Source organism: Alexandromys fortis, unplaced genomic scaffold, assembly GCF_014885135.2.
Source record: "Alexandromys fortis isolate MF-2015 unplaced genomic scaffold, M_Fortis_MF-2015_v1.1 scaffold_289, whole genome shotgun sequence".
Classification (NCBI taxonomy): Eukaryota; Metazoa; Chordata; class Mammalia; order Rodentia; family Cricetidae; genus Alexandromys; species Alexandromys fortis.
In genome coordinates, this window is record NW_026068168.1 from 1,162,434 (window position 1) to 1,227,902 (window position 65,469).

The window sequence follows — 65,469 nt, forward strand, 5'->3', positions numbered from 1 at the left end:
GAGCTTTGGATTCTATGCACATCAGTATTTCTTTCTAGTTGTAATTAGGCTTTTCAATCAGGAACTGTAAAAGATGCCTGTAATCCCAGTAGAGGCAGAAGGATCAAGAGTTCAAGGCCATCTCTGGCTACATAGCAAGTTCAAAGCCAACCACGGATACAGGAGACCCAGTTTGAGACAAATAATTAGGCTTCTCATGGCTATGGACCAGCACTCCAGTGCTTCTCTTGCTAAGACACTGTAACAAGTATACTATAATGTGGAAAGTAAAGGTTAGGGAGAAAGCTATAGCTGGTAAATATATAAATAAAGCTGTATTGAAATACTCACTTCACAAAATATTATTCAAATTAAAAAAACTATAAAGATCAAAGGGACCAAGATTGTTGACAGATATTTGTCATCCCGGCAGTCTCAGGCTCACAGAGTAGAAATGCTTTGCTGTATTTACTGTGGGTCAGGTACTGGATTTTCTGTATGCAACTCAGAATGCTGATTTTTCATTCCAAGCAGTCACATACCCCACTTTGAATTAAAAAAAAAAAAAAAACAACAGATATTCTAGGGCTGGGAGATTGCTCAGAGGGTAAGAACTCTTGCTGTGAAAGCATGAAGACTTGAATATGAATTACATCTGTACCCCCAGTGTTTCGGGGGGGGGGATAAAAGACAGGCAGATCGAGGGAGCTCCATGGCCAGCCAACCCAGCTAAAATGGTGGCTCACATGTGAGTGCACACGCACACACACACACAGACACACACACACACTTCAGCCTGCATGACTCTGGGACTGACCTGACTGGGGTGATGGAGGAATAAGAAAATGACAGACATGTGTATAGAAATCTGGGACTGGGTGTGGGCTGTGTGCTCTAATTGAGCTGCACTAGTAGCGGACTGGACACTCAGCCCATTTATTACATACAGTATGAAGGAGGAGGGGATGGGCTAGCAAATCTCAGTAGGAGGTCTCTATAGGAAGGCAGTCTCAGGTTAAAGTATGTCAGAGGGGAAAGCTTTGACTGACAGTTTCTGCATACACTGATTTTAGCTAAAGGTCAACCATTTATAAACATCTGTATTTAGACCAGGGGAAGGTTTTGCTATTTGTCTAATCCTGGGCTTGGGAAGGTTTTTCTATTTCTATGGGTTTGAGGTGCCGGAGTCCATGACATGGCCATGCTTACATCACTAATACACATTTACTCTGGATTTCATCTCCCGATTTCCCCCCACACAAGTTTTAAAGAAGTAGATATTCTGATTTCACGTATCAGTACCTTGGCTTATGTAGGTCCTCCAAGAGACACAGATACACCATGGGCGAAATGAAAATCAGCTTTCTGAGTTGCATATACAAAATCCAGTACCTGACCCACAGTAAACATAACAAGGCATTTCTATTCTTGAGCATGGGAGTACTGGGATTGCAAATATATGCCAACACACTTGGTTCCTTTAATCTTTATACATTTTAATTCGAATAACATTTTTGTCAAGTATTTTGATACCGCTTTATTTTTGTAGCTATTTACCAGATCCATCTTTTTTCCTTAATCTTTACTTTTGACTTTACAGTATCTTTATAGTGTCATACCAAGAGAAGCCCTGGAGGGCTGCTCCATTCACTTCGCAGACAACAGAGGCCCAGTACCTCCACTGTCCATTCACACGCTTAACATTCTGACTTTGAGTTTTATGCTTATTTCTTTCCCATCTTTATCTACTACTTCCACGGTGAATAGGATTATAGTGTAGATAAGAATGACATAAATAAGGATCTAGCCAATACATGAGGCAAACTTAGACCTGTCCTGCCTAAAAAGGATCAAGTGAAACAGTAAAGAGCAATTTGGAATCTAGTTTTGTTAAAATACACTAGAAAAAAAATGAAAGTAAACTTCCTTTCTTTATTAGTGTGAGATAGAAAACATTTCGGATTAGGAAAACCCAAACACAGACCAGGAATTTCTATTTGTGTGTGTTTTTACTTGTTTGAGTGTCCCATGCATACTCTGCTGTCATCAAACTTGCTATGTAGTTGATGATGACTTTGAACTCTTAAAACCCCAGCCTCTGCTTTCCAGTGCTGAGATTACAGGTATTTATCATAGTGATTAGCAGACAAAAGAGTTTAAGAGGACAGTTTTCTTGCTTTTGCCTGTCTTTTGGGCGTGTGTGGTGGTTCTCACTAAATAACTCAGACTGGTCTGGAACTCAGCTTCTCAAGTGCTAGAGGATTCCAGACATGTGTCACACCTGCACTGACGTTTTCCAGGCCGTTTTGTTTGCAATATGTTGATTGTCCACCACCAGTTAGGCTGAAACTATGTGCCTATTCATTACCGTATAATTTGCTAAAGTAAGAAGACATTTATCTCTAAGCGGAAAGTCAAAAAGGGGGAAACATTGCTTGAAGGCCTCGAAAATGCTGAATGTGTCCATGAGAGAGGAACTTGAGGGTGTCAGCCTACGACCCCATGATCATTTAGGTTTCTAGATGATTTCTTGTTTCTAAGTTTGGACCACTGATTTTGCAGAACCCTGTTTCCAGTGGTGATGGTTGTTATAGACAGCTGTGGTCATGAGCCTGCCAGTTCCTCAGAGTACTCTCAACACCAGTTTACTCCCAACAAGTCTGGGCTGTCAAACTTGTACCTGCTGGTGGAGAAGGGTGTAACTAATTGCACGTCTGATAAGAACAATTTGGAAAATAGTTGATAGCCATTACTTGTTAGGCATATTGACTTTGGGGACCATTAGTTATGTTTTTTGGATATTAGTTCTTCATCTATAAAATGGAGATTCACATTTCTATGTTTAATTTTGAGAGATTACATGGGATAATTGATCAATGAGTGCTCAATTAATAATACTGCCTACTACTGTTAATCCCTCATTTACTTAACATGCACTTATTATGTAGTCTCAACATGTAAGTACTGAGCTAAATACTGAATATATGGGAACCGTTGATATTTCTATTTAGTCATTTGGCCAATCCATATTTTTATGAAGTTACAGTGTATTTGGGCTCTGTGCCACATATAGAAACTATAGTAGTAAATGAGAAGAATCCTTCAGGACTTTAGATACATATTTTGATTCTACCAATAGGACACTTTTCTTTCTTATTAATTCTTTGGATATCTTTGGTGAAATCTTCTCTTTTCGCTTGGATGTAGCTCAAGGTAAGAGTACTTATTTAGTATACACAAGGTCTTGGCTTCAATCCTCAGCATCACAAAATATAATGTTGGGCACCATAGCACACACCTGTAGGGAATTGAAATCAGGAAAAAATTTAAATGAAGGCCATATAGGGAGACCCTGCCTCAGGAACCAAGGACTGTGGCTTTAGTTCAATGATAGAGTGATTAAGTACCTAGTATATACCAGGCCCTGGGGTCCACCCCTCTCACCACAAAACAAAACTAAAAACTGTTCAGTGAGAGAGTTCTCGGTCAGATGCCTTCCTACACCATACCTGGTTCTGACTGACTAATGGGCCACAACAGGGGTTATCAAAATTCAAGAAGCCTATGCCCACATAGGTAGGTAGAGTTAATGGGAGCTTTAGTTTTCTTTCTTCTTTTTAGAAGAACCTAGCATACTGGGGGAGAGATTTCACTGACGAACTGAGGGGAAAAATTCTGCTGTAAGCCAGAGGAAAAAAATATAGAAGCATTACAAACCAAAATGTTTGCTCCAGACTTCCCTCTAAATGCCAGAACAGGCTAGAGGACTTGTCTTCCCCAGTAAAGAGGGGAAAAACCGTGTTCTTACAGTTGTCTTCCTATTTACAGCCTTTAGTTGAGTGTTATTCATCCCGTTCTTTCCGGCTGGGAGGGACGAGGGGGTAGAAAAGTGGTAAGGATTTCATTGAGTCTCAACCCTTCAAGTAGGCAGAAGAAGGAAAGAAAGAAGTCTTTATGGTCCTCTGTCACAGAGAGAATAAGCTACAAAAGCTGAGCTTTTTCGCATTGCCAGCACTCATGTTCTCTCACGCATTATAATGCCACAGAGGACCGCTGTCTCTTTCCTTGCTCAATGCCCTTCTCTGTTAAACAAGCTTTCAGTAGGAGGCATTGAAGTTCAAGAACAGGAGCAATATATAGAGGGAAAAAAACATTTAAGGCAGTAAGAAAATAAATTCTTTTCAATTTTAAAACCTTGAAGGGTTTAAGTTTAGGATGATGGCTTAATCAGTTCCATCAAGGATGTTTTGAATATGTATAATGGACACGGGTTATGAACTAGGATACAAAAGTCATTGCTTTTCTAGTTCTAATTATGTCGTGGATTTTTTGTTTTGTTTTTGGTGGTAGATAAGTGCATAAAATATATTTGACACTGAAAGTGTAAAATTTAATGTGAAACTCGACGGTTTCCGCTCCAAATGCCTGCTCTAACTGTGTTGAGTTGTGTTGAATTTAGGTCTGGTTAATTTTGGTGTGTGTGATGCTTTGATTTATTTGTAATGTTTTTAAGCAAGGAAGTTTATAAAATTAAAAAATCAGGAGGTTCTGGGAGTGCTTTTGAGGTTGGCATATCACATAAGAAGCTGTTTTCTCATGCAACAAATCATCCTTCCTGCCACTGTAATGGACCTAATTTTCAATGAGACGGAATGTAAATATTTATAATGTAGCTTCTCCCAGTTTTATATTTTGCTCATGGAATTTCATTGTTCAAATTCATCTAGTTGAGAATTGAAGCCTGGATTAGTACCAAACTAACCTTTGAAAGGGAGAATTGTTCAGCATCTTTGTTGAGGATCTGCTTTCCATCATCCAATCAACTAAGTGTTGTATTTTTTCCATTGACACAGTGTCTTGATACATAGCCCAGGCTGCCCGTGAATTGATCATTCTACTTCAGTCTCCTGAGTGCTGGCATTACAGGAGCGTGCAATTATGCCCGGGCCCCAATCAAGGAAGTCTTACATATTGAGAATAAACTATATGTCAGATGCAAAGTTTAAAAGGCGACTCCTGCCTTTGATAATAACAGTATCACTGCTGTACTGGGATGAACAATCCAATTATTAAAGGAAGAATACAAAGAAAAATTACAACACAGAAAATTATCAGGTACAGACTTTGTGAAATAAGAAATTGAGGGCAAGTAAAAGCTGATCATGAATAAAAGAGTCAGGAAATCCTCTTAGATCTAAGGCTTTATTTGGGCCTTTAAAAATATCCATAAAGGCTCAAAGCAACTTAATGAAGGGTGTGCGGTGTTATCAGACCAGAGGAAGAGATGAGAATTTAGGATTCTGTTTCCCATCTGTAAAATGAGCCAAGAAGCCAGATATAAGCCCCCTCTGTGGCTGAGACACTTTATTATCATTATTATTATTGATATTATTATTTACCTTTATTTGTGTGTGCATGTGTGTGCACGTGCATGTGCTTTAGTGCTGGGATGGAACTCAGAGCCTTGTCTATACTAGACAAGCCCTGTACCATGGTACTATACTGTATCCTGTTTTCACTCCTATTGTTCCAGTATTCAGCAGTTTCTCACCTAGGACAGTCACTTGATATGTGTGTTCTATGTGATTTGTCTAGAACAACACAGTGCATGGAAGAGAAGGTTTGGGTGCTAGTTTACCTGGGACAAAGATCACATGAATAAGCAGTCAATTTCCCTCAGTAACTTGGCACTTAGTTCAGAGTTACCCTGCCAGAGGTGTGTTAATTCTCCCAGAGCATCAAACTAAGTTCTTCAACGGTCAGGCAAAGGAAGGCTCTTGCCTTTAGATATTCACTTCTGCTGAGGACACATAGCTCCAGTTGCTTACATGGAAGATTCATCTGGGTTGGCAGTGATGGTAACCCTGCCGTCAGGAGGCGGGGGACTGGATTATAAAGGTACAGGGTACCTGACCATGTTTCATTGGTACCTTTAGTTCAAATGACATTCTTTAATTAGCCAGGAAATAGGTGTATGATAGTGTGTGGCATGGCGTATTAAGTATAAAAGCTTATTTTGGAAAACTCTAATTTTTTAATAAAGAGTTTAATAAACTGGAAATTTTAGTTTGGATAATTTTGTAATTTCTTTCTAAGTGCAGAATTCTCTCAGATGTCACATTCTCAGTGTGGCTTTATAAGTCACTGTTCTATGTCATCACCTAGATGCCTTCCATGCTCTGTCATGATAGAATGAATTGAATTATTTGCTGCTGCTTCTGAGAGAGGGTGGTACACGGTGCACTAGAGTAGTTATAATACATTTGGTGACATTTTCCCCTTTTTCTCTCTAGTGATGATGAACTCCTAGGTGTTAGGAACTCTCCTTATCTTTTTTTGTTTGTTTTTGTTTTGTTTTTAAGATTTATTTTATGTATTATGAGTGTTTTGCGTGCATTTATATGTATGTACCATGTGCCTGTCTGGTACCCGTGAAGGTCAAGAGGATGTCAGATCCCCTAGAACTGTAGTTACAGATGGTTTTGAGTCAAAACTGGGTCCCCTGGTAGAACAAGAAGTTCTCTAAACTGCTGAGCTATCTCTCCAATCATTATTTTTTAAACTTTGTGTGTATGTGTGTGTGTGCATGTGCGTGCCTGTGAACATGATAGTTCAACAGATAAAGGCTGTTCTTTTGAAATTAATATTTTATGTCCATCTTTCTGACTGTCATTTTTATCTTTTCTAATTATCAAGTATGAGAAACTTGTGAAGCATAAAGAACGTGGCAGTGTGTTCTGAACTGAGTGGATTTTGAAATAACGCTATTCACATAGAACTATAGTTTTTCCTTGAAACACGGGCAGCTTTAGCTCACAGAGCACAGCCTCCCACACAGCTTGGAGCCAATGACTGCCCCCATGCTGTTTCTATGCTCAGCACTCCTTATCTGTGTTTCTCTGGCTCCACTCTTCTCCAAACCTTATCCACACTCCCACAGCTTGGGGACTTGATCCATGAACTCTCCTTTTTTGATCTGTGTAGGCTCTGTACCCAGCTCAGGACTTAATATATAGTGACTCAATAAAAGAATTCAGTAAAATTGAATTACTATATTGGCTCTCTATATTTAATATGTATTTTAATATGTATTCTCTTTCTCCCCTCTCTTTTCTCGCTACTGTCCTCTCATCTCACAATATATAGCTCAAGCTGGCTTTAAACTCATGATTTTCCTGTCTCAACATTCACAGTTCTGGGATTGACTGAATGTAAGTCATTCATGGAACTGTTCTACAAATGTTTCTGAGCAGAGGAGTGAAGGAGGAATGGGCTCCTTGTGGGATGTGCTCATAATCCAGAGAAAAATTGAGTTTTAAAACAGATAAACTTGTGCACAGCACTCACAAGGCTTTAGCTTCTGTTCCCAGCAACACACTAACACATGCACACATGCACGAACAAAAGCACCCCACACACGCACATGAGGGGAGGGGACACAGCAAGACACAGAAAGAGAGAGAGTGAGAGAAACAGACAGAGATTTTAATAGTTTGACTTAATTCCTATGACTTCAGACACTGACAAAAAAGCCTGAGAAAAACCAACCCAAGGTATACAAATTAAAAACCTGGAGGAATATAATTTTAGATGCAAAGTTCTAGATGTCATTGGAGAAACTATTTGGTGCTGGAAAATACAGTGCTTATTTATTTATTTATTTATTTATTTATTTATTTATTTAAGATTTCTGTCTCTTCCCCCCCAGCCACTTCCCCTTTCCCTCCCCCTTCCCCAGTCAAGTCCCCCTCCCTCGTCAGTCCAAAGAGCAATCAGGGTTCCCTACCCTGTGGGAAGTCCGAGGACCACCCACCTCCATCCAGGTCTAGTAAGGTGAGCATCTAAACTGCCTAGGCTCCCACTAACCAATAGGTGCAGTAGGATCAAAAACCTATTGCCACTGTTCTTGAGGTCTCAGTAGTCCTCATTATCCGCTATGTTCAGCAAGACCGGTTTTAACCCAGGCTTTTTCAGACCCAGGCCAGCTGGCCTTGGTGAGTTCCCGATAGAACATCCCCCTTGTCTCAGTAACATAGTGCTTATTAATTAGTCAACTAATTAACTAATTAATTAATAATCACAAAGTCAAATTAGTGTATCACAAATAATCAAAAGACTCATCCAAGTTTTAATGTATAGTTTGCATTATAGTGTTCAGGCAAAACATATGAAATAACTTAATTTCTTTTTCTGTGCTTGACATGGCATATTATAAATGACAGAGACCTAGGAGAATATCTCTATGGTAAGTGCCTAAAGTTATAGATAAGAAATGATTTTAAAATTTGCATTTAAAATAGCAGCATCATTCATGGTAGCCACAAAGGAGAAACAACGTGTCTATCAATTCATGGGTAGATGAGCCAAATACGGTATGCATGACATTTCACTCCACACTAAAAAGAAGTGGGAGCTGATGAGATGGCTTAGTGGGCAAAAACATTTACTGGGAAAGCCTGATGACCTGAGTTAGATTTTTCAGAACTGATGGTAGAAAGAGGGAATCATTCTTGTCCTCTGACCGCCATGTATGAGCTATGACAAATGCACACACACTTACAAGACACATATCTACATACCTATGCACATGCATGTGCCTTTCCCTCTAACCTACACACTAAATGAAATTAAAATATAAAACTAATAAGTTACTGATATACAGATCATAATACAAATGTTCTTTTAAGTGAAAGATATGCCATGAAGGACCAGCACATTTTGGATATTTCAATTTGTATGACATACCCAGGCTAGGAGAATCCATAGATAGAGAAGAAATCTTAATTGTTCAGGGAAAGAGATTGGGCAATGACTTCAGGGATATGAGATGTGCAATTTCTCTTTGGAATAGAGAGAATATTCTGGATGGTAGTGACAGTCCTAACTGCTATGAAGGAAAAGATGAGAGGTGCTTATCATAGCTTAGGAGTCAGTAGAGTTGGGGGTAGTTCAGTGGTATTCAGGAAAGCCTATTTTCGGGAAATGAGTTGAAGAAGTTGGGCAAGGACAGAGTGAAGGAAAGGGCTTTCAGGGAAAGGAACAATGGGTATGAAATCAGGAGCTGGGCAGTGGAGCAGCCTAGTAATTGGGAAGCTCAGAGAAGGCTAGGAGGAAGGTGATAAGGAGGAACAGAAGGAGGAGGTGGCAGCAGAGGCATAGGTTGGTGGCTGGGAGTGAGGGGATCAGCAAGGATCAGTGGCCCGTGCAGAACAGTCTTGTTTTTTATTCAAAAATCAGTGGCCAGCCTTTAAAGTGGAAGAGTCGTATGACTATATTTTGCTTTCAGTTCATTGTGCTGGAGGAGGGCAGGAGAGATGAAGAGCGGATCAGGAAGATGAAGAGTGGATGAAGAATGGTTCTAGGAGGACGCCACATGAGGGCAGGTTACAGCAGTGGTGAAAGGTTTGACATGCTTTTGAGAAATTAAAAATCAGTACTTTTATAGGCAAAGGTTTTTGCCACACAATCATCGCCTTTGACTTCGTGGCTTGTATCATGGTTCAATACTTCCTTTGGAGTGTGGACATTACTGTGGCGTTCAGAAGTCAACCTTGAGTCCCTCCTTAGGCACTGTCCATATTGTTATTTTGAGACAAGGCTTCTCACTGGCCTGGACCTTGCCAAGTATGCTAGGATGGCTGACCACTAAGCCCTAGGAATCTGCCTGCTTCTGCAATCCCAGCACAGTGATTACATCAAGTGCTACCATACATGGTTTTTAAAAACAAAAACAACACAAAAGCAAGGATTTTGGGAATCAACCCAGGTTTGAGCTATCTCACTAACCCTCAATAGTTTCTTTTTCTCTGCTTGGTAGAGAATATGAAATTCTTATTTCCTCTCAATAATTCCCTCAACTCCCTGCAAAGTTCAATGTTAGACATGCAGGGAATTTCTCAGTCTGCATGTCTTTTTATCTGCAAAAGGAAGATGAATCATCAAATCCATCTGTCATTCTACATGTGGATGTGTGGTCTTGTACTATTTTGAAACTGGTTATGTTAACCATTCATTGAAATGTAGAAAACCCAGTAGGAGTCTCTTTAAGAATACACTCTTCAAGAAACAGATTCATATGCGTCACTTAGACTGCCTAGGACTACAAACCTAATATGTAGTTGAGAATGGATGACCTGGAACTTCTTACCCTCCTGCTCCCATCTCCTGAGCACTAGAATTGCAGCTCATCTGGGAACAAAGCCAGAGAATTGTCAATACTAGGCAGACATTCTACCAACCAAGATATGTCCAGCCCAATTATAAATGTTTAAGAATGGCTTCTGATGGTATTTTTAGATGAGTTTTCTAAAGCTGACTATCACAAGTTCCACTACCTCAGATAACATATGCCTTAATCCCAACACTCTGGTCTACAGAGTGAGTTCCAGAACACTCAGAGATATACAGAGAAACCCTATCTCGAAAAACAAAACTAAGTTCCACCACTTTAGAATGGAAAGTCCATTGTTTTTTAATTAAAAGGCTTTAGATCCTAGTGTCTTGGGACTAATGCACTAGCCAGCAATGGAAGACACCAGCTATTTTTCCTCCATCTGTAAGCTTTGGCATTCTTGTTTCTGTATCTATTTTTGCCTAGTGATTGGCTAAGTATGTTCTAGAACAAGGCAGAATCTGGCCACTAGAGTTTAAGCCTTTGATTTGAGATGATAGTTCATACTTGGATGAAATTCAACAAATTCTTTGTACGTGAAGGTAGGATGTTGGGGAGATGTTAGTAGAATTAGAAGCTATCATTTGAAATGAATTGTAAATAAGAGTATAGTATGATACACCTGTAATCCTAGCTATTCAGGAAGTTGATTCAGGAGGATTTTGAGTTCAAGGCCAGCTGGGAAATATAATGACAATCTGTCTGGGAAACGAACTGAGGCATCAGGGCAAATACAAGCTCTCAGCCTAAGTCATCATTTTAACATGTGAAATGTAGCTAAAATTATGGGGAGGTAAGTGTGTCATTCATTTTGTTTGCAAAATTTAAGGGAACACTGAAACAGCAACAAAAAAAAGAAAATGAAGATTGTGCTGGCTAGTCTTATGTCAGCTTGACACATAAATGAGTTATCTGAAAGGAGGGACCCTCAACTGAAAAGATGCCCACATAGATCCAACTGTAAGGCATTTTCTTAATTAGTGATTGATGGGGGAGGAGGGCTCAACCCACTGTGGGTGGTGCCATCCCTGGGCTTGTGGTCCTGGGTTCTATAAGAAAGTAGGCTGAGCAAGCCATGGGGAAACAAGTGAGTAAGCAGCTCCTCTCCATTGCCTCTGGATCAGTTCCTGCCTCCAGTTTCTGGCCCTGTCTGAATTCTGCTCTGACTGCTTTCAGTGATGAACAGTGATGTAGAAATATAAGTCAAATAAAAGTTTTCCTCCCCAAGTTCCTTTTGGTCATGGTGTTTTATCACACCATTAGAAACCATAAGACAAAGGTAGAAATATTTCTATGTAATATTTTTGAAAATCAAAATTTGCAATCAAGGCATTTGCCTGTCTCACTTCACCCTAGTTTCAGCAATGCTTGGCATTGGTGGTTTCCCTACTTAGTAACAAAGGGAATGAATGATGAGGTCAACCATCAGCTAGGTTTCAGACATCAGTAAAAATCAGGGATGAAGCTTCCAAGTGACATATGAGGTAAGAGGTTAGGGAAAGCCTGGAATAGAGACTGTGTTGGAAGGACATCTCTCCCTGTTACGTATTTCTGGAAACATTTGCCTAACATCTGTACTTTAAGAGGCAGTGCTATTATTATTATAATGGCAGATACAGCATCCATAAGGCACATAGAATAGCATCTTGCATCTCTGTGTGTAAAGAAAATTTCTAGACTATCCCTGTGGATACTACTCTGTTGTAGCACTTGAAAGAAACTGCAGTGTAATTGAAATTAGCAGGGAAGTGGAAACAATGGAGAAGTAGGAACATGGCAAGAACTTAAAGCACATGAAAGTCTGTATACAAGAATGGCACCAGACTTGCTCTATATTGTATCAAGGATAGCTTTCAAGAAGAAGCTATTAGCTTAGCATTACATTTAATGACAGGATTGATCTCTGGAGAGATGTCTCAGTGGTTTAGAGTTCTGACTGCTTTTCTAGAGGAACTGAATTGGGTTTGTAGCACCCATACCAAGTGACCAACAACTACCTGTACCTCCAGTTCCAGGATCTGATTCTTTTATCTGGCCTCCGTGGGCACACAGGTGTGTGTGTGTGTGTGTGTGTGTGTGTGTGTGTGTGTGTGTGTTTGTGTGTGTGTGTGCACGCGCGAGCGCGTGTATTCCCTAAATAACTGCTCTAAAAATGGGGAAATTCTGGGCCAAATGGTCACAGAATGGCAATTTAGATATACAGGACAGACTGAATGGAAACTGTGTTTTAAAGTTCCTGCAAATTCCTATTTTGTTTCTTCCTAGATTGGTTCTCAGGAAATATTCAACACCTCTATATTATTTATATGTGTTTTAGATTAATTCCATAAAATTTAGCTAGAGGGAACATTAAGATGCAATTGTACCATCTATCTTTGCCTCAAGTTGCAAATGAAATTTGCTCAACTAATTCATGAAAATGGTTTGATAACTTTTTCTCTGTTTTTGCACTGTATCTTTCATTTTTAAGGCATCACAACTTGATTAATTGTAAAATGTGCTCTGTTTTCACACCCATGCAAATTTCTCTTTTGACTGTGAGGGAAAGGGTGGGTGACTGAAAATACCTTGTTTTGGTCTTAGGAGCCTTGGACTACAGTATTTGCTTTTAGGCATGGCTTCTCACTTCTCTAAACATTTCCTTTGTAAAAATTGTTATAATATATATTGATGTTGCTATTTATAGGTAATTAACAAGAAAGGAAGTAATTGTTGAGATCAGGAACCACCAGAAACATGGACAGTGAGGATTTAAGATAAATATGGATCAGAAGATTGGGATGTGAAGGTTTTCTTTACAGCTCTGGAATTTAATGCATGCATACTTGCTGAACTGATTTAAGTCAAACTCATTCATTTCTTGATCCCAATTCTATTCACCTCCAATTCAATATTGCCTGACAATATGGATTAGATAATCACTGAGGCCAGTGTGAAATGTAAGCAAATCATATTTAAATGAGCCAGCTAATAGTATCTTGATCACTTGGGTGAAACTGTTTATAGTATATTGTTTACTCTAGGATTGTTATCAGATTAATTGCTCACTTTTTACTATTTCTCCAAATTAGAAGAGTACATGTTGTGCTGATTCTGGCCCTCAAGTATAATACAAGCAGCATATCTGGTAGCGCAGTTATGCATGCTATGTTTGCCATTAGGTTTTAGGGACATTTATAGCACCAGGCATTGTCCATGAACTTGGAGATGTTATTTCTCTGCCTCAGAACACAGACTTGAGTGTTGGTCGTCATCAATTGTCCACAGGACTTATTTGGGGTAAGGAATAGTGATGGGTAACTTGTGACCTACTGTGTTCGTCATCGTGCTTCAGAACTATGTGTTTTATTTAAAATTCATTTTGTTTGATGTGTATGTGTGTTTTGCATGCAATGCCCTTGTACCCGAGGAGGCCAGGGCACTGGATCCACTAGAACTGGAATTACAGCCAGTTGTGAGCTACCATGTGGGTGCTGGAAATTCAACCTGAGTCCTCTGGAAGAGCTGTCTGGGCTCTTCTTAACTGCTCAACCATTTCTTTAGTCCCCAGAAAAATAGTTTTTATCCAGGGAAACTGCACCTGCAGTGTTCCTTTTTAAATTTCATTTCGGAGTTCTGGAGATTGAACCTAGGACTTTGTATAAGGTTGGGTTTTTATTGCTGTGATAAATCATAACCAACAGAGCTTATTAAATAACGTGTCTGATTAGGCTTATTGTTTTCAAGGGTAGAGTCCATGATATCAGAGTGAAGGCATGGTGGCAGGAACAGCTGGGAGCTCTCTTCTCATACCAGCAGTCAGAAAGCAGAGAGCACATTAGGAATGACATGAGTCTTGAACCTCAAAACCTGCTCCCAGTGACAAACCTCCTCCAAAAAGCCACACCTCCTAATCCTTCCCAAACAATTCTGTCAATAGGGTACCAAGTATTCAAACATAGGAACTTATGGAGGCTATTCTCTTCCAAACCACCACAGACTTTTCACATGTTTAGTAAATGCACAACCATTGAACTACATCATTCTTTTTTTTTTGTTTTTTTTTTTTATTTGTTTTTTGTTTTTCGAGACAGGGTTTCTCTGTAGCTTCGGTTTTGTTTTTTAAATCATGATCTGTGGTAGCAAATGGGAAAGAATCCTGTTAATCTGGTTGCTATTTAAAGAACAAGTTTGTTCACCAGCCATCTTTGCCAGAGAAGTGTAGCTTTCACTCGTCATCAAAGAAGCTTCTGTTTTCAACAGATAGCGACCATAATAGAAAACCACAACTGGTCAAAATATGCAGAACAACTTATTGTGGAATTCCCATCCCCAGCGGATAACACAACTCTTGCACATTCCTCTTAAAGGAACAGAAAGAACCAGGAAGTTTGATGTGAGATTATATCTCCTAAAATGATAGGGAAGGTGCACCCACATATTACAACACTATGGCTGCCTAAAATAAATGAGAGCACTAATAGGCAAGCTAATGTGGGAGGGGGAAATTTCAAGGGGCTTCATCTCTAGACAAAGAACTGCAGGCAACTAAGGAATGCTTAGAAAGGGTGACTTAGTCTTTCCCAGGAATGAGCCCTTTAATTGGTCAGCTATAAAACCATACACATACAAGCAACACTAAAGAAACTCAGCATGTTGTATTTATATATTTGTGTAACAAATATACATATATTTGTATGTAACAATAATAATCCAAATGAAGAGGCTCTGAATTGCAGAGGGAACAAGAGGCATTGGGAGGGGAGAAGGGAATGATGTAATTGGTTATATTTTAATTAAAATAAATAAATATATTTATTTTCTTATATATATAAGAAAAAATGCAAAGGCTGGAAAAATGGTTTAGAAGTTAATGTCATTGTGGTAGTTTGAATAAGAATATCCCCCATAGGCTCATATATTTGAATCCATAGTTATCAGTGAGTGGCAAAATTTGAAGGGTTAGGAGGCATGATTGTGTGAATATGCATATCACTGTGGGTGGACTTTGAAGTCTCAAAAGTCATGTTAGGCCTAGTCTCTTTGTCTATGGGACAGGATGTAGAATTCTTTTTTTTTTCTTTTACACAGGTATACATAAAGTTAAGTTTATTAATGACTATTTTTGAAGCCAGCCATTTTGTTCAATACTTAAATAACAAGCTATTTAGTATTAAAGCAGTAGGTACTGCCACAATGTGACAGAAATACAGCTCTATTCACAAACCCTTTACACAATTATATATTAAATGCTAGTTTTATTTAAGCAAGACACCCCTATTTGTTCTAAAATGTGGGGTGGGTACCCCACTGGAAAAGCAAATGTGGAGAGTCGGATTGTTTTATTTCCAACTAGACCATCATTTACCACAGGAGACGACTTGACCTGCAGGTTCTTCATTAAGGCATCCACAGCTTCATCGTTTATCTCATACACTTCCACATAGCGCTGCCCCATGTACGTCCTGTGCTTTTCTAAGGCCTTCTTCTGCACGTTCTGCTCGGACTCCATCTCAATTAAGGCATCACCCCTCCTTTTCCCATCTCTATTTAAGAGGAAATGAATTCCACTTTCACTGTTGCGGGTTCTGCAGTCTGAGAAAAAGTTAAGAACATCCTCCACAGTGTAGGACCAGGGCAGTTCCAGAGCTCAAATGAGATAAACATCACCCACCTCCTGTTCTAACTTTGGTGGGCTCATTTACTACTCAGGTAGCGGTGGGAGGCCTTCCAGGTAGGTAGTTTTGGACTTCTGGCTGTAAACCCGCGCCGGACCCTCGGCGACCGCCAGCCACAGCGGGAGCAGCGGAACGCGCGCAGGGCCAAGTGGGAGGCGGCGGCGGCCGCGGCGGCGGAGGTTCGGGCGGGCACGGGACCCGCCAGTCTCCAGCTGGCGCAGGCCCGAGCTGCAGGCTGCGCGTCTGCGAGGCAGTGGCCGCGGCGGCCCCGAGCAGCAGCAGCAGCAGTAGCTGCAGGCGGCGGCGGCGGCGGCGGCGGCGGCGGCGGCGGCGGCGGCGGCGGCTGCCCGAGATGCCCGACTGGAAGGTGCCTTCGGCCGAGTAGATGGGCACGCAAGTGGCGCCGGTGCTCAGGCAGCTGCTGCAATTGCGGCCGCAGCCTGGGATGTAGAATTCTAAGCCACTTCTCCAGCACAATGTCTGCCTGCTTACTATCATGCTCTCTGCCTTGACGGTTGTTGGAACACAGTCCACGAATGAAGCTGCATGAGGAGAATTCTCATTGCTTGTGAGAAAGCTCCAAGAAAACAGGACAAGAGTCCTGTGACCTCAATTCTCAATTCTCTAATTCTCCTTGGAATGTGCTTTTGTGCTCCTTCCAGGGTCATGGTGTTGCCTTGGTCATGGTGTCTCTTTACAAAAATAGAATAGTAACTAAGGCAGGCAAAGGAGCCAAGTTCAGTTCCTAACATTCATATCTGTTGGCTCACAATGACTCACAACCGCCTATAACTCCACTTCTGGACTCCACTTGTACCCATTTGTCCTCTCGTGTGTGTGTGTGTGTGTGTGTGTGTGTTACACCTCTAGATACACACACATAATGAAAATCTTAAAATCTCTTCCTATAAATAAATAAAACTGTGAGGATAATATATTTCAGAAAGGCATTCAGACCTATTTCTGAGATGGGTCATTCACATAGTTCTTAATAGGAGCAATAGAAAAGTAACTAAGACAGTCTCCTAATTTATTCTGGATCCTTTCCACATTCTTTGGCATTAGGGTTCAAATACAGGACCTTATACATGCTAGGCAATACTACCTCTGAGCTAACATCTCAGCAACACGATAGCCCTTTAGATTATTTTGAGACAGAGTCTCACTATTTTGTGGAGGCTGGCTTTGAAACCATTACAAAGCCCAGACTAGCTCAGAACTTGTGATAACATGCTATTTCAGGCATGTTATCCCATGTCTGGTTCATGTTGATAATTTTGGATTAGCTATATAATTAATATGGGAAATAAGCTAATTTTAAAAACAGTTTCTTTAGCCTCTGAAATCATAATATAGTTTGAAAGCTGATGACATAGTCTCCCAGGAAAATGCTTTACTTAAACCAGATACCCAGAATCTATATGGCTCATCATCCCGAGGAAATATGATTATTAAAACGTTTTGGTCATAGTACATGACTGAACTATAACATTATCAGATTATGTTAATTAGTATTCTTCTTGTAGTAAAGACATTGCTAACATATCTGTAAGTCTATTGTTAGGTGTTTTGGAATTTTCATTACATGTGGGACATAAGTAACAATAAAGGTGAGTCGGCAGATGTAAGGACAGGGATTTTCATCATTATACAGTTCTTACATGTTTCTTGTCTGGCTTTGTGACTACTTTGCCCCTTACAACAGCCACAAGAACAACAATGAGACATCAAGGTTGCTAAAACATTAAAAGAATTAAAAAACATTTATTTTTATGTGTATGAGTCTTTGCTGTGTGTATGTATTCATGTATGTGTACTATGTGTGTGGCTTGGCATGTGCAGAAGCCAGAAGAGGCCATCAGATCCCCTGGGATGACTTTGAGCTGCATGTGGCTGCTGGGCATGGAACCCTGGTCTCCTGAAAGAACAGCAAGTGTTCATAACTGCTGAGCCATTTTTCTAGCCTGATTTAAAAACCTGAGCTAGAGACACATATGAATGCTAGGTTGGCTGGCTTTAACATGACTTTCCTGACTTGAGAATTAAGTGAGCCAAGTATTGAGAGTTTTCCCTCTTTAAGTATCACCTGCAGTGGAGTTTATGGGGTTCGTTGTGCAGGACTTCTTTTCTTAAAAAAAAAAAAGTTTCCTAGGCTCACAAATGGTCACTTATGCAAACATCTGTATTAGTAGATTGTGACTCAGCACCTGGCCATGGGTCTGGATGAGGGAATTCTTGTTAAGTAAATAAGACCTTCTGACAATCGACTCATTTAGGAATGTGCCATAATGGCTAATATCTGAAATTTTTTCTTTCTTTTTTTCTTCTTCTCCTTTTTCATACTGGGGATTTTACTTGGGAACTCCAGCATGCTAGACCTGCACTCTGCCACTTAGATCCTTCAATCCATTTTGTACTTTTCACTTTGAGATTGGATCTCAGTGAGCTTCAAAGGCTGTACTGGACCTTACTCTGTAATCAGGCAGATCTTGAATTTGTGATCGTCCAGCCTCACTCTCCTGGGTTTCCTGGATAATAGGCATGGGCCTCCCTTGAAAAATTCTCTTCAACTTAATTTTCACCACTAAGAATTTTTAAACCAAAACTTAAAATAAAAACAACAACAATATTTCTTCTGACCTAGACCAAGGCTTTAGCCAAGGCTGGCTTCTAATTGGTGGCCTCAGTCTTCCTATTGCTGGGAGAACAGTCATGGTACCCATATTTTCGAAAGCTGCTCAGATGATGTTAAGGGCAAGAAGCACGGACTGGGAGTAAACCTGTAGGAATCGGGAACTAAAGAGTTCAACCAGGGCTGAGATGCTCTCAGCCGCTATGTCCCTCTGCTGTGCTGAGCTGTGCTGAGCGGTTCCTTTACAACTGAGGGAAGAGTCCTGTCAGTTAGCCTAGGACCCCACCTAGCTGATTGAATGGGAAGTTCCATTGAGCCTGTCTCCAGCTGCCCACCAATCAAACATCAGGACTTGACGTTCTCTACGTGGTAGTCCCGCCCCCGAGGAGCGTAGCCCCGCCCTTCCGACCGTGAGGCCCAACCCCTCCCGGGTCCTCTTGTGGCGTAGGCTCCTAGCAAGATTCGTTCCTGGGCGGGCGGTTGCTGGTGTTTGGACTCCGGCTCACACTCAGGCTCTTCTGTCACCTTTTTGCTTCCGCCCAGGAGTGTGAGAGATTTGGTTGTCCACCCCTGGCGGGACAGTGGAGTACCATGAAGCGGGCTGCGATGTGGTAGGTGGCTGGGCGTGGAAGGGCTTGGAGGAGCACTGTCCTGGAGCGCCCACGCCTTCGTTTGCCTGCGCGGGGCGGAAGAAGCAGTGGGCGGGACAGAAGCAAAGGATGCCGAAAGAGGCACCCGGCAGCCCATACCCAGGCCCAGCGACCTAGCTTGGAAGAATGCGAGTCTGCCCTAGTGACTCTGGCACTTTAAAAAGGGAAGACTCGGGGTGTTCCCTTGAAATTCCTATCCCTTTGCTCACCATGGGTGTGGCTGGAACTTTGGGGTAGCCCCTTTTCTGAAAGCCAGTATTTTCAATTCTGCCTTGCCAGCCCTTTTCTCTTTGAAAAATGTTCTGGAGGTTATGTGCTTGACACACTTGGAATCTGACTTAAGTATGTTATCACGTGTGCAAAGCGTTCGGGTTTGGCTCGCATAAGCTGATTCATCTATTTTTAATTATTTTAGATTTCTTTTTATTATTTTCTGTGTATGAGTGTTTTCCTTGCATGAACGCCTTTGAACCACATACATGTCTGGTGCCTGAAGTGGTGAGTCTCCATGTGGGTGCTGGGAATCAAACCCAGGACTTTTTGCAACAGGTGCTCTTAACTACTGAGCCAACTCTCCAGCCACTTGTTTCTTTATTTTTGGGGCAGGGTTCCACTATGTAATCTTGGCTGGCCTAAAATTCGATTCGCACATCAACCAGACTGGCCTTGTACTCAAAGAGATCCCTCTCCAGTGCTGCGGCTAAGGGCATGTGCCACCACTTCCAGTTCTTGTCTGTATATTTTTCATTGGTTTGAGAGAAACTGCCCAAGTAATATTAGCTGGCCTTGAACCCATGGCAGTCCTTCGGCTTTCAGCATTTTTAGTGCTGGGATTTACAGATGTTCATTATCATGCCCTATTTAGAAGGTGACTCTGATAAGCGGCAAGGGTCTTGTAATGGAAGGGCTCTGTTGGACCACATGGGCAATGAGAATGCCTTTTGGTAGATGTAATCTTTCCAGTTGGCCCAGTTAAGGACTGAAGTCTCTAGACCAAAGGGCATATCTGGCTGTCCCTATTCCACAACATGCAAATTTTTTCTGCTTGCCTGGTTTCCAAGAGAATGACACTTGCTCTGGTTTCAGAAGTCATCCTGCTGTTGGTGAACTCGACCTTGACTAAATTTCTAGGGGCCCTTGATCTGCCTTTACAGTTCCTAGGAACCTTGCTATCAGGTGAACAAAGTGGGTCATCTCCCCACCCACCAGCACCTAAGCTTTGTCAAACTATTTGAAGACAGGCTGAAAGTCATTACAACAAGGGCATGATTACCTTTGGACGTAATGTGAAAGAAAGGCCTCTATAAGATTTTTGGCCTTGCCCTGGTGCCTTCTTCCACAGGACCTTTCCAAAGGGTTGTGAAATTTTATTTTCATGTGTATGAGTGTTTTGCTTGCATGTCTACATGTGTTCCATAAGCATGCCTGATGCCAGTGGAGACCAAAAGAGGGCATCACATCCCCTGGAACTGGGGTTATAGATGGTTGTGAGCCACCACGTGAGTACTGCTAACCAAACCCAAATCTGTTATAAGAGCAAGAAGTACTTTTTAATGGGCTAGAGAGTTGGTTCAGTGACTAAGGGTAGTGGCTGCTCTTCCAGAGGACCCAGGTTCAAGGACTCCAGTTGCAGGAGATCTGACCCCCCTCATTTGGCCTCTTCAGGCACTGCATGCATGTAGTGCACAGACATATATGCAGGCAGAACACCCATACACATAAAAATAAAATCTCAATTTTTTTAAAAAAAAGTAGTGTTAATAATTGAGCTGTCTCTCCAGTCCCGACAACTCCTTTCTTGAGCCCTTCTAACCCAGTTTATAAGTTCGTCCTTGCACTCTGTGTCATTGTCTTCCTTTCTTGTTAGTCCTGGTGAGCCTTGGCTTCTATCAGTGTCTAGTCGAGAGGTAATCCCTACATAAGGACAAACTGTCTGAGGTGATCAGGTTTAGTGTTTGCTTGTGGGGCTTTTTCCCAGACATGCATGCATCATGCCACTTGATTTAATCTCCATATTGAGGTATTTTCTCATGGTAATGGACATATGAATAACCTTGTCTGGGCTATTGTAGCAGAGGTACTGGATAGCAGCACAGGCCTTCAGTCATGCTAAGCAAGTCCTCTACCTCTGAGCTGACATCCCCAGGCTTGTATATGATATGATAATACAGATATGATAATACACTGACAATTCTTTTTTTTTTTGCCATTTTTTCCGTATTTGAAACCTAAGATGGAGCTAAGCCATTTCTTTTCAGAACTGCAGGTGATTCTAGCTCTCTAGGCAAGCCACGGAGAGGTTGAAATTCTCAGGCCTCTTTCATTAGAAAGGTTCAGTCCTGGGGTTTTGTGGCCTGAGTATCCTAAAGGATCCATGATAGTTTCCTTGAAAAACTAGGGGATCATGTTGTGGCGCTCTTGTGGTTTTATCAGAGATGAGGAGGAGAGTAAAGCAATCTTGAGGGACTGAGGGACTGGCTATTATTAAGCAGTTCTCCTGCTCTTTTGCTTAACTGCTTCATCACCTACCAGTGGGGCTATCCTCTAAGCACAGCACTGTTAAGTGTGTTTTGTCGTACAACATCACAGAGTCTACTTAACACAAACCCAGATGACCCAGGCCCAGACCAAATGCTACAATTTACAGCACCCAGATTGTAAATCTATAGAACAGTATTGTATTAAATGGTGTGGACAATTGTAACACAGTGGTAAGTTATTTCTATGTTTAAAACGGAAAAGATAGAGTATTAATATGGTGTAGAAAATAAAAAGGATGCACTCCCCTGCCGTTAATGGAGCTTACAGGACTAGAATTTGGTCCAGGTGAGTCAGCTCGAAGCACAAATATATGGTACAGCTGTTTAAAAGCTATTCTTTTTTCATATCAATGTTATATGAGTCTTTTTTCAAGTTTTTTTTAAAAATTTTTTCTGAGCAGGGTTTCTCTGTGTAACAGTCTTAACTGTCCTGGAACTTGCTTTGTAGACCAGGCTGGCCTCGAACTCCCAAAGATCTGTCTGCTTCTATCTTTCAAGTGCTGGGATTAAAGGTGTGCACCCCCACTGCCTGGGTTTTTTTTTCAAGTTTTAAGATATACAGTTCAGGGACTAGAGAGATAGCTGTGTAGTTAAGAGCACTTGGGGCTCTTCCAGAGGACCTGAGTTTAAATCCCAGCACCCACGCCAGATAGTTCACAAATACCTGTAACTCCAGCTCAGAAGAGTCATTCCCTTGGGCTGGACGCCACCGGCACCCACATACAGCAACACTCATGTCCACATACACACACACACCTTTACCTCTTGAATGCTGTGATTGTAGGCATGTGCCACCACCCTTAATTTTATATATGCTGGAAAGTGAACCCAGGACTTCAAGCATGATAGGCAATCACTCAGCCAACTCAGCTATATGCTCAATTCATACAGTTTTTTTTAAAAGGTGTTCAAATTTCCCTAAAATATATATCCCATCTTTTAAGCTGCATACAAACTTAGGACATGAGACTCACTTTAAAAATATGTTGACCCAGGTGTTTTTCTGAATTCGGTTACCCCTGGGGTTTGAATTCAGGGCCATTTTGTCTTTTGGCGAATGGTAGCAATGGGAATGATTAGTTTTCCTATTTGTAGTGGGTTTTTCATGTTTGTGCATGTGAGTTGAGGTGTATGCACATGTATGTTTACAAGTGTGTTGGTTTGCATGCAGCATCAAGATGAGGCCATTGAGTATCCTGCTCTAACACTGGCCTTATTCCCATGAGACAGGAGCGCTTACTGAGACTAGAGTTGATCATTTAGGCCAGCAAACCCTGGTGGTTTTCCTGTCTCTGGGGTTATAGGCACTCGTGCATGATGGAGGAAGTTCATCTGTCTATGTGTTACTTTCATTGGTTAATAAAGAAACTGCCTTGGCCCTTTGATAGGACAGAAAATTAGGTAGGCGGAGTAGACAGAACAGAATGCTGGAAAGAAGGCAGTGAAGGAGTCGCCATGATTCTCCGACCCCAGACGGATGTAGGCTAAGATCCTTCCTGGTAAGCCACCACCTCGGGGTGCTACATACATTAATAGAAATGGGTTAATCAAGATGTGAGAGTTAGCTAATAAGAGGCTGCAGATAACGGGCCAGGCAGTATTTAAAAGAATACAGTTTCTGTGTAATTATTTCGGGTAAAGCTAGCCGGGAGCCAGGCCGCAGCCCGCCGCTCTTATCACTACATGCAGCCACACCTGACTATGTGGTTGCTGATAGCTGAACAAAGTTATACTTTACCCACTGAGCTACCTCCCTAATCTCGCCAGTGTTTTTTATTTAAAAAATATTATTGTGTGTATGTGTGTATATCTGCATGATGTACATGTGTGTGCCATGGTGTGCAGGTGGAGGTCATAGGACAGTTTTGTGGAGTCAGTTCTTTCTGTTTACCTTTCTGTGAGCCCTGAGGATTGAACTAAAGTTGTGATTTTTGTCACCCTCCATCCCCTGTATGCTCTTTAAAACTAGGTATGTTCTGTTGCAGAATCCACTAGTTTATGAGATGACAGAATACAGGAATACATAACCTACTTCCATGGCTAATAGATTTGAACTTATATAGAAGTGTATACAATGATGAAAAATAGAAAATCTAAATCACATTGTGAGAAAATTCAAATTTTAAGGTTAAGATCAAGAAGACTAGAATATTAATCTGTGTAGAAAAGTACAGAAAAGGGAAAGGTTACTGTGTGAAACAAAATGCCAAGTGACTGACAGCCATACAGATGAGGAATAAAGAGGGCATAAAGACTGAAGGCCTCCAGTGGGCACTTCTGTTTTAGTGAGCCAACAGGGAATGTGTCACAGCTAAATAAGATGACCAGGTGGCAAGGGGTTAAAAATCTCCTGTGAGGAAGTATCCATATTCATATATTGTTTTGCAGCTGAATTAGTTGGCTTGGTGAAAGGTCAAAGATTTATTCTAACAGCACATTAATTGTCAAAACTACATGTAAGTAGATTTTTATAAAGCAGATTTACTGAGTGACTTTCACTGAATGCTGTAACTCAGTAGCTTGCTCCAAGAAAAGGTAAACATGTAAATTTTTTGGCTAGTCATTATCATAACATTATGTAGTGTAGGAATTTGCCAGTAACTTGAACTAGATGACGGTGTTTAGAATTCTTGATTCCTTCAGTAACGTTTCAGCTTTCAGAGTATGTATGTGTGGGTGGGGTCTCACTATTTAGCCCTCACTGTCTTGGAACTTACTGTATAGAACAGGCTGGCCTTGAACTCACCTGGATCTGCCACCATACCAGGCTGCTATATGTTATTACTGATATGGTAGTATATGGTTGTCAATATTTGCAAAAGTGAGCTACCCATCAGCTTACCCAGCTCATTATTGAGAGAATTGGTATGGTTCCTTTGGGCACATAGCTTTTATTTTCTTTCTTTAGGGTCCTAGGATTTTTTCAACAAGTTTTGTAAGTGCTTTTCTTTGAGTGCAAAGTGAAGACTCCAAGTTCAAAGATGATTAGTTTGTAATTGAGTTGATGTTACTTATTGAGGAAATGTGGTGTGCAAGTAAAGAACAAAGCATTTACTAAAGGCAGTGTGTGGTTAAATACTCTGGAAGAGGTGACATCTTACAGATTCCCAGAGAAGCAGCTCTGGAAACTATTTTAAGTATGCTTTCTCTTGTTTTCCAGGCTTTGTACCTTGAACAGGGGGCTTCTTACTCATGGCAGAGGACTGAGTCAAAGATCCCAGTACACCAGAAATCATGGACCCTTACACATCAGTGAAGGCAAGCATGATTGTTTTTCCCTTTTGTGCCTATATGATGAAAAAAAACCATTTTCCTTGGGAGGTGGTGCACAGAATGATCGCAGCAGTAATGAACCATACCTGTTAAATAATTACACATTTATGCGTGTAGGGGGAGGGCATTTGTACAAGAACACTTGTGCATACAGGAGTGTTGGTTTTCTTTGGAGTTACATCTGGTTATAAGCCACCTGATACAGGTGCTGAGAGCTGAGTTCAGGTATTCCAGAGAAGAAGTAAATGCTCCTTTTTTTCTAAGTTTTATCTTATTTTTTATTGCTTTTATTGAGCTCTACATTTTTCTCTGCTCCCCTCCCTTTCTCTCCCCTCCCCTTAAACCCTCTCCCATGCTCCCTATGCTTCCAATTTACTCAGGAGATCATCTTTTTCTACTTACCATGTAGATTAGATCGATGTAAGTCTCTCTTAGTATCCTCATTGTTGTCTAAGTTCTCTGGGGTTGTGATTTGTGGGCTGGTTTTCTTTGCTTTATGTTTAAAAACCACTTATGAATGAATACATGTGATAATTGCCTTTCTGGGTCTGGGTTACCTCATTCAATATGTTTTCTAGCTCCATCCATTTGCCCACAAAATTCAAGATTTCCTTTTTTTTTTTTTTTTTTTGCTGTGTAGTACTCCATTGTGTACCACATTTTCCTTATCCATTTTTCGGTCAAGGGGCACTTAGGTTGTTTCCAGGTTCTGGCTATGACAAACAATGCTACTATGAACATAGTTGAGCACATGTCCTTGTGGGACAATTGAGCATCCTTTGGATATATACTCAAAAGTGGTATTACTGGCTCTTGAGGAAGGTTGTTTCCTAATTTTCTGAGAAATCACCACACTGACATCCAAAAGGGCTGTACCAGCTTACACTTCCCACCAGCAATGCAGGAGTGTTCCCTTTTCCCCACAACCTCTCCAACATAAGTTGTCATCAGTGTTTTTGATCTTGGCCTTAAGGAAATGCTCAACATCCTTAGCCATCAGAGATACACAAATCAAAACAACTCTGAGATTCCATCTTAGACCTGTAAGAATGGCCATGAAGTACATGCTTTTAACCACTGCATCACCTCTCTATCCTGGATACATGTTAAGTTTCAGTGTTTCATAAATATCCCACGTATAAAATAATAAAGGTAGCTGCATAATAGCTTGATGTAGAAATCAGAGTCAGAATTTGATGTGTTCCTAGGATCCTTGGGGACTGAGCAGTTTCTTCTATCCACTTCCTGTGTAGAGCTACAGAAGACTGGAACAGAGATATAGTCATGAAGAAGACATGAGCCTGCCATTTGTGTCAACCTTAAATGCTTATCTATAGTTTTGTTAGGGGGACATTGTTAATGTATTCTTAATTGCACTTACTAATATTATATGTAGACTATGGTATGTCTTAGGAACTAGAAATACTCATAAAAATTAAACTGTCACCTCTTTAAGGGGTCTGAGTGAGAGAGAAAATATGAATATGTGTAAAATTGAAATTTCTTGGTTTTCAGCACCTACCAATCTTTACAGTGACCAAACTAGTGAGAACTATATTATGTCAGTGAGCATCAGGAATCTGTTCTGTTTGGGCTATTTTGTATACATTATTTTTGGGGGGAGGAAATTCAGAAATAAGAATAATTTACTAATGGTGATGTATTACAATTCTTTATGGTTTCACCATAATTAATGTGTTCACTGAGTATGTGACATATATACACAACAGCATAATAGGAAATCCACTACTTTCAGGAGACTACATGTTATTCGTACTATAATTTGGTTTTGATCATTTTGTTATTGAAGGACATTTTAATTTCCCATGACCGGAATATATATTTTGAAATGGTAGAAAAAACAGATTATTTGAAATATTGTATGTTTATTTTCTAATTTCAAATTAATACTGATAATCTAATTATTTTCCCCTTTCCATATAGCATGTTCAGCTATCCATGTGAATCATGGTGTGTGGTAATTAGTATTGATTTTTCCCCTCAGCACTTATGTTTTGTTTTAAGCTAATTCACTCTTGCATAGTGGGCACTAATTGAAATTAAATCACACTCTTTGCTTTACCTTGATTTAAGTCTTTGCTTTTTTTTTTTGGCTTAATCTGCTTTAATTAGGATGGTATAGATATGTAAGTTATCAATTGCAATAAAACTCAGTTTTAGATATTAGTATTAGTTGTTGAACTAAGTTATTTTCTCTAATACTGCCTATAAGAAGATAGGTGGAGATTCTGTTTCTAAATATCTTTGTTCCCAGACTGGGAAGGTAGCTCAATTGGTAAAGTACTTGCCTGCAGGCATGAGAACCTGAGACTGATCTGTAGTCCCAACACCGAGGATATGAAATGATATGGGTATTTGCGGCTCACAGGCTGGGTAGCCTAGCCTAGCCTAGCAAGCTCCAGGTCCTGATAAATCCTGTCTCAAAAAACAAAGTGGCTCACACCTGAATAGTGATACCTATGGTTGTTCTCTGGCTTATACATGTGTGTATACATGTACAAAAGATTTCCATCTTAAAGGGACTCATCTCTTTTTATCAAAAGGCTTTATCAGCCCTTTTGGATGAAAATTTTATGATTTATGTAAATGAACCTCAATAATTGACAAAAAAAGTATGTTTATTTGCACTAAGGAGACGGTATAGTTGTTTCCCGTTTTCAGAGATCAGAAGCCTGATCCCTCCCCTGAGCTGTTATAGCATTGAATGGGAATCCAGGAATCTTGATACCTTTTGAGTGCATGAGCAGCTTTGCTTAGTTCCTGAGCATTTTGCCCTAACCCATTTCTCCTATTGCCTTGTTTCATGGGGTAATGGCTTTATTTTTGTTTCAGTTCGGGATAAGTTACGGGAGATAGTAGGAATATCCACAAACTGGAGGTAAGCACTTTGGTTGTTTTATCCCCCAGGGATCATGCTAAGTAATATTTAGGCTCAGTTGCTGGTCCTCTTCTATGGATGCGGAGACCTATGTGGAGGTGGGGCTTTCCCATTGGGGCCAAAACAACAACTTCTTAATGTTTTAATCAGTTGATGCATCATCACCATGAAAAGCGGGATTTATCTATATTGCACACTTTCATTTTTTTTCTTTTTTCTTTTTTTATATTGCACATTTTCAAAACTGTTTAGGTATATTCACTGATTCTCAGAAGAAAACTTGTAATGTTCTTATGGTATATTTTTCTATTCCATTTTTTAACACAGTGAAACTGAAACTCACAGTTAAGACGTGGGACTTGAACTCAAGTCTTCTCGTTTTACTGTTTCATGTAACTTGACTCCCTTATTCAAAGGCTTGGGAGAGTTCTGTGGTTTGGGGTACAGGTAGCACGGATCTTGGCCCAAGCCGAGGACACCCTTGCTGAGAAGCCATAGAAGGCCAGACTATGGTGGTTTACCATCTGTGGGATCCAGGCTCAATCTGGGAGGTTAGGAAAAGGCTTAGATAAGGTCAGGGTGCCCACCAAGCCAGTCCCCAGAAGGAGCTTATGGATATGATGCTTCCTGGTGGAAGTCTAGAGGTCGGTTGTCATGCAAAATTGAGTGGTCAGACTAGGCCAGGGCATTGCCTCTGAGACCTAGGCTTGATCCAGGAGGTTACAGAAAAACAAACGTCAGGTTGTTGGGGTTACATACTAGGCTAGAGTCTGGAGGAGAACTTCTGACACCTGGGTATGGAGGAGAGTGGTGAAGGTGGGGCACAGGGACCCATGTGTGAATTCAGGGAGGGGCATGTCTGGCTAGAAGTCTAGAGATTTCTTGGGGTGCAAGAAGAGGTAACCAGACTAAGATTCGTTTTTAAAACAACGTAAAGATTCAAAAATGTTTTAAAAGTTACATCTGATATCTAATGATTTTTGAGTTCTCCCCATCCAGAGTAAATTGACAGTTTACGCCTGTTTTTCCCTGTGAATTTGACTTTTACAGGGCTAGCCTGTTTGATTTGAAAGTATTGCACATTCTCCATTTATCTGGTACCATTAAACTTGTTTCTCTGACTTTAATATTTTTTGTGAACTAAACTAATAATAGTTCATCATTCAAATTTGGGAGGACTTCTTCCATGTTGCTGCTGTTGTTTATATAACATTTTTGTTTCCTATTGCTTTCTCTGTTGTCTTCTGCTTTACTCTTCTTTTTTCTCTGCCTTTTAAAAATGTTTTCTTCCTTTTTAACCCTTTATTCCACTTTGCATACCTCCTTTGGATATCATTCACTTATCTCGTTTGTCTCTCTTCTGAGCTAGAAGGGATGGGAGGGGAGGGAGAGAGTCAGATGAGCGAGGAAGAGGAGAGTGAGAAGATGAGAATGAAGATGAACGCGACAGGACATGGAATATGAGTGTCAGCATCCTGTCTCTTGCCTTTCTCTGCTCTCATGCTTAGTATTGAACTCAGGACTTTGCTAGGCAAGTGGTGCTAGTGTGACTAAACCTTTTTAAAAAATTTATTTATTTTCATGTGTAAGGCTGATTTGCCAGCATTTATGTATGTGCATCATGAGTGTGTAGTACCTGAGGAGGCCAGAAGTTGATATCAGATCCGCCGGAACTGGGGTTACAGATGGCTGTGCATACGGGGAATTGAATCTGAGTCCTTACACAAGCAGCCAAAGCTCTGAACCACTGAACCGTATCTTCAGCTCCTGAGTAAACTTTTTTTGATCAGTTGAATATGTGGTTCATTTAGGTGTATCTATATCACTAAGTATGCATTTCTTATGTATATACCTAATGACAGCTAATTCACTTGGGAGAGCATGAGACTTATATCCACAAGCATAAAAATATCATCAGAAACGTTGTTTTACCAAATGCTTTGTGGGAAGGGAAAGAAGGAATTAAAGATCAAGTAGGCCTTGATCCCGCCGTTCTTCCATTTATTTTGTCTGACTGACCTATTTGAGGGAATGGATACTGTAATTGTGGGACAGTACTGTTCTTGTTTTGTGAAGCCTACCTTTTCTTCTCAGAGACCATGTGAAAGCAATGGAGGAGAGGAAGTTACTTCATAACCTGTTGCCTAAATCACAGAAAGCACTACCACCCAGGAAAATGAAGGACAGTTTCATCGAAGTTCTCCTACCTTTGGGTACTGATCCTGAGCTGCGAGATAAATATCTGACTGTTCAAAACACAGTAAGGTAACGCTGTATTATTTTCATTATCGTCAAAAAATGTTACCATTTTTTCCTTTTAAAATAACAACTGTGAGATATAATTCATAATCCTTACAGTCCATTTATTCGAAGTGTGTGTATGACTGTGTAGGTTCAGTACAGTGAAAGACTTGTGTAAGTATCACTACAGTCAATCTTAGGGCTCTTTCTTTATCCCAAAGGACATTATGAAAATTTAAAGGGAAGTCATTGTGATTTTCATTTAATTCACATTTTGGCTTTATTTCACAGATTCGGCCGGATTCTTGAGGACCTTGACAGCTTAGGAGGTACTGGTATTTGTCTTCCTAAGAACAGTTACAGGTAGACAGCGAATCCCTGATAGAAAGGGCCATTTTATTTGTTATACCACACAGACAGAAAAGGTTTTTCATTGTCATACTGTTTTTCTTATGAATATGAATTTCCATATAACAGAGTTACCATCCGAATGACCCTTCTTTATGATTTTTTAGTTTTAAATTTTAGTTTGAATGCTGGGGATTGAACCCAGGGCCTCAAGCATGCTAAGCATGCACTCTAGATGCAGTTTTATCTGGAATGTCAGGGAACACTATTATCTAAGCATGGCATGGCCATTGCACTCTTGAATTTTCAGCAGGTTATTGCCTGTACAAGACCTGTATGAGACTGGGCCCTTTGGCAATCCATCATAGGGGAGTAAACTACTTAGGAGGCCCCACCTCTCCCGGAAGCTCTATGTTCAGTTAACTGTTATTAGGTATGAGGAGCTTATGAAGCCCCACTCCTCCCGGAGGATCTATAGACAGTTAGTGGTTTCTTAAGTGGTGTAGTCACCGGCAAATTGAGCTATGATCCTGTAAATAATCCCTCACTTATGCCCATGTGTGCACCCCAACTAAACTCAATGGGTCACTAAAACTTTTTAAGAGAAATTTTTTGTTTTTTTGGGGGGTAAGGGTGTTTAGAGACAGGATTTCTCTGTGTAAAAGCCCTGGCTATCCAGGAACTCACTTTGTAGACCAAGCTGTCCTGGAACTCACAGAGATCCACCTGCCTCTGCCTCCCAAGTACTGGGAATAAAGTTGTATACCACTACCACCCAGCATTTAAAAAATATTTAAAGACAAGTTACAGATACCATGTAAAGAAGCATTTTCCATATATCATGTGTTGGAAATTAAATTGCATACCACTATATATTTTAGTGTACATTTCCTATGAAATAGGACATCTCTTATATAACCATAATGCTACTATCATGATCAGAAACTTAATACTTTTTAATCCTCAGGGCTAGTCAGTATTCATTAGTGGTCATTTATTAAAGAAAGGCACGCTTTCTATGCATGGATTGCATTTGGTAGTTGTGTTAGAAATAGACACCCAGCCTTTTCTTGGTTTTTGTAAGCTTAGCCCTTTGGAAGGGTGCAGGCTGCTTTTCTTGTAGATTCTTATAGACAAGCCCTGTGTTTGGTCTTGTCTGATGTGTTCTTTTGGTCTTGTAGTTTCTTATAGACAAGCCCTGTCTTTGGTCTTGTCTGATGTGTTCTTTTGGTCTTGTAGATTCTTATAGACAAGCCCTCTCTTTGGTCTTGTCTGATGTGTTCTTTTGGTCTTGTGGATTCTTATACACAAGCCCTCTCTTTGGTCTGGTCTGATGTATTCTCATCATTACTGTCAGGATTTGTATCTTCCACAGGAACGCCATGGGAGGGATGCTTTGTTCTTACTGTGGCTCATGAAATGATGCTTAGCTTTTTATTTCTCCAGTTTCTGATAAGGTAAACTTTCACATAGTGAATGTGATATCTGACATGTTTTCTGTAAAATTACTCCTTTCCCCTTTGTAGCAAATTAGCATCATTGTAAGGACACTTTGAGACCTTGTAAGTATCCCATTCCTTGCCAGACTTTCAGTTATTATTATTATCTTTTTCCTCTTCATAATGTTTCAGTACTGGAAATTGAGCTGAGGACCTTGAACATGGCAGATAGGTGTTCCACCACTGACCTACATTCTTAGTCCCATAAGTTACTGTTAAATTTTCAAACAATGTCTTGCTGTATAGGATGGCCTAGAACTTGCTATGTAGCCCAGGCTGGCCTCGCTTTATAAAACTGAGCCATCTCCATGGCTCCCTGGATTTAAAAAATGTGTCCTTCATCATTCTATGAGCACTTTCAACTTTCTGACCAGTAAGATTCATCTTAGCCTTTCTCTGGCCCAGGCAGCCAGTTAGCCAAGTCTCGGAGGGATTGTAGTTCTTTTTACTGGAGAATGGCATTTACAAGCCAAAGTCTATATGCTGGGAGTATTTGTGGCTACTGGTTGTCACGATCCTGGATATGTATGTCCATGTATGTCCATTTACATGTGTTTACCTATTGATCTATGTATATGAAGACTATGCTTTTAAACTGGTACCTTCAACTTTTGTTTAGCAGTCTATGGTTTGCACTTCAATATTTATAATTCCCTTTTCCAGTTAGCTCCATTATCTTTAATATATTTACTAATGTGACCAGCTTCCTGCCTATAACCCATTTACCAGAGCCACTACCCAAATCCTCATTGTCACATCCCTTGTACTCTGGCACCCTAAAAAATAGGTCACCCTCTTCATTGTTTTAGATCTGCAACACGCTTACCATACTTTTGTCACCTCCCCTCTACAAGAATATCTTGCTCATTCCACTCATTCCTCCATGTTGCCCTTCTCCCTCATAATGACTTTTAGATTGAACTGTTGGGAAGGGACTTAAAGACTCTCAAGTCTCTTACAAACAGAAGCCCACTTACATATAGCTGCCCTTCTTCTCTACATTAGTTAGAAATTCTTAGTGGTCTTTAAAAATTATACACATTTATATTTGCATATCTTACTTTGGTTTTCTTAGCTGTCCTTATATACACAAACACCTTTGCCATTGCCCTTAGTTTTCTTTTTTAAATTTTTAAATTTATTAGTGTGTGCGTGAATAGGACAGCTTATGGGAGTTGTTTCTACCTTTCTACCATGCAGATTTTGGTCGTTCTGCTTAGCAGCAAGTGCCTTTAGTGCCTGAGCTCTCTTGTTGACCCTACCCTTGTATTCTCTCTCGTGACCTCCTGTTGATGGCCAATCCCTTCCACCTATTCTCTTAATATTTTTAATTCCTTCTTTAGGGAACTTGCCATACCACTTAAGCCGTTTTCTTTGTATCCCAAGCCATTTCCCAACTTTACTTTCCCCACATTTTATAAATACCAAGATTCTCCATCTCAAAGTGGAAAGCAGATAAACCCCCTTCCCTTATAAACACTCTCAATTTTCCCCTTCCCTTCATTGCTGATTTCTGGAAAGAATTAGAAAAGTCCATTTGTTTCGCTGTTCCTTACCGTGAACTATTGTATACTTGCCTGGCTGCTATAGCCTGGTTTCACCTCTACTGTGCCTTTCCCATGTTCTTGCCACACTCACCCTTGTCTCCTTCACTGCACAGTCAACTAAGTTCTTCCCCCGGCTTCCCTGATCTCTCTTGTGATTTGTGATATTGTTCCCCTCATTCTTGGTCTCTGTTTTTTCTTGACTCTTTGGCATCTCTTTTCCAGTCCTCTTCATAGGCTCCTCTTTCTCTGTTGATCCATTAAATGTTGACTGTTCCAGAGTGTTTATCTTCTGCATTTTTGAAGGCTACCTTTGTACATTCTGTATAAATAATCTCATCTATTTTCAGCTCTTCAGTTGCTATGAATATGCTAAATACCTGTAAAACTACATTTCTTGGGCTCCTCTGAGTTCCAGGTTGTCTTCCTGTCTACTGGATATCTTCCCTTTAATGTACTTTTTAGACTTCTCAAATTCAAAATCTTCAGCTGGGAGGTATAGCTCAGTGACAGAGTGCTAGCTAAGCATGGTAGGAGTCAATTCCTAGCTCTGAATAAACAAGCAAACAACATTTCACTACAATTGGCCCATTGTGTTCCATCTAATGGAACACTCATCTAAGCTAGAAACTTGCATTTAGTCAAGTCTTGTCAGATCTACTTTTTTCTTATTTCTTGAATTTTTTTATTTCCTATTCTACTCCTATGACACAGGTCACATGCAAGATTTCTGGGAACCTGATAGGCTTTTAAGTGGGGTTTCTTGCCTGTAACATTGCATGCCCCAGTGTATCCTTTAAAAGATATGTGGATGGAAGAATTAACTGTCATTCAGCAAGTATTTATTCAGCAGACTTTGACCTGAGGATGAATGAGACACATTTGAGTACATCATGGTGAGAAAGCAGGGACATCAACCAATGTGTAACTGCAGTACAAATTTAAATGAGTTCATATTCATAAGGCACATGGAACCATACTTGGAAAAATATATAATGTATGTTCAGATACAGAAGGTGTCCACAGGATTCTAGGGCAGTGTGGGAGTCAGGAGTGTGGTTGGGAAAGGGGGATAACTAAGGAAATCAGCTTCGTGCCTGCGGAAGAATCAGGAGGAAAGCATGTAGCTGATGCCTTGTGCTTAGTTCCTCTCTTCTAGGGATGTTTGCTTGATACTGTCGGCTTGGTCCTAGGTTCTTGCTCTCATTTAGCACTGTTTCCTCAGGGTGGTGACAAGCTACTTGGCAGCTGTGAGCTTTGGAATTTGGTTTCTTTACTTTATTTGTAAGTGAGGGAGTAGTCCAATTAAAGGATCTCCAGATTGATTCAGTTTATAAGTCTTTGCTGCCAGGTATAGTAGAGTGGCTTGTAATCCCTAGCACCTAAAAGACTTGAAGCAGGGGCTGGAGAGATGGCTCAGTAGTTAAGAGCTCTAGCTGCTCTTCCAGAGAAGCCAGGTGTCATTTCCATGGCAGGTCACACTCTCCCTATGTAACTCTAGTTCCAGGGAATCCAGTGCTCTATTTGGACCTTGTGCTGGCTAGTTTTATGTCACTCTGACACAAACTAGATTCATCAGAGAGGAGGGAGCCTCAATTGAGAAAATACTTCCATAAGATATTGCTGTAGGCAAGCCTATGGGGAGGTTGTAGTTCGTGATTGGTGCGGGAGGGCCCAGTTTATTGTGGGTGGTGCCACTCCTGGGCTGGTTGTCTTGCGTTCTATAGAAAAGCACTCTGAGCAAGCCATGAAGAACAAGCCAGTAAGTAGCACTCCTCTGTGGCCTCTGCATCAGCTCCTGCCTTCAGGTTCCTGCTCTGTTTGAATTCTTGTCCTGACTTCCTTCAGTGATTAACAGTAATTGGAAGCATTAGGCAAATAAGCCCTTTCCTCCCAAAGTTACTTTTAGCCATGGTGTTTTATCACAGCAATAGTAACCCTAACTAGGACAGACCTCTACAGGTTCCTGCACAAATGCAGCACTAATACATATATGCAAGCACACACACATAAAACGAGGGGAAAATGTCTTTCTAAGCCTGGAGGTTCACATCTGCAATTCTTGTATGTAGGAGAATAAGGTAGAATAATCACCACATGTTTGGGACCAGCCTGGGATGTATAGTGAGTTCCCAATCAGCCTGGGCAACAGAGTGAGACCCTGACGCAGTAAACCAAAAGAAACGAGTCTTTAGTTCTAGAATAAGATCATTACTTGAGTAGTACTGGATTTTATTGAAAATAAGACCTTTTGTGAATTTAAGGGAGAGAATTGTAAATGGAAGAAATAATTTTGCTTTTCTATTATACTCTTCTGGTTTTCCTACAGTTCTTGTTTGCTACATGCACAACAGAAATCATTCTGCTATGATGTCTCCTTTATCAATAGTGACAGCCCTAGTGGACAAGATTGGTAAGCAAGATCAGCTTCTATGCATACTTATAATTTTCAGTAATTATGAAGTATTATTGGGATTGGGGGGAAAATGGTTTCCTTTAAAGGGGATTTTAATGTATATATGAAACTATCTAGAATATAACATGATGTTTATATAATTAAGTGAAAGAGTTTAATTTAATTACGGTTTTTATAGTTCTTGTATGGTCTCAGATATTTAGATTTATTTTGTATGTCAAAAATTATTGTAGTTTTGAAGATAAATATAATACAACTTGTCAGCTTTTCAGATGTTATTGTTCACTTATAGTACTGACTTTTCTTATATAGTTTGGATGGCTCTTAACTTTCTATTTTGCAGATATGTGTAAACAGAGCTTAAGTCCTGAACAGGACATTAAGTTCACTGGCCATGTTAGCTGGGTTGGAAAGACATCCATGGAAGTGAAGATGAAAATGTTCCAGGTATGTATGTGCATGAAGATCCCTCACTGTTCAAATATAAATAGCTAATCTCACTTGAAGAAAAGCGGTGTATGTTCATGGATAAGTATGCAACCCTTAGCTTCAAAAATAATTAACAGTTCAAAGAAGGGATAGTATCTTCCTTTTACTACTTGCATTTAATATATATTATTTTGTAATCATATACAGCTGTACATTAAGGTACTTGTTTCTGATTTTACCCAGGAGGATTTCACAAAAGTCTGAGTTGAACTAGATGTGAATTGGACTGATTACTGTATTACTTTTTGGGGGCTGCTATATCATAAAGTCCCACAAACTGGTGGGTTAAAATATCAGCAATTTATTGTTTGAATTTGGAGGCTCTGATTCTCAAATCAAGCTGTCAGCAGGGTCATATTCTGTCTTAAACCTGCAGGAGATTATCTTTGCTTACTACCTCTTCTTTGTATCAGGAGGCATTTCTTCTTTTGTCATTGTATCTTAAACACCATGACCAAAAAGTAAGTCGTGGAGGAAAGGGTTTATCTGGCTTACAAATCTATATTGCTGTTCATCAATGAAGGGAGTCAGGACAGGAACTCAAACAGGGTTGGAACCTGGAGGCAGGAGCTGATACAGAGGCCATGGAAGAATGCTGCTTCCTGGTTTGTTTCCCCGGCTTTCTCAGCCTGCTTTCTTATAGCACCCAGGACCACCAGTACAGGGATGGCATCATCCACAGTGGGCTAGGCCCCACCCCATTGATCACTAATTGAGGAAATGCCTTACAGCTGGATCTCATGGAGGCCTTTTCTCAACAGAGGCTTCTTTCTCTCCGATGACTCTAGCTTGCGTCAAATTGACACACAAAACTAGCCAGTACACACTGTGTGGTTTTTGTGTGTCTATATTTCTATGTCTTTTCTCTAATATCTTAATCATATTGGATTGAAGGCCCACTCTGCTCCAATCTGAACTCATTGTTTTTGTTCTGTTTTTGAGATAGGGTTTCATATAACTCACGCTGGCCTTGAATTGGTCCTTAAGAGTAAGTGAGTGAGTATCCGATGGAGGACTAGTTGGTGGTGGCTTTGTCATCAGCACAACTGATGAGGCAACCTTACAGAAGCAGTGGGAGGCTTTACTATTGTTCTGGGGTTTTAGTTTTCTGAGACAAGTTTATGTCCTGTAGTCTAGGCTAGCTTCAAATTCCTGATCCTCCTGCCTCCACCTCTCATAGGCATGTGTCACATGCCTGGCTTTATTTATTTATTTATTTATTTATTTATTTATTTATTGTTTTGAGACACAGCCTCACTCTGTAGCACAGGTTGTCCTGGAACTCATAGCAATCCTCCTGCCTCAGCCTAGCAAATGTTAGGATTGCATGCATGAGTTGCTATTCCTGGTTTTCATTTTATCTAATTATGCCTGTAATGTCCCCATTTTCAAATAATTCCCACCTATAGGTCTGGAGGTTAGGCCTTCATCATATCTTTGGGGGATGAAAGACACACTTCAATTCTTTTCTTTGTGTGGTACTGGGGACCAAACTCATATCCTTTTATGTTCTAGGCAAGTGCTTTACACCTGAGTTACATACCTAGCCCTCAATTGTAATAGTCATTTGTGTGCAGTTAAAACAGCTCCTCTTATGAACAGAATTCAGAGGATAGTCAGTGCAGAGACCGAATAACTTAGAGTACGCCCAGCATTCCACTGTAGACAACATAAACATTGATTTACTGTGGTAATCAGTGGACTAATTCAGATGCATTGTTTTTCTGCTATAGAATTCTAAAGCATTTTCACCTCTTGGTAAAATCAACTTTCAGATTTGAGAAAAGTCTGAAGCTTGCAATGTATAGTAATTGTCCAGAAATTGAAAATTTATTCTTTGATAATTTAAAGCATGCATATAAGGCATTTTAGCACATGTACCCCATTACCTTCTTTTTGGTCCCCTTTAAGTCCCACTGAACCACTTCTTCCTTTCTTTACAACTAGGACCCTTAATACTTTTATGTCATTTGTGACCTAAGACGTTTAGTTAGAATTGCTTGCTTGAGCATGGGTAGGGGATTATTTACTGAAATAGTGGCCACACCACTGAAGAAAATGACTCCTTCCCCACATGGCTGCTCAGGGAGAGGTAGGGCCTCCCAAGCCCCTCCTCTATCCCTGATGGAATGTTTAAGGGCCCAGTGGTCTTATGCAGGTACCCATAGCTGCTGTGACTTCATGAGTGCAGTGACCAGATATTGAATAGGACACATCATTGTACAAAACTTTTCCACATCCTCTGAGTCTTAACAGTTTTTCTGCCCCCTCTCATGGGGCATTCTTTAAAATTTAGAGGGGTTGATATAGATATCTCTATATAGGGCTGTATATTCAACAGCCACTTAGTTCTCAGCACTTTTGAGAAGTTAGACATGTCAGCATTAATTACCAGTAATTTTTTTTAAATTAAATACTGTATCAAAGTGATTGGATTGTATTTCAATATTTATGTAATTGGCAGTAATGCTGGTTTTATTGTCCTTTTAAAAATTATAAAACAAAAAATGTGGTGCATGCCTTAAATTCCAGCACTCAGGAGGCAGAGGTGAGTGGATCTCTGTGAGTTCAAGGCCAGCATGGTTTACAAAGTGAGTTTCAGGACAGGCTTCAAAGCTACAGAGAAACCTTATCTTGAAAAACCAAAATAATGATGATGATGATGATGATGATGATGATGATGATGATAATAATAATAATAATAAAGCAACACACTTATAAAGTTGCTATGAATGCTTCTATGATTTGTAGACACTTAACCAAACTTCTTGGTTAATTTTTGTCCTACTCAGTGCTGTACACTGTAGGTTTCCTGACCTAGGGCCTGCATTCCGGGGAATCACAGCTATTGGACTCTCCTATAAATAAATTAGAAAAACGATACAGGAGAGGGGAGGAGAGGGGAGAGAGAATATAAAAAGTTGTGTCATATGCCTCTCTCTCTAGCCTGTCCTTTCTCTCTGGGTTTACCAGGTAAAATTTCCAAAGCTAATTTTAGATCATGTCATTCCACTTTATAAAAACCTTCAGTGACCATTGGGCTGGAATGCATATTCCTTTGATTAGGTAGTGCCCAAGGTACTCTATAAGCTAGATGCAATCTACTTTGCCAACTTTATTCCTTTTATCATTTATGTGTTTTCTTTTTTGTTCTTTCAATGCCAAGTTTTGAATCCAGGGCCTTGTGTATAATTGGCAAATTCTGCACCACTGAGCTACTTCCCAGCCCTGTGTACGTTCTTAGTGCTCATTGCTGGTTATTGAGTAGTCTGCGAGTATGGAGTTACATATCTTGGCATTCTGAGTGTGTGACACTAGCAAGTGTAAATTGTAGTAAAACAATATAATCGTCTAGCAACCAAATGTCTGTTAATGCCTTTTTCTTTCCCTGAAATGCGTTGTGCTCTGATTCTGTGCATTCCAACTGTGCATTAGGGTCACATCTTGCTCGGCCCCTTCTTTGACTCTTCCAGCTTGGAGCATTTGTTCAGTCTTCAAGCCCTAGTCTGCCTCTCCTTCCTGGCACCTGCTACTCTCTGTCCTACAAATGGTATACAAACATTGTTTTTTCTCCCACTAGATGATATACTTGTCAACAGCAGTGCCCACTTCTCAATATCTGTTCATGAAGTCAATTTGGCAATTATAATTATTGAACAGCTCTTCTGGTCTGGGTATATGACAATGAGCAAGACACAGAAAGTTCCTTTCTCTTAGATAGTATATTTTACAAAGGCCCATTCATGTAATGCCCCATTCATTCATTTTTGAAACATTAACTGTATATGTATCTGCCAGTATTTGTGCTTAGTGGTGGCAGTGGAAATATGAAGAAAAATGGTGTCAGTCTACGTGACCCTCACTTACTATATCATAGGGAAGCAGCCACATAAATATATGATTGCAACATATTTTGCAGTATTTCTCAGAACAAGTATTTTGGCATTTTATCCAGGAAATTTCTTAGTTCTGAAGACCTACCAGTTCATTGTGAGATGTTCAACTCCCTAATTCCTTTCTGCATCATTTTCTTGTGGCTATTACAAAATACCTATCTGATGGTTTGACTGAGAAATATCCCCCACCGTTTCAAGCATTTTAATACTCAGTTCCCAGTTTTGTGGTGCTGTTTGGTTAGGTTTAAACGATGTGGCCTTGCGGGAGGATGTCACTGGGCGTAGGTATTGAGAGATATAAAGACTCATACCATTTTTAGTTTGGTCTCTGTTTCCTGCTTGTGGTTCGAACAGTGAGCCCTCAACTCGCTGTTCCAGCCACCATGCTTGCTGCCATGCTTTCCCTCCATTATGTACTCTTACTCTTATCCCTTTGGATCTATTACCCAAATAACCCTTTCTGTAGCTTGCTTTGGTCCTGATTTTTTTTTTTTTATTCCAGCAGTAGAAAACTAACTAATACACTGACAAAAGCAACTTAAAGTAAAAGAGAGAGGATGGATTTTGGATCCATTTCAGAGGCATTTTGGTCCAACATGCAGGTTAGATTGGTAGCATTTTTGTCAGTGAGACTGTGATTGGGGCTTCTCATATCATGGCAGCCAACAAATCAGAGAGCACAGTCCAGAAGCAGAAGTGAGGATAACCTTCAGAGTCCACTCTAGTGAAATAGTTCTGCCATCTAGAGTCCAAACCCCTACAGTTCCACAACATCCCAAAGCAGTGCCACCAGCTGGAAATCAAGTGTTAAAAGAGTGGAGTCCTAATTACAGGAGCACATTTCACATTCAAGCTGTATCCTTTCGCCTGTGATCCCCAAACGCTCATAAGCTGTCTCGTAAAGCAAAATGCAATTAGTCTAACTTTAAAGTCCCCTCAACGGTTTCAACTCTGTTCTAAAGTTCCATGTCTCAGGGTTTGGAGAGATGCTCAGCAGTTAAGAGTGATTACTACTACAAAGGGCTGGAGTTTGAGTTCCTGAACCTACTCTGGATATCTCACAATAGAAGATCTGATGCCTCTGGACTCTGCTGGCATCAGCAGTCATGTGTACACACCTCTCTCTCTCTGACTCTCTCTGTCTCTGTCTGTCTCTGTCTGTCTCTGTCTGTCTCTGTCTCTGTCTCTGTCTCTCTCTCTCTCTCTCTCACACACACACACACAGAAAGAAAGAGAGAGAGAGGCAGAGAGAGAGGCAGGCCTCTGGTACACACACATGGACACACACACACAAAATTAAATCATTTTTTAAAAATTCGAAGTTTTTATTGAAACTCAGGGCAAACATTTATCTGTGTGTGTGTTTGTCAAATCAAAAAGCAACAATACTTCTATTATAAACGGTACATGCTAAGAATTCCCATTTCAAATTTCAAAAGAGAAGAACAAGAAGGTAACAAGACTGAAATGCAGCAGACCAACCATTAAACTCTGTAGCTTCATTGTACGCATTATATCTGTATCAATGTATTTTGATCATTTTCACCTGTTTCCTGGCTTTTACTTCTTGAATCCTTTTTTTTTTAACAAGTTCCCATCCTTTATGATCCAGTGTTAATCAGAGTTGTTTGCATGAGCATAGATGGGAGGTTATTTACTGGAGCATAGGCAGCATTACTAGTGAATATACTGCTGGAAATAATGGTCCTCCCCTGGCCAGTGGCTATTAACTGCCATTAACTCCTATCAATGATTGCCAGTGTTGATAGTCAATGGTTACAGGTAACCACAGCTGTTGTGAGTTCACAGATGCAATAGCTCTGACATGTCAGTCATTTCACAGCATTCCTCCCTGCCCTTTGGCTCTTACATTCTTTTTGCCCTTTCTTATGCTGTGTTCCTTGGGCTGGGTGATGGACAGATACCCTGAATAGGGCTGGACCTCATTAATTTTTGTTGTTGTTTTGCTTTTTTGAGACAATATCTGTGTCTCCTTGGTTGTCCTGGAATTCCCTATGTAGACCAGGCTGGCCCTGAACTCAGGAGACCCATCTCCCTCTGCCTCCTGAGTGCTGGGATTAAAGGTGTGTGCCATTGTACCTGTCTTTATCTCATTACTATTGAATTGAGGCTCATTCAAATGGCAGGACACACACACACACACACACACACACACACACACACACACACACACAGAGCCAGATTCTTCTTTGCCAGAATGGAACATGAATGGCCTCTAGTCCATTCCGGCAGGCTCATTAAACTATTCCGATGCTCTAAACTTTCTCGGCTCTTTCTGTAAACTGTTTCCAAAGGCCCAAGAACAACATGGTCTGGCTTGTCACAACCCTTTCTTCTTGATTCCAGATTTCTTTTGTATTACTTAATTTATATATTTTTTTAGAATTTTTGTTTGATTTTATGTACATGAATGCTTATAATTTTTGCCTTAGAGCATATATATACACCATGCGCATGCCTATTGACTCTCATGGAACTGATGGTTTTGAGACACCATATGGCTGTCAGAGCAGCAAGTGACCCTTAACCATGGCACCATCTCTCCAGCCCCAGTTACTTTTCTTGTTGCTGCGACAAAATACATGACAGCATCAATCTAGTGGAAGAAGGACTTATTTTCATTACTGGAGAACTGGAAAATCACTTCTCTTTGCATAAGGTAGCCTAAAAAAAAATCCCATGTCATTGAGACTAAAATGAAGGTTTAGGAATCTTCGTAAAGCCAGAGTTTCAGACAAGGCAGGGCAATCAGGAAATAGAGAACCAGTTGCATCAGCCCACCTCAACACATATTTAGATAAAAGAATATAATGTCTTCAAGAATTTCAATGGCAGTTAGTAAAAAGATTTACCTGATGGAGCACAGGTAATGGTGAACACAATTAATTCATAATAATAATAGCTCCAAAAGTAGGAACTATGAAACCCAGGTCCTCAGATCATCTTAACTGGTCCCCTGTAGTCCATTTTGAAGAGAAATACAAGCCCTCCATTGGTTGTTCAATTGTTTCAGTAGGATCCCTGTGTCTCACCTTAAACCCTTCCTGGAAAATTGGACTTTCTTCTTCACAGGTGAACCCTGTCAGTAATTCTTTGGAGGTGGCAGCTGTTATAGTACACCCTTTTAAATGGGCTGAAGTCTGTCTCCTAGGTGGCTGTCTTTTTTAAGTGTTTAGGAGCAAACTTGGTCCAAGTAACAATCTTGTTTGGGATCTTGTAGAACCTTTTAAATAAGTATATGACCATAAAATTATATTTATTGTTTCACAGTTTCATAAACAATCGTATAATTCAAACATACTCACCACCCCACTCATTTTCCTCTCCTTTCCTTCCTTTCTTCCTCTCAAGTCATCCTCCTTTCATATGAGTTTTGCATGACCCACTGGGTGTAATTATGTTTGCATGTATAAACACGGGGGAGGGTTATTTACTGGAACATGGACAGCTTAGCCAATGGCTATGACATGGAAAAATGTGACTGCACCTTCTACAGCAATCATTAACTGCCAGTAGCCCCTCCTGGAGAGGTGGGCCTCCTAAGACCCTCCCCTTTCATGGTGGAATTTTGATGGATACAGTCTTGTGTTGTTCACCGGCTCTTCTGTAGTATGAGGAATGGCGGGCTGCTTCCTGCCACCCGGCTAGATTTACCCAAAATAATTACACGGAAACTGTATATTTTAAACACTGCTTGGCCGATTAGTTTTAACCTCTTATTGGCTAGCTCTTACATATTGATCTAACCCATTTCTAATATTCTGTGTAGCACCACGAGCTGGCTTACCAGGGAAGATCTTAACCTGCGTCTGTCTGGAGTGGGAGCATCATGGCGACTGCCTGACTCGGCTTCTTTCTCCCCAACATTCTGTTCTGTTTACTCTGCCTATCTAAGCTGCTGTCCTATCAAAAGGGCCTAGGCAGTTTCTTTATTTAACCAATGAAATTAACACGAAACAGAAGACTCTCCTCCATCACTCTTCTTTGAGTTCATGGATACAGCAGCCATGCCATGTTCAGAGGATAGAATTCCACAGTCTTCCTCCCCATCTTCTGGCTCTTAATTTTTTTTTGTCCTCTCTTCCATGATGTTCCCCTGAACCTTCGATAGGGTGATACAGATGTCCCATTTAGGACTGTCTCTAATTTTTTAATCAATTCATTAAATAGCTGAGGGTGTTGATGCCTGCCTGTGATTCCAGCACTTGGGAGGCCAAGGCATGAGGGTCATAAGTTCAAGATCATTGTTACCTACATAACAAGTTCAGAAAGCCAACCTGGACTACATGAGACCCTGTCTCAAATATAGTTTGCTCAAAAGCATCCTCCTCAAGGTGGTAAGACTAATGAACCACTTTAATGAGCATTTGTTTACCTAGACTATACATATGTTGGCCTCAAGTAAAAAATGGAATTTTTATCTAATATAAGAGTTATCTAAACTTACCCGAGTAATTTTCTTTAGTTGTTTGAGGAGAAACCTGGAAAATACAAGCAGCTTTAATCCTGAAAAGGGATCAGTTACTAAAACTGAAGACTCTTCCCTTCAGAGGGAAGACATTTTTGTGTAAGTGGTTTCCTTGTTCAGAGAGACTTTACCTGCTGAGCTATCTTGCCAGCTCCATTTTCCATCAAAATTTGTTTTTGTTTTCCTCCCACTGCCCCCTTCTGCATCATTGCTTTCTTTTGTTTTATTCCACCCTTAGTAGTGCCTTTTTCACGTCTTTGTTTCTTTCTTTCTTTTTTGTTTTTTAAGACACGGTTTCTCTGTGTAGCCTTGGCTGTCCTAGAACTCATTCTGTAGACTAGGCTGGCCTTGAACTCACAAAGATCCCCTGCCTTTGCCTCCCAAGTACTGGGATTAAAGCCATGCACCACCACTGTCCAGCTTTCATTTTTCATGTCTCATGAGACATTTTTCATATCTCAGGCTTAGGTTGGTTAATGGATTCAATTAGCCTGGTAAGCTTCTAAGAGATCCTAGTAGCCTTTATGGACTCTCTTTTGTTTCCTTGAATGCAACGAGTTTTCTAACTCCCGTTTCCCTTTGGGTTCCGATGTAATCACATGATTATCTGAATAAAATGTCAGACTATCTTTTGTTTTTGTAAAATATAATTGTATCAGGCTAAATTTGGCTTTTAAATTTATGAGGCTGAGTTCTGTACTTGAACTGGATGTTTTGGTTATGATCTGTAGACCTTTTGAAGATATATACAGGAAGCAATTAAAACAGGCAAAGGAGATTGTGCTGATAAGAAAGTTTTAGGATGTCAAACAACTTCTTAAGTGTTTCTCTACTGTTTGAGAGAGGCATTATGCATATGTGTTACAATTGTGTAGCTTGGTACTCTTGTGGAATTCCTATCAGTGGGTACAGGAGTTGTCTCTGACTCTTTTGCTGGCTTTTTGGGACCCTGCTCCTCATACTGGGTTGCTTTGTTCATTCTTAATACATGAGGAGCTGCTTAGTCTTACAGCAACTTGATATGCTATGTTTTGTTGATATTTATGGGAAACCTGCCCTTTCTTAAACAGAAATGGAGGGGGAATAGATTGGGGGATAGGAACAAACGGGGCAATAGGGAGACGTACTAGGAGGAGAGGAAGGAGGGGAAACTGTGGCTGGGATGTAAAGTAAATGTGTATGATATGTGTATGACAAATATGTGTATGATAAAAAGAAATAAATTACATTAAATAGGCAAAAAAAGAGAAAGTTTTAGGATCAATACATTATGCACAGAAATAGTAGGACAGAGAATCTAGACTTTTTATGACTGATTAAAACACCACAGATTTGGTCAGAGACTATTAGAATGTGTTGGGTTTTTTTTTTTTGAACAGTATGTTTAATGTTATCCATTTGACCTTTTGAGTGGATCCTTATAACTAGCATAGAACTTAGAGCCTTGTCTATTTAGTTCAGTTTAATGTTAGCAATTCTTCCACTCTTTAGAGTTTCCCTGTCCAGTGTCTCTTCACTCTATAGGATATCTACTGATTAGTGCCTAACCTCTGGATCCCCTATAGCCTTTCTGATCAGGACTGGAGTTTTAGGGCCCTTTTAGAGGGCTTCTGTTTTCCATTGGGTCTTGGTTGACCTTGAAATGCACAGATCAAAATACCAGCTATCCTCTTAGTTTTTTATATATATATTTCACTTAATGTGATACATTCTAGTTCAGTATATTTTTCTGCAGATAGCAACTACACACACACACACACACAAAGCTAAGAGGATATATGTATGTATATGACAGGATGACAGTCACACAAGACTATAATCACACAAGGTAGCCTGAAACCCACCAGGCTAGCCTGTAGTAATAGGAGCGGTGGGTTACATTCCTGGCACCCAGCCGCCTGCACGGCTAGCTTTATACCTGAAATAATTACATGAAAACTCTATTCTTTTAAACACTGCCTGGCCCATTAGTTACAGCCTCTTATTGGCTAGCTCTTAAATATTGATCTAACCCATTTCTAATATTCTGTGTAGCACCACGAGCTGGCTTACGAGGAAAGATCTTAACCTGCGTCTGTCTAGAGTGAGAGAATCATGGCGACTGCCTGACTCGGCTTCTTTCTCCCAGCATTCTGTTCTGTCTACTCTGCTACCTAATTTTCTGTCTTATCAGGCCAAGCAGTTTTCTTTATTAGTTAACCAATGAAAGCAACAGATAAGATACAACACGTACCTCCATCACTAGCCCCAGACTCACAGGCACTGTTCTGCCTCAGCCTCCCCAGTTGATAGGATTACAGGCATATCCTATCATACCTAGCCAGCATTTTTAGTCTTAAGAGGTAGTAGTGGGTTCCAATTTTGACATTTGGATAACACCTAGACCTAGAATACTTTCAGTTCTTGGGGATATGACATTTTAGCCATATTCACACAAATGGTATTGACTATACTATATAATAACCTAAAAGAATAACAGTAATGAATACTTTCAGAACTGTGACCAGTCTTCCCAACAAATGCATTCATTATAACTTTATTTTTCTTTCCTTTGTTCTTTAGCTGCAAAATAATGAGGATTATTGGCCTGTTTTGGATGCAACCTTTGTCATGGTGGCTCGAGATTCTGAAAATAAAGGGTAATTGTCGCTTTTTCATAATTCCTTTATTTGAAAATCTTCAAAAATACATAAGACTTCAGAGAAAACTAATGAATTTCCATATGCCCATGACATGAGTATAACAGACTTAATTGAACATGTTTGCCAAATTCATATTTTTTCTCTAAAGGAGACATATAATATTTTAAAAAGAAATCTCATACATGATGGCATTTTACCTTACAATGATGTAAGAATCTTTTTATGAATGTAGATATTTTATTTTATTTATTAACTGCATACACTGTTTCCTGATTAAACTCCTCTTGCATACTCCTGGCTGCAGTAGTCACCATTTTCCTTTCAGGTTGACTTGTTTTTAGCTGCTGCAGATTAGAGAGAACTAGTGGTGCTTGTTTTACCATGTTCGGCTCATTTCACTTAACATAATGCACTCTAGTTCAGTATATTTTTCTGCAGATAACAACTTCATTCTAAACAGCTAAATAATACTCTATTGTATATATGTATTTCATTTTAATTTTTCTATTTATTAGTTGATAGATACCTAAGCTGGTTCAGTTATCTTAGCGAATGTTAATAGTGCTACCATGCATAAGGTATATAGGTATCTCTGGTATGCTAAATTAATTTTTTTGAATATATATAGAAGAGAGATAAATGAGCCATATGGCACATCTGTTTCTTTAAAAAAAGTTCTCTATCTAATTTACATTCTTTCCAAGACCATCTACATTCCTCTTCCTCCATAAATAGCCACTAGGGTGAATTGGTATCTCATTTAACTTGTTGACTCTCTGATAGCTAAAGATATTAAAAATATTTTCATTTATTAGCCATGGTATTTCTTTGGGGGGGGGAATTAGCCATATCATTTGCACATTTTTAAGTTAGTCTATTAGATTTTTTTGAGTAATATATACTCAATATCAACTCTTTCTAAAATGTAAGCTTGTAAAGATTTTCTCTCCATTCTGTAGGTCCTCTCTGTACTCTGTTAAATGTGCCTTTGCTCGGTAGAATCTTTTTATTTTGATGGAATCCCGCTTGCTTAATTTCCCTTTTGTTTTCTGTCTTAAAGCTGTTTTCCCAAAAGTCCCTACCCATTTCGATGTCCTGAAGTGTTTCCTCAGTTTCCTTTTCTTTTTTTCTTTCCTTCCTCTCCTCCCAGCCCCTTCCCCACCCCCTCTGTTCCCACCCCCAATCCAGTTCTCCATTTCTGTTTAGGAAAGGGAAAGTATCTCATAAGTATCAACAAGGCATGGCATATTAAGTTGCAGTAAGAATAAGCACCTCCCCATAAATTAAGGCTGAGGAAAGTGACACAGTATGAAGAGTGAAGTCCCAAAAGCCAGTAAAAGAGTCAGAGACAGCCCTTGTTTCCACAGTTAAAAGTCACACAAGAGAACCAAGCTGCACAACTGTAACATATGCAGAGGGCCTAGGTCAGGTCTATGTAGGTTCCCAGGTTGTTGTTTCAGTTTCTGTTGAGCCCCTTGAAGCCCAGGTGTCAGTGATGGTGACCCTGCCATGTTAAAAACACCTCTTGCCAGCGTAGGGGCATGGGGATTGAGAAATATAAGTAAAGAATATGAAGATGCATTTGAAAATAATAAAACAGAAACTATAGAATAGTATCAGGAGGGCATACCAGTGAAAACAGAAATTGTCCATGTTCAATTTTCCGTGCATTTTTTTATACCCCAATACAAAAGGGGAAGAAGGCAACAGAAGACTTCTTTAACATGATACAAAGGACAACTCAAAGAACAGTAAATTGCTTTAACACTTTGAGGCATCAAGTCATTAACATTCTGTTGTTTAGGAAGTGAAACCATTCTAGACCAAGTTTCCTGAAGGTAGCCCTTCCCCAGGTAACTCCATTTACAAAAGACAGAGCAAAAGTATGCTTGCATATCCTGACCATCTGTCAGGATGGAAATAGGCTCACATTTTTGGGGCTCCACACCCAGATTAGTTGATTCTGTGAGTTTTCTTGTAGTGTTCTTGACCCCCTTTGGCTTCTACTCTCTTTTCTCCCCTTCTTCTGCAGGATTTCCCAAACTTGGGGTAATATTTGGCTATGGGTCTCTGCATCTATTTCCATCAGTTGCTGGATGAAGCCTTTCAGATAACGGTTGGGCTAGGCACCAGTCTATGGGTATACCAGAATATCATTAGGCATCATTGCATTGATTTTTTTTTGTAATGGTTTCAGATCTTAGATTTGAGTGTTTAGTTCATTCTTTTGTTTCATTTTGGTTTTTTTTTTTTTTTTTTTTGAGACAAGGTTTTTTTTTTTTTTTTTTTTTTTTTTTTTTTTTTTTTTTTTTTTTTTTGAGACAAGGTTTCTTTGCATAGCTTTGGCTGTCTTGGAACTCATTCTGTAGACCAGGCTGCCCTCCAACTCAAGAGATCTGCCTGCCTCTGCCTTCCAAATGTTAGGATTAAAGGCATGCGCCCCTGCCACCAGGCTAGTTCACTTTTTTGTAAGTGCTAAGAGATGAGTCTCATTTTATTCTTCTGTATGCAGAGACCCAGTTTTCCTATCACCATTTGTTGAGAAGACTCACCTTTGTACTACATAATGTACATGTTATTATACTTCTAATCTCTCTATTCTCTTCTACTAATCTATATGTGTTTTAACACCAATAGCGTCCTGTTTATGCTTTTTAAAATCTCTGTAATATGTATTATTTGTTTATTTTGAAATAGGGTCTAGTATAGCCAAAGCTATCCTTGCACTCTGTGTAGTTGAGAATTGTAGGCAGATTTTTCTTTGGGGGCTGCCAACTCATGAAAAATGAAACAGACTTCAGAAACTTATTATTAATTTTAAAGCTTGACCTTAGCTTAGGCTTGTCTCTAAATAACTCTTATAACTTAAATTTACCCATATTTTTAATTATGTACTTCCACATGATCGATACATCATCTCTCTTAGCCCATCCTGGTTATTCCGTGTCTGGCTCACAACTTCACCTTTCTTCCTCCCAGAGCTCTCTCTGTCCAGAAGTTCCATCTATACCTCCAACCTAGTTATTGGCCATTTAGCCTTTATTGACAGTTGGAACCCTTCATTTTTATTTGATAATCTCTTGCAACATATTTGGTAGCAAATGTTTTGGTGTTGTCTGACATGTTCCTGCTCCCAGACTTTGATTTTTTCCCTCTTTTTCTTTTCACTCTTTCCTTTTCTCTTTCCTTTTTTCTTTCTTTCTTTCTTTCTATCTCTCTCTCTCTCTCTCTCTCTCTCTCTCTCTCTCTCTCTCTCTTTTCATTTTACGTGAAAAATGCCCCTCTCTCACCTTCTCCCGAACCCCCCCCACCTTCCATCCCACCCCCATTCATTCCTTAGAGGGGGCAGATGGAGAGGGAGAGCAATGAAAGAGATATCTTGATAGAGGGGGCCATTATGGGGTTAGGGAGAAACCTGGTACCAGGGAGATTCCAGGGAACCTACAAGAATGACCCCAGCTAAGTCTCCTAGCAATAGTGGAGAGGGTACCTGAACTGGCCTTCCCCTGTAATCAGATTAGTGATTATGCTAATTGTCATCATAGAACCTACATCCAGTAACTGATGGAAGCAGATTCAGGGATCCACAGCCAAGCACTGGACTGAGTTTCTGTAATTCAGTTGAAGAGAGGGAGGAGAGATCATATGAGCAAGGGAGGTCAAGATTATGATTGGGAAAAGCACAGGAACAGCTGACCTGAGCTAGTGGGAGCTCCCAGGCTCTGGACTGACAACTGGGGTGCCTTTATGAGAGTGAACTAGAACCTCTGAATGTAGATGACAGTTGTGTGGCTTGATGTGTTTGTGTAACCCCTGGCAGTGGGACCAGGACTTATCCCAGGTGGATGAACTGGATTTTTAGAGCCCATTCCCTATGTTGGGATACCTTGCTCAGGCTTGATGCAGGGTGGAGGGGCCTAGTCCTTCCACAACATGGTATGCCATTTAGCTTTTTATTAAACTAACCACAGAGGTACATTTTCAGATAGTATAAAGGAATATTCCACAACAGAGAAGGATTTTGAACTATATAGTAAATCTGGGTTTTATAGGCATGTACTACCAATACCAGACTTTGTTTATGTGGTTTGTATGCAAAGTCTAGCCATTATCTTGTGATTACATCGAAACCCCTATATGGCCTAGGTTGCTCTCAAACTTACAATCTTCCTGTCATAGCCTTTCCAGTGCAAGGATTATATATGTGTGTCATCATATCAGGACTATAGTATATCTTGAATTCAGGTATTGTGATACTCAAACTGACTGTTTTCTAGATAGCATTTATATCACCATGCTAGGGACTTACTTCTATGGTAGCATGTTTGATTAGCGTGTGCGAGACCCTGAGTTTGATTCCTAGCACCAAAAATATAAACTCATAAAAATTCAAAACTGTATTACCATTGTCACATCTAACAAATACAAGTAATCCTTAATATAGCGTAGTATTCCTTCATACTTACTTACTCTTTAATATCCTTTAAAAGAGGTTTGTTCAAATTAGGATCCAAATTCAGTGTATAGATTATGCTTGATTTTATGTCTCCTGAATCTGTTTTTAAAATAGCTTTATTGAATTGGAATTTATATGCCATATGTATGATTCACCCACTGAAGGTGTACAGTTTGAATTTTGATATACTTACAAGTTGTACATTCTTTTAAGTATGTTCTAACCTAGCCTACTTCTATGTCTCCACTGCCCTCTTATTGTTTTATATCATTAACATGTTGAAAGACTGGGCTAGCTATTGCATAAAATACCCTACTTCCTGAATTTGCCTTATTGCTTCTTTTTGACATCCTAATTCTTTGTATGTGGTACCGTGTACCTACTGTGTCCTGTACCTGAAGTTTGACCCGGAGCTTTGTGTTAGATTCAGAGGCATGATTGGTGAGAGCACATTATCACTATGCTAGGAAAGGCCCTGCGAGTCAGTAGGTGTTGGTGGAGCCACCTGAGCCGTTGCTAAGATTGATCTGTGTAATCTACAAGCGGCATGCTCTCCACAGTGAAGTTGTTTTTCTCTTCTTTATCTTGTGATGAGTTACTTCTTCTTCCATCTTTTCTGTTTACTAATTGATTGATCAATTGATTGATTGATTGATTTAGGGGGGAATGTGTGTAGGGGAGAATAAGACAACTTTTGGAACTTGGTTTTGTCCTTCTTCCTTGTAGGTCCCAAGGTTTGAACTCAAGTTGTTAGACTTGGTAGCAGGCACCTTTATCTACTAGCCATCTCAGCAGCTACTTCCTCCTCCACACTCCTTGATTTTAATGCATGGAGTTGATCATTGCAATAATCATTTTCACTGGAATAAAGCAACCTTTAAATTCTGTGATTTTTCCCTCAATGTATTAAATTATTAATTTATTAATAATTTACTAATATTAATTTATGTAAAGGGATGCTTTCCCTAATCTATTACGGCCATTAGATTTGTAATTAATTTTTTTTAATTTGGTTATTTTCTAATGACATATTCCCATTTTTTTTATCTTTAAAGAAGGTATCTGACTTCCATGGATTTGATATATTAAGTATATTTCAATCAACTATAGTCCTTACTCTTCTTGATGTTCAGGTTGTATCATCTTCTGCCAGGGGGAGATTAGACACCTTTGTCCTTTCAGCCTATCCCCATTAGTCTTTTGTTTTGTTTTGTTTTCAATTTCTGATCATATGTATCTACAGCAATAGTATTTCACTGTAATGTTTTCCTATTTAATCATGGAAGTGGATTTAAGGAAATAATAAAAAGAAAAAAATTTACTAATGATAATCCAGCCACCAAGATTTCAACAAGAGTTTTAGTTCCAGTTCCCATTCTATCTTATTTATTCTTTGCACACGCACACAATGTAGTTTGATCATATTTACTTCTTTCCTCTCTTTGCTCATTCTTTACCCTTCTCCCCTTCTTCCCAACAAGGCCCCCTCCTACTTTCTTGTCTTTTTCTTTGATACACTGAGTTTAGTTAGGTTTGCTTACATGAGAATGAGGGGATGTTATTTATTGGAGCATGGGTAACTTATCAGTAGCTACTCCACTGAAGAAAATGATGGTTTCCCTATCCTCCTGGGAAGGATGGGACTTCATGAGCCTCTCCCCATCCATGATGAAATGTTGATGCTCTCCAGTTAGCACAGGTAACCACAGTTGCTGTGAGTTCATGCATATGAACTGTCTTGTTATGTCCAGAAGATAGTGTTTCATAGCATTCTTCCCAATCTTCCTGCTCTTATATGTGTATCCTCAGAGTTCCCAGAGCCTGGAATTACTGATAGAGAAACCTCATTTAGCGATGACTCAACAGTCATTAATTCTCTACACTATGAATGGTTATGAGTCTCTGCGTTAACCTTTGATCTCTACACAAAGAAGCTTCTCTCTGAAAGGCTAAGATGAACACTTATCTGCACCATTACTCCTTTATACCTTCCTGCCCTCTAGTTTGATGGGACGGTTTAGGCCCACATTTTCCCCTTTTATTTTATAGTAATAATAATGAATAAAATTAATTTTATTTCCTTTCCCTTTCATTTTATTTCATACGTTTCATCCCAACTGCAGTTTCCCCTCCCTTCACTCTTCTTAGACCCTTCTCCCACCTCCCCTCTCCCTCCTGTTTTCCTTCAAAAAAAGAACAGGCCTCACAGGGATATGCACCAAACATGGCCTAACAAGATACAAGAAAATGAGGCACAAACCCTCAAATCATCTAGAATTGGCAAAAGGGTCCCAGGTGCAAGCAAGAGTCATAGATGCCCCCCCCCCCAAAAAAACCTCCAGTTGTTAGGAGTCATACAAGAACACCAAGTTACACAACCATAACATATAGGAAAAGAACCTAGCTCAAGTTCTGTGTTTGTCACTTCAGTCTCTGAGTTGCTATGAGCCCTTAGTTGATTCTGTGGCCTGTGGTCTCATGGTGTCTTGACCCTCTGGCTCCTCCAATCCTTCCTTGATCTCTTCTGCAGGATTCTCTGAGCGCTGCCTAATGTTTTGCAGTAGGTTTCTACATCTGCTCCCATCAGTTGCTGGATACTGCTGCTCTGATGGCAGCTGGATTAGGTATCAATCTATGAGTATTACAGAATATCATTAGGAATTTCATTGACTTTCTTTGGCCAGTTGTGCTTTGTTCTATCCTAGGTTTCAGGATATGTAACTTCTGGTTCTTGGCCATCCAGACAGTGTCAGGCATAGGCTCCCTCTTGTGGAGTGGACCTCAAGTTGCAGCCAGTCGTTGGTGGGCCACTCGCACAAGTTCTGCACCACCATTACCCCAGCACATCTTGCAGGCAGAACAGATTGTAGGTCAGTTTTGTGGCTGGGTTGATGTTCCTGTCCCACTGCTAGAAGCATTGTCTGGTTATAGAAGATCGGCCGTTTGGGGTCTGTACCCCCATTACTAGGGGACTTCAGTAGGGTCAGTCTCATAGATGCCAGGGAGTTTTCACTGCACTAGGTTTTTACATAGACCCTCACCCCCACGTCCTGTAATTGCAGTCATCTCTCCTAGTACTCTCTCTCTCTCATCTTAATACCCTTTCTTCCAAAACCCTGAAGGCAGCCATTTATCTATAAAATTCTGAGACTCCTTTTAGTGGGAACTGATATCTTACTCCAAAATCTGGGTACTGGAGCTATATTGGTATTATTTTCTCCCTTGTTTCTATGCCTCAGTGTATAGAGCTAGGATATGTACTTTTCCTGTTGGTATGGCAATCAAAAATTCTAGGGGAGAAAAGATTTCTTGCAGCTCTCAGGTCAAGAGTACAGTCTGTTATAGTAGGGAAATCAAGGCAACAGAAGCTTAAAGCAATCGGGTTATATTGCATCCACAATCAGGAAGCAGATAACAGTGAAAGAATGCTAGTGTTCAGTTCACTTTTGCTGTTTGCTATAGTCTGGGAGCCCAGCCAGTAAACAATGTCACCCATAGTAGACAGGTCTTCCCACCTCAATTAGTGTTGTCAAGATAATCATCCATAGACATGCTTAGAAGGTCATGTAATTTAGATAATTCCTCACATGTCCAAGCAGTAACCTAACATCCATGTAAAACCAGATTCTGTCAAATTGACAGTGCTAACCATCACAGTATGTATGTGATGGATCTCTACATAATGATGGATCTCATAAAGACATTTTGTGCAAGTATATTATAGACTTGAATCACATTGACCCCAACCATCTTTTTTCTTCTTTCCTTCCTCTACATTTCTAAAATAGTCTCATTTCTAATATAGATAGATAGATAAATATAATTTAATGTTTTCATTTGAAATCTAGGATTCACAAATGATACACATGTTGAATTCTTTTGCTGCAGTGAAGAACTCTTTTATCCTTATTTTTTAATTATGAGAATTAAGTTCTTTATTTCAAAGAATTTTTATTTTATTTTATTATTTTGTTGATTCATTATAGTTATTTGTTTATTTCTTATTTTTGAAAAGTTTTAAGAGATGCATTGAATTCTCCTATATCTTTTACCTAAATTCTCTGGTCAACATGGTACCTAATTCATCTTCTTCTCTTACCCTCTGAAATTACCCACAGGGATAATTTTTCCCTGAATCATTTAAATGTACATTTTTGCTGACTTCAACTCTACATAGTTTAGTGTATGTCTCTTAAGAACAACGTAATTCTCATACATGACTTCAATGCCTTTATATCATGTTTTCAATTTATTTAATAGTGAAGCAATTATATTATCTCATACATGATCCATATTTGGATTTCACCAGATGGCCGTAAAATTTCCTTGTGAAGTCCCAGCCCAGATTCAGGATCCACTAAAGCAGTGGTTCTCAACCTTCCTAATGCTGTGACCCTTTAATACAGTTCTTCATGTTGTGCTGACCTTCAACCATAACATTGTTTTCATTGCTACTTCATAACTGTAATTTTGCTATTGTTTTGAATCATAATGTTAATATCTCATATGCAGGATATCTGATGTGACACCCTGTGTTGTAATCCACAGGTTGAGAACTGCTGCAGTAAAGGACCCTGCATTTCATTTGGTTATTGTGTTTGTTTAACAGAAGTACCCCTCTTGCCTTCTGCTTTGAAGATACTGAGATTTTTGTTGAGTTCAAGTCAGTTGTCCTGCAGAATGTGCTAAACCCCTATTTGTGTTCTAATGAGTAGAATCAGGTTTAATTTTGTGCCAAGTACTTATATCCTGTTTTCTTTGTGCCTTTTCTTTTTGCAAGACAGGCCTTATGGAGGTCAGGGTGACCTCAAACTCATTTTTATGATGACCCTGGACCCCTATCCCTCCTTCCTCTCTCACATGCTAGGATTACAGGCATGTGCTACCATGCTTAACATCTGTATCTGTATACTGTGAACTTTCTAGTGCATAGTTATGCCTATAAGGAGAGGGCTTGCTCAGTTGTTCCACTGTCCATGTATGAGACTGTCAGTAAGCATTACCTAAAAAAGAAGACCTTTTCATGTTGGCAGTGCTGGCCATCAGGGCCAGCATATGTAAATGCCAGGCCAGCACCCCATCATTGAGATATAACCCTGATGAAGACTTTCAAACTGGCAGGCAGTTGTTCATCTTAATTCTTTATTAGATAATAGCATAAATAGCGTACACTTCTTTTGTACTAGGTAGACCTAAAACTTGACATCCTCCTGTCTCAGCATCCCTAATTTTAGGATTACACCCATCAAGGCCACATCTTAAACTAAGTTTTTCTCTTTTGTTTAGGCCGGCATTTGTAAATCCACTCATCCCTGAAACTGCAGAAGAAGAAGAACTCTTTAGACAAGGAGAATGTATGTTAATTTGCTTATAGTAAAATTAAAATTTTAAGCATATTAGTTTTACTTTAGAAGGGATTATTGAAGATTATATGACTCTTATAACAGTCAGATGTGTTACATCAGAAAGTTTTTGATAATAAAACATGCTATATTTTGTCCCAAGGAGTTAATGCTTTGAACAGTTTTATTGATGAGACAGTATTAAATGAAGCAATTTTTCTTTTCATTTTCTTATTGCTTGAGAATTACATACATGCATATAGTGTGTTTTTTTATCAAATCCCACCCCTTTTCCTTCCTTCCCTACACACTGCCCACTTTTTCCTCCTAATTTCATATACTTTTTTTTAAAACTGAATTCACTTAATGTTGCCAGTATGTGCATGGGTGCAGGACCATTTACTGGAACATGGGAAGTGTATCTTAGTGGTTTAAATGCAAGACAGGTCAGGGCTCTAGACCAGTATGATAACCAGTGTTTTCATGCTAAACTGATATAATTTCCAAGAAAGATGGGCTCAGCAGGTAAGAGCACTGGCTCAGGTTCAATTCCTACCTGTCTGTAACTCCAGTTCTAGGGGACTTGACACCCTCATACAGACATATGTGCAAAATCAATGCACATAAAATAAAAATAAGTTAAATCACTATTTTAAAAAGTCTTCCGATGGGCAATTGTGGTGCATGCCTTTAATCCCAGCACTAAGGAGGCAGAGGCAAGCAGATCTCTGTGAGTTTGAGGTCAGTCTGGTCTATAGAGTGAGTTCCAGGACAACCAGGGTGGTTACACAGACCCTATCTCTAAAAACAAAACAAAAGACCAAAAGAGTCTTAAAAATAAAAGAAAATACTTACTAGAGGGACCCTATCTCTAAAAACAAGACAAAAGACCAAAAGAGTCTTAAAAATAAAAGAAAATACTTACTAGAAAAGCAAGGTTTCTTTTGTGGTTTGGGTTTGAAACCCAGTGCTTTGTACTTTAAGAAAAGTGCTGTATTTCTGAACTGTGTCGTGTCCCTGGTCCCATCTCTGGAAATTTTATGCACTCTCTGCAACATTCTAGTGGATGAATAAATGTGTGTGTGTGTATGTACATATATACATATGCATGTGTCTATGTATGTGTATATTCTGGTGGGATTTTGAAACAGACATAAGTTGTATGCTGCAAGACAGCCTAGATGCTGTGAGAGGACCCTCCTGATCACACCTCTTTGTTCTTTCATACTCCAGTGAACAAGGGACGAAGGATTGCCTTTAGCTCCGCTTCATTACTGAAAATGGCTCCCAGTTCTGAGGAGAGGAATACCATACATGAGATGTTTCTTAACACACTGGATCCAAAGTAAGTTAAGATGGTGAGACTACAAGTTGAGAAAGTATTTGAGTCCAAGGTCTTCTCCAGAGCCACACTTGAATGGAGAGTGTTTCTAACCAGTTTCTTCTCAAGAGTGAAAGCATGACAATAACCAGGTTTAATTCATCTCCACTTGCACAGGACTATAAGTTTTCAGAGTCGAATTTTGCCGCCAAAGGCAGTGTGGATGGAGGATACAAAACTCAAGAGCTTGGATATTTGTCACCCTCAGGTACTAGAACTTTGTGAGCAATCTTCTGAATGTGCTGTATTACATTCATGATAATTGTCTAAAATCTGACACAGCTTTAAACGGCCCACAAAAGGGTAGCCACAAACTTTTGTTTGTTAATATTCATTTTTTTAAAGGAGCGGAACATTTTCAATCGGATCTTTGGTGGTTTTCTTATGAGGAAAGCATATGAACTTGCGTGGGCTACTGCTTGTAGCTTTGGGTGAGTTTGACTTAAGTTAACTTCTAAGAAACAACTTATTTTATTCCACTGAATGGAAATATTTTAAACCACTCTGAACTACACTGTAGGATTATGCTTTTTATAAGATCTCTGTGTGCTGCGTTCACATGTTTGTGTGTGTGTGTGTGTTTTAAATGTTTTGTGTGTGTGTGTCTTCATGTTTTAAATGGGGAAATTATATAAGATGACACTGAGACCATATAGATCTCAAATCAGTATGCTTTCCGTTTTTCATATTGTTGTATTTTTTTCAGTTGGTCTTTAATTAATGGGCTAACATTCTAAAATCAAAGTCAAAGGCCTCAGATAATTTTTTAATTAAAAACTTATATTATATATTCCTAGGTAATGTCATACACAAATGTCTGAGCCCCAGACTTTTACTGTAGTGAATATCACCCTCATAGTAGCTGCATTTGATAATATTCCCTTTCTTTACATTTTTTTTGACTATTGTTATTTTGTGTCAGGAAATTGTTAAGGGAAATACTTTAGACCTGAATTTTGCAGTTCACTCCAATCTTGGTCTTTCTCCAATAGTGGTTCCCGGCCATTTGTGGTAACTGTAGATGATATCATGTTTCAGAAACCCGTTGAAGTTGGCTCACTGCTCTTTCTTTCTTCACAGGTAGGTGTGTCATGAAATGTGAAAAGTATTTTTTGTCATTTGGGTTTAGAAAAGAAGTTCTTATTTTCTGTGTTTCTTTTACGACTGGGTTCTTCCCTTGTTCCTAAAACAACTGATTATGTCTTATGTCTATAATCTGTTAGGTATGCTTTACTCAGGACAATTACATTCAAGTCAGAGTACATAGTGAAGTGGCCTCTCTTGGGAGTAATGAACATATGACCACCAATGTATTTCATTTTACATTCATGTCAGAAAAAGAAGTACCCTTGGTTTTCCCCAAAACATATGGAGGTAAGTTATGATGACTGCTTCTTCCTAATGAAAGAAAGAAATGCTAAAGAAAGAAATTCTCTTTTTTTTTTCCATGGCAGTGGATTGAACCCAGGGGTTTTCATACATTGAGCTATATTTCTATCTTTTAAATTATCCTGGAATCCAAGGATTCACATGAGCTAAACATGTATTCTGCCACTGAGTTAGATTTCCATCCCTCTTCTTTTAAATTATCCTCACCACTGTCCCCAAGCCTGTTAGCCCAGGAGCATGTCTTTGGGAGATGTGGGTTTTTATGTTCTGTAACCCTGAAAGCCAGAGATGCCTTTTGGGCCCCAGAAATGGCCGTTGTTACTTTGCTTAGCTGTTGTACACAGGCCTGGTGGGAACTGCAAACAGCCATTAATAATGAAAGAAGACTAGTGCAGCCAACAAAGAGGATGAAGTCAGCATCTGTTCTCTCAGGATAGTGTGCATCCCTGTTGCTGGCTTTGCACATGCAATACTGTCCTAGTATTCCAAACTAGTCATTCATCTGTATGATTGTCCAAGGTGCTACACATTTCTCCAGACGTTTCTTTCTTGTATTTCAGAGTCCATGTTGTATTTAGATGGACATCGTCATTTCAAGTCCATGAGTGTCCCAGTGACCTTGAAAAAGGACTACCCTGTGGAGCCCTAGGAAAATCTCACTTGCTGCAAACCAGCAGTTCCTGCACAGTGTCATAGTGCCTAATAAAGCCATGCTGTAAAGTATTGATGTTTGTATGGCTTTTCATCCTCCATAAAGGGGACTGTATTCAGCTTTTAGAGCCACCAGAAAAGCAGAATGAGTGGCTAGATGGGGCTGAGGGAGTGAAAGAATGATTAAACAAATCCTTTTACAGTGCTGTGAACTGTGAGCCTGCCATGTTGCTTATGACCCCTATGTGCTAAACATTTCAGCCGATTGTGTTTTTATACAGTTGGGCATGTTCTTTTGAGTGAAATTCTTTTTAAGCCTGACTGGTTTCCGTATGTTGTCTAAAATCCCACAAATGCTATATGTTTGTTTATTGTTTTTTAATCTTTTTTTATTTCTTTGACTATTTTCTTTTTTTTCTTTATTTTTAAAAATACTATCTTTTCTCATTTTACATATGAATCCCAGTTCCTATTCTATCCCCTCCTCCCATTCCCTTCACCACCACCACCACCACCACCACCCCCCGCCACCCAATCCACTCCTCAGGGACAGTAAGGTTTCCCATGTGGAGTCAACAAAGTCTAGCATATTGTTTTTCTTTTTTTCAAGATGGTTTCTCTAGCCCTGGTTGTCCTGGAACTCACTCTGTAGACCAGGCTAGTCTCAGTCTCACAGAGACCCACCTGCCTCTGCCTCCTGAGTGCTGGGATTAAAGGTGTGTGCCACCACTGATGGCTTCTATGATTGTTCATTGCTTATCTCCCCAAGGTTTTATTGTTGATAGAGGGCAGATGGAAGGCAGATAAAGGAATTCCTGAAAGTCTACGGCATTTGTAAAGATTTATGGGAAGGTTTAAGTTTGAAAATATAAAGAAGTGTTCAGGGGCGAGGTAGATGTGGAAACAGAACCATTTTTTCATTCTTAAATTTACTAGATACACCATGTTATGGGTTGGGAAGGATGCATCTGGTTTTAAAATAGTAACTGTTCATGCTTCTGGAGCATTTATATGCTAGTTAGGCATTTGACCTGTATGAATCATATTTCTTTTACGTATCATGGTGAGGCAGGATCTGCTACTCCCCATAGGGTTAGCCACTCGGGAACCTGAAGTGCATCCTGGTTAAGTGCCTTGTTCAAGGTCTAGCAGCTCAGAAGTAGCCTGCTGGCAGTTTAAGTGCAGGGTATTCTTGAGAACTACAGCATGCTACATTCAAGGAATAGAACAGGAGGTATCATACCCACTGGGAACTCAAAGGGAAATATTCTATTTCTTTTTCATCTTTTATTCTTTTCTCCTTTCCCTCGCCCATTCCTTTTTTCTTTTTGGTATCATAGATTAAACCCAGAGACTTGTATGTTTTCCAGCACAGTGTTAGACTCTAACCAGCAATGCCATTAATTTGCACCCAAGATACTTTGTTCCATTAAGGGAGGGGAACTTGATCGAGATTAGAAGAGGAGGGAGCAAAATAGAGACTACATAGATGATAAAAGGAATTTCTGGCAGTGTTCTTTAGCAAGGGTTCTAGATCAATGAAAACAGACACAGCTCTGGCTTGAAATGATCTAGACTACTTTAAAATTTGTTTATGTAATATTTATTAAAATCATAGTCAATATAAAGGATTTTGCATGAACAGTCATGGAAAAAACAGCTCACTATGTGGCATGTGGTTTAATTGAATGGGATCAAATTGAACCACCTGGTGATTCACCTGGCCATTTGGTCCTGTGTTTTGGAGATCTATGTATGACATGGATACCTATGACTTAGCTAGATGGCTAAATGGAGATGATCCTCATTGAATTAAATTCATTTAAATTGACTACATATTTTTTTTATACATTATGCATCATGCGACTAGCCATTTGTGCCTGTACACTGAAGTTTTTTCTGGACTTTATTTCTATTCTAAACACAGTGTTATAAGAAATATCCTAAACACCTAAGACATTTGGCCCCTAAATTCTTTCCTCAGGAAAAGTATGAAGAAGCAAGATAGCAAGCTATCTAGACCAAGAAGTATGCAAACAGTGAAGGTAGAGAAATTCCAGAACAGTTAAGCACATATAGATGTCCACAATTTTTTCGGACTTTGCCAGATTTTTGTCTTTTGTTGTAAAAATGTCTTTGGCATTTTATAGGTAAAATGACATTTGTTAATTGTTTTTCTTTGAATCCTGCTGAGATCAAAGAAATAAATATCTTATTTTGTTTTTATTTAAACTTTTCAAGTCAGAAGTAACACAAGTTTTGTTTGCATTTACCAATGCAGGTATTGAGGTTCTGGGCTGAGGCTCCCATAGCTCAGTGGTATAGAAAGAATTTATGTCCCACCCAGCCCTGCAGCCATTCAGTCTCAAAGAAACACACAGAGGCTTATATTAATTATAAACTGTTTGCCCTATTAGCTCAGGCTTATTATTAACTAACATAAATTAACCCATAATTTTTATCTGTGTTTAGGCATGTGGCTTAGTACCTTTTCTCAGTGAGGCATTCTCCTCTTGCTTCCTCTGCATCTGGCTGGTGACTGTGTCTCTGCCTTTCCTTTTCCCAAAATTCTCCTAGTCTTGTTGCCCCCCCCCCATACTTTGCCTGGCTACTGGCCAATCAGCATTTTATTAAACCAAGAAGAGCGATAAATCTTTATAGGATACAAGAACATTCTCCCATAACACTTCATCTTTTTTGTTTCAAACAAGAACTCTAAATCTAATCTCCTTTGTTTAGCTTTTTTCCTGACCATTATCCATAACAACATGTAACCAACAGTCTAAACAAAGACAAACATCCATAATGCATTTTGGGAATATAGGTGTGGTTTTCTAGGCTACTTTCTGCTGATTGGGGGTGCCGATAATATAAGGACCCAAAGAAAATTTAGGATTATAGTCAAGTCCTAACTGGAGTAGTCTGTAAGAATGAGTCAGTTATCTCAGCCAATAGCCTTGAAGCTGTTCTGGATGTAGAACTCAAGAGGAAACTGCAACAGAAGTGCTTTAAAATGGGAGGCGGTGGAGGGGAAGAGACAGAAATCTTTAATAAATAAATTAATTTAAAAAATGTGGGCTCATCTGGGCCAACCATTCCTATTGGAGATTTTTCAGAGGTCTTCCTTGATCAAACCTTATGCAGAATGTATCCACAGCCTCTCATTTCCTGTAGAAACAAAATCAAAACCTCTTCTCCAAAGTAACACATCTTGACTTAAAGTTTGAAGTCAAGGCCTTTTCAAATAAGTAGTTTGGATTAATCCAGCATCATTTATAGTCAAATGTCTTTTACCACTCTTGTTCCTTCCTCAGCAGCCAAACAATTAAAAAAACAATACAATAATATACTGTATCCAGATTGTCTGTGTATTTTGTATCTTTATTTGTCTTTTTTTACTCTAATTTTTTTATAAAGGGGGTTTCTCTGTGTATCTTTGGCTGTCCTGGAACTAACTCTGTAGACCAGGGTGACCTCAAACTCACAGAGATCTGCCTGCCTTTGTCCCCCAAGTGCTCAGATTAAAGGCGTGTGCCACCATGCCCAGATACACTATCACTTTCTTAAAGGATTTCCTCTGCCGTTTTTATTTACTTTCCCAGGTCTACATACATATTTTTTAACACACTGTAAACCATTTAGAGGCATTTTTGTCTCAATCTGTCTTTACTGTATATCTCTATCTTTTTCAGACCATATTAGTCTTTTATCTGCTAAGCGATATGGCCAGGATTAAAGCTGCGGTTTGGGGGCCTGGCTCCACCCCATTCCTTAGTTTTCTGAGAGTCTAGCTTCATGGCAGAGGTACTAGTGGGAGCCAAATTTATTGCCAAAAGTCTGCAGACTTTCCAGGTCCATGAAACCACCAAGAAGCCTGATGCAAGGCTCTTCATAAACAACATTTAAGTGTTTTGTGTCAGAGACTCTTAAAAGAGCTGCAAAGATTTTGCCGATAATTTTGAGTAAGGAAACTTCTCTTAAAGGAGACACTACTCTGCTGCCAGAGAACAGTCTTCCTGAGTAAAGATGGTTACAAAGAAGGTGCGCTTGACTCTGTTCTTTTTTAAAGCTTTCTCAGGCTTCATGTGGAAATTCTTGCCAAACATTTGGATGCCATTTGTAGGCAGAAATTTCTGTCCCACATGGTCCTGCAGGCATCCAGTCCCAAATAAAGTCAGAGGCTTATATTAAATATAATATATATAATAGGCCATTTGGCCTATTAGCTCAGGCATATTAACTAGCTCTTACAACATAAATTAATCCATAATTCTTATCTATGTTTAGTCATGGGGCTTGGTACATTTTGTCAGTAAAGCATTCGCCTCTTGCTTCCTCTGCATCTGGCTGGTGACTGTATCTCTGCATTTCCTCTTCTCAGAATTCTAGTCTGGTTGCCCCACCAATACTTCCTGCCTGGGTACTGGCTGATCAGCATTTTATTAAACCAATATTAGTGACAAATCTTTACGGTGTATAAGAGCATTCTCCCACACCACAGTGGTCGACTGTTTCCATAGCATGTTTAACCTTAAGCATAGAAAATAAAGTTGTTAAATGGTGCTGGCACAACTGGATGTCAACCTGTAGAAGAATGAAAATAGACCCATATCAATCACCATGCACAAAACTCAAGTCCAAATGGATCAAAGACCTCAATATCAATCTGAACACACTGAACCTAATAGAAGAGAAAGTGGGAAGTACCCTACAACAGATGGGCACAGGTGATCGCTTCCTATGTATAACCCCAGCAGCACAGACATTAAGGGCAACATTGAATAAATGGGACCTACTGAAACTGAGAAGCTTCTGCAAAGCAAAGGACACTGTCACTAAGACAAAAAGGCAACCCACTGACTGGGAGAAGATCTTCACCACCCCC

At 39.8% G+C, this 65,469-nt stretch overlaps 1 protein-coding gene across 2 annotated transcripts; it reads left to right on the forward strand.

Annotated features, from left to right (window-relative positions):
* Positions 1-18,855: 18,855 nt before the first annotated feature.
* Positions 18,856-60,656, forward strand: Acot9 (acyl-CoA thioesterase 9). 2 transcript variants are annotated; one of them, XM_050128306.1, is made up of 16 exons: positions 18,856-19,050; positions 24,790-24,887; positions 26,847-26,873; positions 27,756-27,801; positions 29,896-30,066; positions 30,334-30,371; positions 35,763-35,846; positions 36,193-36,296; positions 47,286-47,362; positions 57,108-57,175; positions 58,397-58,508; positions 58,662-58,752; positions 58,890-58,975; positions 59,537-59,624; positions 59,768-59,918; positions 60,494-60,656. In XM_050128306.1, the coding sequence occupies exons 1-16, from the start codon at positions 19,031-19,033 to the stop codon at positions 60,580-60,582; spliced, it is 1,350 nt and encodes a 449-aa protein (XP_049984263.1). In that variant the 5' UTR covers positions 18,856-19,030; the 3' UTR covers positions 60,583-60,656. The 2 variants fall into 2 exon arrangements, with proteins under 2 accessions (XP_049984263.1, XP_049984264.1); XM_050128307.1 differs by lacking the exon at positions 26,847-26,873.
* The last annotated feature ends 4,813 nt before the right edge of the window (positions 60,657-65,469 follow it).

What these genes read in the sequence shown, in the direction of transcription:
- Acot9 (XM_050128306.1), top strand. Translation starts at nt 19,031, where the DNA reads ATGAAGCGGGCTGCGATGTG. An exon ending in GCTACTGCTTGTAGCTTTGG is followed by an intron (nt 58,976 to 59,536) that starts GTGAGTTTGACT and finishes TTTCTCCAATAG; the next exon opens with TGGTTCCCGGCCATTTGTGG. An exon ending in TTTCCCCAAAACATATGGAG is followed by an intron (nt 59,919 to 60,493) that starts GTAAGTTATGAT and finishes CTTGTATTTCAG; the next exon opens with AGTCCATGTTGTATTTAGAT.